This window comes from Enhydra lutris, unplaced genomic scaffold (genome assembly GCF_002288905.1).
Source record: "Enhydra lutris kenyoni isolate GAN:26980312 unplaced genomic scaffold, ASM228890v2 scaffoldscaffold63, whole genome shotgun sequence".
NCBI lineage: Eukaryota > Metazoa > Chordata > Mammalia > Carnivora > Mustelidae > Enhydra > Enhydra lutris.
In genome coordinates this window covers 9653372-9725460 of record NW_019154147.1, presented here as the reverse complement: position 1 = coordinate 9725460, position 72089 = coordinate 9653372, and the positions used below count along the sequence as shown (strand labels likewise).

The 72089-nt window shown below is 39.3% G+C and overlaps 2 protein-coding genes and 1 pseudogene across 2 annotated transcripts; 2 read left to right on the top strand and 1 right to left on the bottom strand.

Annotated features, from left to right (window-relative positions):
• The first annotated feature begins 25400 nt into the window (after positions 1-25400).
• On the top strand, positions 25401-26345 carry LOC111158812 (olfactory receptor-like protein DTMT). Its single transcript, XM_022521084.1, has one exon. The coding sequence runs from the start codon at positions 25401-25403 to the stop codon at positions 26343-26345; it is 945 nt and encodes a 314-aa protein (XP_022376792.1).
• An 8987-nt stretch (positions 26346-35332) lies between these two features.
• LOC111158794 lies at positions 35333-36651 on the top strand (annotated as a pseudogene).
• Positions 36652-41369: 4718 nt separating this feature from the next.
• LOC111158793 (olfactory receptor 1L4-like) lies at positions 41370-42314 on the bottom strand. The gene has a single exon (XM_022521047.1). The coding sequence runs from the start codon at positions 42312-42314 to the stop codon at positions 41370-41372; it is 945 nt and encodes a 314-aa protein (XP_022376755.1).
• Between the last annotated feature and the right edge of the window lie 29775 nt (positions 42315-72089).

The window sequence follows — 72089 nt, the reverse complement described above, 5'->3', positions numbered from 1 at the left end:
TCCAAACTGTGGAAGGAACTGAGATGTCCTTCAACAGATGAATGGATAAAGAAGATGTGGTTCATATATATGATGGAATATTACTCAGCCACCAGAAAGGATGAATGCCTACCATTTGCATCAACATGGGTGGAACTGGAGAGGATTATGCTGGGTGAAATCAGCCACGCAGAGAAAGACAATTATCATATGGTTTCACTCGTATATGGAACATAAGGAATAGCATGGAGAATCATATGAGCAGTGAGGGAGCTCTGAATGGGAAGAAATCAGAGAGGGAAACAAACCATGAGAGACTCTGGACTCTGGGAACCAAATGAGGGTTACAGAATGGAGAGGGTTGGGGAGAAGGGGTAACCAGGTGATGGATATTAAGGAGGGCACGTGTTGTGATGAGCACTGGGTGTTATGCACAACTAATGAATCATTGAACACTGCATCAAAAACGAATGATGTACTATATGTTGGCTAATTGAACATAATAAAAATACACAAATAAAATAAAATGACATAATAATGGTTCAGTACATAAAAGAAGTGGAGTTGTGTAGTTGCACTGCAAAAGGGGGTCTCAGTGACCTGCCAACAAGGTCTTTCTCTTTGTTATTCCCAGGTGACTGAAGAAGCATTATTTTTAAGCTTTTAATTGAGCTTTCTGTCTCCAGTTGTTAAACAACTAATATGTCATGTGCTTATTTTTTTTTTAACTACAACTGCTTTAAATAATACCCTGCTCTCCCAGGTCAATATTGACTAAAACTCAAACATCTTGCCCCTCTGCTTACCTCTGATAAAAACTGGACTTTCATCATTGAATGCAGATTTTTACTTACCTCTTCCCAAACACAGGTCCACATCATTCTGTCTTTTAACCTTTTCTCTTCTGATTTATCTTCATGTCTACATTCTGACCTGACCTGAACCTAAAGTGGACCTTCTATCTGCTACAATAGTTTAGGTTGTCTTTACCTGGGAGCTAATGTATACCTAGGACCTTACAGGTTACTCCCACAAGTATGGGAAAGCCAGAGCCAGGTTAACAGCCTTACTGTTTAAGGGTGTCTCCCTTCTGCTTAGTATTTTGGAATTTTTAAGCAAGTTTTACATCCATGCTCTTATTTTACTCTTATGATTATTCCACAAAGGAATCTTATCACCATCTTAAAGATTGAAAATGTGGAATTTGATGACTTGCCAAAGACCCAGAATTGGTCAACATTGAGCTTAATTTCTCAGACTGTCTAATTTTAGGGTTTCTTCTCCTTTTCCCCTGACCTCAGCAATAAGGGGCAAAGCCATTGATTTTTCAGTCTTAACCCCATTTATGGCATTGTCTAGAATCCCAACTTTGGATGGTTTGTTTCCTATGGTCTCCTCTAGCTGATGGCATCTAAATCCATTATTTTAATCCTTTCATATATTCTGCTTACCTCCACATCTCTATCTGCAAATCTTTCACCAGCTCCCAATTTTTATTTTCATCTTCACAGTAGACATCTCCCCTTGGTGCTCTATGAGAACTTCAATCAACCTGCAAAAAAATGAACTTTTTGTATTTCCCCAAGCTTTCACTGCCCCTATACTCCATTTGTTTTTTAGCTTTACAGAAGTATAAGTGATAAAAATTGCACACATTTAATGTATACATCTTGATGAATATAGACTTACCCCTATATCCATGATACTATCACCATAACCAAGATATTACATATATCCTTAATCTCCAAGGATTTCCTTCTGTTCCTTTGTGGTTTTTCTTTTTTGATAAGAACACTTAACGTGAAATCTATCCTCTTTATATATTTTAGAGTGTACAATACTATATTATTGACTGTAGGCACTATATTGTACATCAGATCTTTAGAACTTACTCATCTTATATAGCAAAAACATCTTATACCCATAGAAAAAAACCAATTCTCCATTTCCTTCTCCCCCTAGCCCCTGACAAGCACTATTTAATTTTTCTTGTCTGCTAGCGTGGCTATTTAAATACCTCCTATCTAAAACAGAATCATGCAGTATTTGTCCTTCTGTGAGTGGGTTTTTTCACTTAGCCTAATGGCCTTTAGTTCATCCCTGTTGTCTTGAATATCAAGGTTTCTTTCTTTTTAAAAGCTGAATGATATTCTATTGTATGTATATATTACATTTTCTTTATTCATTTATCTGTCGATGGACTTTTGGATTGTTTCCATATCTCGACTATTATAAATAATGTGCTGCAGTGAACACAGAAGTGAAGATATCTTTTTGAGATCCTGATATCATTTCTTTGGATATATAACTTCATTAGATATTTACAAATATTTTCTCCCATTCAATAGGATGCCTTTTCATTCTGTTGTTTCCTTTGCTATGCAGAAGTTTTAAGATAGATGTAGCATCAAAAAGAATCAAAAGGACCTATTTTCACATCAGTTGGGTAACTAGCTAGGAGCAAGATTGTTGTACCGTATTTGCCTTTATTTAAAAATTGCCAAAATGTCTTCCAAAGTGGTGCACCTTTTTGAATAGAGTTACTTTAATTTTCAAAACTTAAATACAGTTTCTTGGATCCTTTCCGTTGTTTCCCAAGCTGGTAGTCAGGAGGTCTCGCTCATAAGGCAAAGAGCACTGGCTTTGCCATCCAATCTGCGTTTAAATCCTGACTCCAAAAACTTAAAAACCATTTCTTTTTTTCTTTTTACTCTAAATTTAAATTCAATTATTTAACATATACTGTATTATTTGTTTCAGGGGTATAGGTCTGTGATTCATCTGTCTTTTATAATAACCAGTGCTCATTATAACATTTACCCTCCTCAATGTCCATTACCCAGTTTCCTCATCCCTCCACCCCCTCCCCTTTGGCAATCCTCAGCTTTTTTCCTATGATTAAGAGTCTCTTATGGTTTGTTTCCCTCTCTGGTTTCATCTTGTTTTATTTTTTTCTCTCTTTCCCTATGATCCTCTGCCTTGTTTCTTAAATTCCACATAAGAGTGGGATCATATGATAATTGTTTTTCTCAGATTGACTTATTTTGCTTAGCATAATACCCTCTAGTTCCAACCATGTCATTGCAAATGGCACGATTTCATTTTTTAATGGCTGCATAATATTCCAGTGTAGGTATATGTGTGAGTGTGTGTGTGTGTATCACATCTTCTCTATCCATCCGTCAGTGGAAATCTGGGCTATTTTCATAGTTTGGTTATTGTGGACATTGTTGCTATGAACATTGGGGTGCAGGTGCCCCTTTGGATCACTACATTTGTATCTTTGTGGTAAATACCCAGTAGTGCAATTGCTGGTTCATAAGGTAGCTCTATTTTTAACTTTTTGAGGAAACTACATGCTGTTTTCCATAGTGGCTGCACTGCACTATCAGGGAAGTTGCATGAAGTAACTGTAAAGTCAAGAAAGGGGGTTAAGTGTGACTAAACTATGTACATTTAGCTGAGAGGTCATATAATTTATTGTCCAAACTGGAATTTAGATATACAAAAAATTATTATTTTGAAATAATTATATACTCATAAGAAATTTAAAAAATAGTACAGAAAGATAATTTATACCTCATCCAGGTTCCTCCAGTGGTACCACTTTATATAACTAGATTACATTAACAAAACCAGGAAATTGACTAGCACATCACAATGAACTGGAATTATTATTATTACCATTAATAATAATTATTATTATTATAATTTCTTTGTGTATAATTTATGATACTCTGTTACCCACATGGATATATATAAATACCAACAAAAGAACTCTAGAACTGTCTCCTCATCCTGAGGATGTCTATTGTATTATATCTTCATAGATCAAACTGGAATATACCTTGAGAATAAAAGGAGTCTAATAATGGGACTATACAGGACAAACTGGTATATATATTCACCTTAATTTTAGCTTATATAAATGTGATCATAGATGCTCAGAAAGCAACAGGGAGCAGAGAGAGACAAAAATTCATGCATGCATGTATGCATGCATGAATGAATGAATGATGAATGAATTATGAGTACCTCACATGCCATGCAAGAGTTTAGCGTGTAGAGATACATTTTTTCCCCCTTTGTACAACAGGATTCCAGATACAGGCATGTATTTCACTGGTGCTGTACTAAAAAACTATTTAAAGTTTTTAAATAGTATTTAAAATTACTTTAAAGTTTAAGTATTTAAAATTACTAACTGTTTAAAGAATGGGGGGAAAAAGTGGCTGCCTTTGACCTACTGGTAGACAATATGTCACTGTGTAATGAGGCCCCTTGCTAGGGGATATTCTTTTTTTAAAATTTCAATAGAGTTAACATACAGTGTTGTGTTAGTTTGAATTGTACAATATAGTGTTTCAACAATTCCGTACAACACCCATTGCCTGACAAGTGTACTCCTTATTCCCCATCAACTATTTCGTCCATCCCCACACCCACATCCCATCTGGTAACCATCAATTTGTTTACTATAGAGGTCTCTCTCTCTCTATCTTTTCTCTCTCTCTCTTTTTCTCTCCCTCCTTCTCTCCATTTGTTTCTTTGTTTTATTTCTTAAATTCCACATAGGAGTGAAGTCGTATGGTATTTGTCTTTTTCCTATTAACTTATTTTGCTTAGCATAATACTCTCTAGCTCCATCCATGTTGTTGCAAATGATAAGATCTCATTCTTTTTTATGGCTGAGTGATAGTCCATTGTTTGTATGTGTGTACACACACACACACACACACACACACACACACACACTACATCTTCTTTATCCATTCACCAGTGTGTAGACATTTGGACTGTTTTCATAATTTAGGTATTGTAAATAATGCTGCTATAAACATAAGGTGCATGTATTACTTTGTATTAACATTTTTGTATTTTTCTGGTAAATCTGTTTAAAAAAATGCTGGATCATAGGGGTAGTTATATTTTTAACTTTTTGAGGAACCTCCATACTGTTTCCCATGGTAACAGAATGGAGGTAACAGAACAGAAACAGCACCAGCTTGCATTCCCACCAACAGTTAAAGAGGGTTCCCCTTTCACCACATCCTTGCCAAGAACTGTTGTGTCTTATATTGTTGATTTTAGCCATTCTGACAGATGTGAGGTGATATCTCAATGTAGTTTGATTTGTATTTCCCTGATGACAAGTGATGTTGAGGATATTTTCATGTGTCTGTTGATCACCTGTATATCTCCTTTGGAGAAATGTCTGTTTATGTCTATCCAATTTTTTAATTGGATTATTCATTTTTTGGGTGTTGAATTTGATAGGTTCTTTATATATTTGGATACTAACTGTTTATCAGCTGTGTCATTTGCAGATATCTTCTCCCATTCTGTAGGTTGACTTTTAGTTTTTTGATTGTTTCCTTCACTGTGCAGAAGCTTTTTATTTTGATGAAGTCCCAGTAGTTTATTTTTTATTATGTTTCCCTTGACTCAGGAGACATATCTAGTAAGAAATTGTAAAGGCCAGTGTGAAAGAGGTTACTGCCTGTGACCTCTTTGTAGTATAACGGGAACTTTCATTCCTAGGGAATATGCACCCTTTATGGTCCTGTCTTTATTAGGTTATTAGACTTTCCATTGAGATTTATTATTAAGTAGATAAAATACTAAGTGGCACCCAAGTGTTCCCCAGGATTTCAGACATGGCCCTATCTGTCCCATTATACTATGGAAAGAGCCCCATACAGCCCCACACAGCTCATTTTAATGGTTCCCCAATCTCAGATTTTGTTCTTTAATACATTTTGAACTTATTTTTGTGTACAGTGTAAGAAAATGGTCCAGTTTCATTCTTCATGTTGCTGTCCAGTTTTCCCAACAATATTTGTTGAAAATACTATCTTTTCCATTGGATATTCTTTCCTGCTTTGTTGAAGAGTTAGTGACCGTATAATTGTGGGTTTATTTCTGGGTTTTATATTCTGTCCCATTGATCTATATGTCTGTATTTGTCCCAGTACTATACTGCCTTGATCACTACAACCTTGTAATATAACTTGAGGTCTGGATATGTGATGCCTCCAGCCTTCCTTGTTTGGGGTCTTCCTTGTTTGTGGTTCCACACAAATTTTAGGATTGTTTGTTCTAGCTCTGTGAAAAATGCTAGTGGTATTTTGATTGGGATTGCATATAATGTGTAGATGGCTTTGGGGAGTATAGACAATTTAACAATGCTTGTTCTTCTGATCCATGGGCATGGTAAGTTTTTCATTCCGATGTCTTTCCTCTTCCATTTCTTTCATCAGTGTTTTATACATTTGAGAATACAGGTCATTCACTTCTTTGGTTAGGTTTATTCCTACGTGTCTTATGGGTTTTGGTGCAATTGTAAATGGGATTGATTCCTTTATTTCTCTTTTTGAGGTTTCATTACCAGTGTCTAGAAATGCAACAGATTTCTGGATGTTGATTTTTGTATCCTGTGACTTTACTGAATTTGGGTAACTGCTCTCACAATTTTTTGAAGTCTTTCATGTTCTTTATATAGAGTATCATGTCATCTGCAAATAGTGAAAGTTTGACTTCTTCCTTGCTCATTTGGATGCCTTTTATTTTTGTTGTTGTTGTCTGATTGCCAAGGCTAGGATTTCCAGTATTTGTTAAATAACAATGGTGAGAGACATCCCCATCTTATCCCTGACCATAGAGGAAAATCTTTTCAGTATTTCCCCATTGAAGATGATATTAGCTGTGGGTTTTTCATATATGGCCTTTATTATGTTGAAGTATGTCCCCTCTATCCCCACTTGTTGAGGGTTTTTTTAAAATCATGAATGGATATTGTACTTTGTCAAATGTTTTTTCTGCATCTATTAAAAAATCACATGGTTCTTATCCTTTCTTTCATTAATATGGTGTATCACATTGATTTGTGAATATTGAACCACCCTTGTAACCCAAGAATAAATCCCATTTGATCATGTTGAATGATTCTTTTAATGTTCTGTTGGATTGCTTTGATTCTACAAATAGAAAAGTGACCACTTTTTGCAAGGTAGGAGGTATGGAGATGTGAGTCCAAGGCAATATATTGGAAGATAAACTGTGGTGGGAGAGAACTTCCTTAATCTGGCTATTGGAAAGTATTATAAGCAGCAGAGTGCAAAATTGGAACTTTCAGAAGTCTGTTCCAGAGGGGGATGTTCCTGCCTGAAAGGGGCTCAAGTGGCAAAGTAGGGAAGAATCCCAGGTGGGATAGTATGGCCTCAGGATCCCCAGGGTCACAAAAAGAATGGGGGTGCCTAAGGAAACAAAAGCGAAAATGAACTTTTGGGACTTCATCAAGATCAAAAGCTTCTGCACAGCAAAGGAAACAGTCAACAAAACAAAGAGGCAACCCACGGAATGGGAGAAGATATTTGCAAATGACAGTACAGACAAAAGGTTGATATCCAGGATCTATAAAGAACTTCTCAAACTCAACACACACAAAACAGATAATCATATCAAAAAATGGGCAGAAGATATGAACAGACACTTCTCCAATGAAGACATACAAATGGCTATCAGACACATGAAAAAAATGTTCATCATCACTAGCCCATCAGGGAGATTCAAATTAAAACCACATTGAGATACCACCTTACATCAGTTAGAATGGCCAAAATTAGCAAGACAGGAAATAACATGTGTTGGAGAGGATGTGGAGAAAGGGGAACCCTCTTACACTGTTGGTGGGAATGCCAGTTGGTGCAGCCACTTTGGAGAACAGTGTGGAGATTCCTCAAGAAATTAAAAATAGAGCTTCCCTATGACCCTGCAATTGCACTACTGGATATTTACCCCAAAGATACAGATGTAGTGAAAAGAAGGGCCATCTGTACCCCAATGTTTATAGCAGCAATGGCCATGGACGCCAAACTGTGGAAAGAACCAAGATGCCTTTCAACGGACGAATTGATAAGGAAGATGTGGTCTATATACACTATGGAGTATTATGCCTCCATCAGAAAGGATGAATACCCAACTTTTGTAGCAACATGGACGGGACTGGAAGAGATTATGCTGAGTGAAATAAGATAAGCAGAGAAAGTCAATTATCATATGGTTTCACTTATTTGTGGAGCATAACAAATAACATGGAGGACATGGGGAGATGGAGAGGAGAAGGGAGTTGAGGGAAATTGGAAGAGGAGGTGAACCATGAGAGACTATGGACTCTGAAAAACAACCTGAGGGTTTTGAAGGGGTGGGGGGTGGGAGGTTGGGGGAGCCAGGTGGTGGGTATTAAGGAGGGCATGTATTTTTTTTTTTTTTTTAGATTTTTTATTTCTTTGACAGAGAGAGATCACAAGTAGACAGAGAGGCAGGCAGAGAGAGAGGGAGGGAAGCAGGCCCCCTGCTGAGCAGAGAGCCCGATGCGGGACTCGATCCCAGGACCCTGAGATCATGACCTGAGCCGAAGGCAGCGGCTTAACCCACTGAGCCACCCAGGCGCCCAAGGAGGGTATGTATTGCATGGAGCACTGGGTGTGGTGCAAAAACAATGAATACTGTTAGGCTGAAAAGAAAAAAAAAAAAAAAGGATGGGGGTGCCAAAGTGTGGCAGAGTTTGCAAGTGTTGTAGAGGGGAAGCCAGCTGCAAACAGCAAGTCTAGGCTCTAGCTTTCTGCTTGGTATTTCTGTAAACCATGAACAACTGCACCATCAGGTGAATGCTCTCCAAGCAGCATCCCAGCAATAAGCAGCATGGTAAGATCCCCACTCCCTCTTCTGGGAGGAGCATGGATGTGCACCACAGGAGTTCATAAAGTTTGGAGACTCAAAAAGGGTGTGTGTGCCTGAGATAAAAACACTTGGTCACAGGCTGGGTGAACACCGAGTTTGGACAGAAATCAGGGAGGCAAAAGTGATTGACTGCTTTTCTGTGAGGGCTCACTGAAGAGTGGGGGGCAGGAATTTTCAGCTCTGGAGCTAGATATGGAGGCACTGCCATTTTCATCACCCCCAATTGGTGCTGAAAGCCTTCCGGGAGCAAAACAGCACCACATGGTGCAATCCAGAGCCACTTACACTGACCCTGGCCCCCTGCAAGGGGCGTGGATTCCGTTTTGGCAAAGACATCTGAGAATCAGCTCAACAGGCCCCTCTTCTGGGAGACCAGCAGGAACATCCCTCTAACAACAAGTTTACTGATGATAGAGAACTGAAAATTTTGGCTGTTGGGGAAAACAATATATACTATTCGTAGGGTTTTTTTTTTTTAATTATTATTCTTGAGACTTTCATTTTTACTCTTTCATTTTCAGCTATTTTCTTTTTTTATCAATTCTTTTTTTGTCAGTTTTTATTTTTATATTTACGTGATATATATTTTTTATCTTTGGTTTCCTTTCATTGTATTCAATTTTATTTTTATTTTTTATTTTTTTAAAGATTTTATTTATTTATTTGACAGACAGAGATCACAAGTAGGCAGAGAGGCAGGCAGAGAGAGAGAGGAAGGGAAGCAGGCTCCCTGCTGAGCAGAGAGCCCAATGCGGGGCTTGATCCCAGGACCCGGAGACCATGACCTGAACCGAAGGCAGAGGCTTAACCCACTGAGCCACCCAGGCGCCCCTTTTATTTTTGTATATATAAAAATTTTTCTCTCTTTCCTACTCCAGGATCTAGTTTCTTCTGACAAACAGACCAAAATACACCCAGGATCTAGTTTATTGTTTTGTTCTCTTTTACTTTTATTTTTTCTCATTTTTTGGTTTTATCTTTTTCTTCTGATTGGTTTGTATTTTTCTGGTGGTGGTGTTTATATTTTTGTCTTTTCTCTCTCTTTCATCTCCTCTTTTCTGGACATAACAATGAGACAGAGAAACTCACCACAAACGAAAGAACAAGAGGCAGTACTGACAGCCAGGGATTTAATTAATATGGGTATAAGTAAGATGTCAGAACTAGAATTCAAAATAATGATTATAAAGAAACTAGTTGGGCTTGAAAAAGGCATAGAAGACATAGAGAATACCTTTCTGGATATATAAAAGAACTAAAATATAATCAGGCCAAAATTAAAAAGGCTATTACTCAGATGCAGCTCTCACTGCTGGGATAAATGAGGCAGAAGAGAGAGTCAGTGATACAGAAGACAAAAAAAAAAAAAAAAAAAAAAAAAAAACCCAAACCAGAGATTAAGGAAGCTGAGAAAAAAAAGATAAAAACTACTGGATCACCAAAGGTGGATTCAAGAGATTGGCAATACAATAAAGTGGAAATAAAATTAGAAAATAGGGGTCCCAGAAGAAGATAAAGAGAGAGAAGGAAAGGGTTTATTTGGACAAATTATAGCTGAGAACTTCCCTAATCTGGTGAAAGAAACAGGCATTCAAGTCCAGGAGGCACAGAGAATCCCCCTCAAAATCAATAAAAATAGGTCAACACCTCTGCATATAATAGTGAAACTTGCACATTTCAGAGATAAAGAGAAAATCCTGAAAGCTCAGGACAAGATGTTCTTAACCTACAAGGGTAGAAAGTTAAGACTGGCAGCAGTCCTCTCCACAAGACCTGGCAGCCAGAAAGGACTGGCATGATATATTTAAGGTGTTAAATGAGAAAAATATGCAGCCAGGAATACTTTATCCAGCAAGCCTATCATTCAGATTAGAAGAGATTAGGAGTTTCCAGGACAAACAAAAGCTAAGGGGATTTGTGATCACTAAAACAACCCTGCAAGAAATATTAAAAGGGATCCTTTGAGCGGAGAGAGAGCCCCAAAGTAACAAAGACCACAAAGGAACAGGGACAATCTACAGAAACAGCAACATTACAAGTAATCCAATTGCACTAAGTTCATATCTTTCTATAATTACTCTGAATGTAAATGGACTAAATGCTCAATCAAAAGGCAGACTGGATAAAAAAGAAAGACTCATTTATATGCTGTCTATGAGAGCCTCATTTTAGACCCAAAGAGACCTCCAGATTGCAAGTGAGGGAGTGGGAATCATTTATCATGCTAATAGACATCAAAATTAAGGTGGGGTAGCAATTCTTATATCAGACAATCAAAAGACACAGACTGGACAAAAAAGCAAGACCTATCCATATACTGTCTACAGGAGACTCATTTTAACCGACTGAGCCACCCAGGCGGCCCCAGGAGACTCATTTTGGATCCAAAGAGACCTCAAGATTGCAAGTGAGGGTGTAGGAACCATTTATCATGTTAATGGATGTCAGGAGAAAGGTGGGGTAGCAATCCTTATATCAGACAAACTAGATTTTAAACCAAAGACTGTAATAAGAGGTGTAGAAGGACACTATATGATAATAAACGGGCCTATCCAACAAGAAGACCTAACAATTGTAAATATTAAGTCCCTAACTTGGGAGCAGCCAATTATATAAACCAATTAATAACAAAATTAAAGAAACTCATTGACAATAATACAATAATAGTAGGGGAGTTTAACACCCCACTTACAGCAATGGACAAGTTATCTAAGCAGAAGATTTAACAAGGAAACAAGGGCTTTGAATGACACACTGGACCAGATGGACTTCACAGATATATTCAGAGTGTTTCATCCTAAAGCAACAGAATACACATTCTTCTCAAGTGCACATGGAACATTTTCCGGAATAGATCACATACTGGGTCACAAATCAAGTCTTAACTGTACCAAATCAAGTACCAAAATATTGGGATTATTACCCACATATTTTCAGACCACAGTGCTTTATTTCTTTTCCATTTTATTTTATTTTATTTTATTTCTTTTCAGTGTTCCAAAATTGTTTACATTTATTTATTTATGTTTTGCATTGTTTATGCACCACACTCAGTGCTCCATGCAATATGTGCCCTCCTTAATACCCACCACCAGGTTCACCCCCCCACCCCAAAACCCTCAGTTTGTTTCTCAGAGTCCACAACTTCTCATGGTTCATCTCCCCCTCCGATTTCCCCCATCTCACTTCTCCTCTCCATCTCCCAATGTCCTCCATGTTACTCCTTATGCTCCATAAGTAAGTGAAACCATATGATACTTGACTCTCTCTGCTTGACTTATTTCACTCAGCATAATCTCTTCCAGTCCCAACCATGTTGATATAAAAGTTGAATATTCATCCTTTCTGATGGAGGCATAATACTCCATTGTACATATGGACCATATCTTCTTTATTCATTCGTCCATTGAAGGGCATCTAGGTTCTTTCCAGAGTTTGGCAACCGTGGCCATTGCTGCTGTGAACATTGGGGTACAGGTGGCCCTTCTTTTCACTACATCTGTATCTTTGGGGTAAATACCCAGTAGTGCAATTGCAGGGTCATAGGGTAGCTCTATTTTTAATTTCTTAAGGAAGCTCCACACTGTTTTCCAAAGTGGCTGCACCAACTTGCATTCCCACCAACAGTGTCTCTTCAACACTTGGTGTTTACTGTCTTGTTAACTTTGGCCATTCTAACTGTTTTAAGTTGGTATCTCAATGTGGTTTTGATTTGAATCTCCCTGATTGCTAATGATGATGAACATTTTTTCATGTGCCTGTCAGCAATTTGTATGTCTTCTTTGGAGAAGTGTATGTTCATGTCTTCTGCCCATTTTTTGACATAATTATCTGTTTAGTGTGTGTGAGTTTGAGGAGTTCTTTATAGATCTTGAATATCAGCCCTTTTTCAGTAGTGTCATTTGCGAATATCTTCTCCCATTCTGTGGGTTGCCTCTTTGTTTTGTTGACTGTTTCCTTTGCTGTGCAGAAGCTTTCGATCTTGATGAAGTTCCAAAAGTTCATTTTTGCTTTTGTTTCCTTTGCCTTTGGCGACATATCTTGAAAGAAGTTGCTGTGGCCGATATTGAAGAGGTTATTGCTTATATTCTCCTCTAGGATTTTGATAGATTCCTACCTTACATTGAAGTCTTTTATCCATTTCAAGTTTATCTTTGTGTATGGTATAAGAGAATGGTTGAGTTTCATTCTTCTACACATAGCTGTCCAATTTTCCCAGCACCATTTATTGAAGAGACTGTCTTTTTTCCACTGTATATTTTTTCCTGCTTCATCAAAGATTATTTGACCATAGAGTTGAGGGTCCGTATCTGGGCTTTCTACTCTGTTCCACTGGTTTATGTGTCTGTTTTTGTGCCAGTACCATGCTGTCTTGGTGATCACGGCTTTGTAGTAAAGCTTGAAATGGCGACATGAAGCCCCCAGTTTTGTTTTTCTTTTTCAACATTTCCTTAACAATTCAGGGTCTCTTCTGGTTCCATACAAATTTTAGGATTGTTTGTTCCAGCTCTTTGAAAAATGCCATAGACCACAGTGCTTTAAAAACTTAAACTCAATCATGAGAGAAAATTTGGAACACAAATGCTTGGAGGTTAAAGAGCATCCTACTAAAGAATGAATGGGTCAACCAGGAAATTAAAGAAGAATTTTAAAAATTAGTGGAAACAAATGAAAATGAAATCACAACAGTTCGGAACCTTTGGGATGCAGCAAAGGCAGTCGTAGAGAGAAGTGTATAACAATATAAGCCTTTCTCAAGAAACAAGAAAAGTCTCAAATACGCAACCTAAACTTACACCTAAAGGAGCTGGAAAAAGAATAGTAAGTAAAACCTAAATCCAGCAGAAGAGAAATAATAAAGATCAGAGCAGAAATCAATGACATAGACACCAAAAGAACAGTAGAAGAGATCAATGAAACTAGTAGCTACTTTGTTGAAAGAATGAGGTCAATAAACCTCTAGCCAGACATATCAAAAAGAAAAGAGAAAGGACCCAAATTAATAAAATCATAAATGAAAGAGGAGAGATCACAACCACACTGATGAAATACTAACAATTATAAGAGAATCTTATGTAAAACAATATGTCAACAGATTAGGCAATCTGGAAAAAATGGATGCATTCCTAGAAACATATATACTTCCAAAACTGAAACAAGAAGAAATAGAAAACCTGAACAGATGCATAGTGAGCAACGAAATTGAAGCAATAATCAAAAATCTCCCAACAAACAAGAGTCCAGGGCCAGAGGGCCTCCTAGCAGAATTCAACCACACATTTACAAGGGAAATAATACCTACTCTAGAAATAGAATAGAAATGGAAGGAAAACTTCCATACTCATTCTATGAGGCCAGCATTACCTTAATCCCAAACACCAGACAAATACCCCATCAAAAAATGGAATTACACACCAATGTCCCTGATGAACATGGATGCCAAAATTCTTCCCAAGATACTAGCCAATAGGATCCTCAGTACATTAAAGGGATTATTCATGACAACAAAGTGGGATTTATTCCTGGGCTGCAAGAGTGGTTCAAATCCACAAGTCAATCAATATGACACACCAAATTAATAGAAGAAAAGACAAGAATCATATGATCCTCTCAATAGAGGTAGAAAAAGCAGCTGACAAAATACATTATCCTTTTTTGATTAAAACTCTCTGCAGTATAGGGATAGAGGGAATATACCTCAATATCATAAAAGCCATATACAAAAAAACCCACAGTGAATATCATTCTCAATGGAGAAAAACTGAGAGCTTTTCCTTAAGATCAGGAACATGACAGATATCCACTCTCACCATTGTTGTTCAACATAGTAGTAGAAGTCCTAGCATCAACAGTCAGACAACAAAAAGACATAAAAGGCATCCAAATTGGCAAAGAAGAAGCAGAACTCTTGCTCTTTGCAGATGACATGATACTTTATGTGGAAAACCCAAAAGACCCCGCCCCCAAATTGCTGGAACTCATACAGGAATTCAGCAATGTGGCAGGATAGAAAGTCAATGCACAGAAGTCAGTTGCATTTCTATACACTAACAATGAGACAGAAGAAAGAGAAATCAAGATTCCATTTACAATTTCACCAAAAAACACAAGATACCTAGGAATAAACCTAATCAAAGAGGTTAAAGATCTGTACGCTGAAAACTATAGAACACTTATGAAAGGAAATGAGGAATACACAAAGAATTGGAAAAACATTCCATGCTCATAGATTGGAAGAACAAGCATTGTTAAACAGTCTGTGCTACCCAAAGCAATCTATACATTCAAGGCAATCCCTATCAAAATACTATTAACGTTTTTCATAGAGTTGGAACAAATTAAAACATGAATAGAACCAAAAAAGACCCCAAAAAGTCAAAGGGATGTTGAAGAAGAAAACCAAAGCTGTTGGTATCACAGTTCTGGACTTCAAGCTATATTACCAAATGTAATCATCAGGATATGGTATTGGCACATAGATCAATGGAACAGAATAAAGAACCCCAAAATGGACCCTCAACTCTATGGACAACTAATCTCTGACAAAGCAGAAAAGATTATCCAGTGGGAAAAAGACAGTTTCTTCAACAAATGGTGTTGGGAAAATTGCACAGCCACATGCAGAGAGACTAGACCACTTTCTTACATCATGCACAAAAATAAACTCAAAATGGATAACAGGCCTAATTGTGAGAGGAATATATCAAAGTCCTAAAGAAGAACACAGGCAGCAACCTCTGTGACCAACTTCTTTCTAAACACATCTCCAAAGGCAAGGGGAACAAAGGTAAAAATAAACTATTGGGATTTCATCAAGATAAAAGCTTTTGCATAGCAAAGGAAACAGTTGACAAAACCAAAAGACAACCAGCAGAATGGGAGAAGATGTTTCTAAGTGCCTTATCAGATAGAATCCAAAATCTATAAAGAACTTATCAAACTCAACGCCCAAAAAGAAACAATCCAATCAGGAAATGGGCAGAAGACATGAACAGATATTTCCTCAAAGAAGACATCCAAATGGCCAACAGACACATGAATAATGCCAAACATCACTGGACATCATGGAAATACAAATCAAAACCACAATGAGCTACCACCTTACACCAGTCAGAGTGACTAAAATTAACAAGTCAGGAAATCACAGATGTTGGAGAAGATGAGGAGAAAGGGGAACCCACCTACACTTTTGGTGGGAATGCAAACTGGTACAGAAACTCTGGATAACACTATGGAGGTTCCTCAAAATGTTAAAAATGCACCTGCCCTATAACACAGTAATTGCACTACTAGGTATTTATCCAAAGGATGCAAGCATAGTGATTCAAAGGGGCACCGGTACCCCAATGTTTATAGCAGCAATGTTCAAAGTATCCAAAATATAGAAAGAGCCCAGAGGTCCATTGACAGCTGAATGGACACACACACACAGAGTGGAATATTATTCAGCCATCAAAAATGAAATCTTGGGGCTCCTGGTTGGTTCAGTTGGTTGAACATCTGGTTCAGCTCAGGTCATGATCTCAGGGTCCTGGGATCAAGTCCTGAATGGGGCTTCCTACTCAGTGGGGAGCCTGCTTCTCCCTCTCCATCTACTGTCCCCCTGGCTTGTACTCTCTCTCTTTCACTCCTCTCTCTCTGTCAAGTGAATCAATAAAATCTTTTAAAAAATGAAATCTTACCATTTGCCATGATGTGGGTGGAACTTGATCATCAGAGGAAGAGAAATATATATCATATGTATCATATGATCTCACTTATATGTAGAATTTAAGAAACAAAACAGATGAATATAGGGGAAGGGAGGGAAAATTAAAACAAGACAGAATCAGAAAGGGAGACAAACCATAAGAGACCCTTAATTACAAGTAACAAGTTGAGAGTTGCTGGAGTGGAGGTGTGTGGGGGGATGGGGTAACTGGGTGATGATGGGCCTTAAGGAGGGCACTTAATGTAATGAACAACTGTTGAATCACTCATTAAACTCTACCTCTGAAACTAATAGTAAGCTGTATGTTAATTAATTGATTTTGAATTTAAAAAATACCAACATTTTTTTATAGAGCTAGAAGAAACCATCCCAAAATTTGTATGGAACTACAAAAGACCCCAAATAGACAAAGCAACCTTGAAAAAGAAATGCAAAGCTGGAGGTATCACAATTCTGGACTTCAAGTTCTCTTACAGAACTGTAGTGATCGAGACAGTATGGTACTGGCACAGAAATAGACACACAGATGAATGGAACAGAATAGAAAACCCCAAAAGGTACCCATACAACATGGTCAACTAGTCTTTGACAAAGCAGGAAGGACTATCCAATGTGAAAAAGACAGTCTTTTCCTGAAATGGTGTTCAGAAAACTGGACAGCAAGATGAAGAAGAATGAAACGTAACCATTTTCCTTAAACCATACACAAATATAAATTCAAAATGGATGAAAGACCTAAATGTGAGATAGGAAACCATCAAAATCCTAGAGGAGAATACAGGCAGTAACCTCTTTCACATTAGCTGTAACAATTTCTTACTAGATATGTCTCCTGAGGCAAAATGAACTACCAGGACTTCATCAAAATAGCCTCTGCACAGCAAAGAAAACAATGAACAAAACTGAAAGGCAACCTAAAGAACGGGAAAAGACATTTTCAAATGACACATCCAATAAAGGGTTAGTATCCAAAGTCTATAAAGAACTTGTAAAACTCAACACCAAAAATATGGGCAGAAGACATGAATAGACATTTTTCCAAAGAAGATATACAGATGGCCAATAGACACATGAAAAATGCTCCACATCACTCATCATCAAGGAAATACAAATCAAAACTACAGAGATATTACCTCATGCCAGTCAGAATAGCTAAAATTAACAACCCAGGAAACAATTGTTGATGAAGATGAGGAAAAATGGGAATGCAAACTGGTGCAGTGTTGGTGGGAATGCAAACTGGTGTAGCCACTCTGGAAAACAGTATGGAGTTTTCTCAAAAGAAAAAAATAAAACTACCCTAATTTTAAATAATTCTAGTAATTTCACTACTAGGTATTTACCAAAAGGATACAAAAAGTACTGATTCAAAGGATACATGTACCTCGATGGGTTTGGTTTTTTTTTTTAAGATTTTATTTATTTATTTGACAGAGATCACAAGTAGGCAGAGAGGCAGGCAGAGAGAGGTTGGCGGGGGGGAAGCAGGCTCCCCACTGAGCAGAGAGCCTGATGAGGGGCTCCATCCCAGGACCCTGGGATTATGACCTAAGCTGAAGGCAGAGGCTTAACCCACTAGCCACCCAGGCACCCCAGTACACCCTGATGTTTACAGCAGTATTATCAACAATAGCCATATCATGGAAAGAACCCAAATGTCCATGGAGTGGATAAAGAAGATGTGACATATATCTACAAAGGAATATTGTTCAACCATTAAAAAAAGAGTGAAATCTTGCCATTTGTAATGACATGGATGAAGCTAGAGAGTATTGTGCTACGCAAAATAAGTCAGTCAAAGACAAATACCATATCATCTCACTCATACGTGTAATTTAAGAAACAAAACCAATGAACATGGAGGGAGAAAAAAGAGGCAAGCCAGGAAAAACACTCTTAACTATAGAGAAGAAGCTGAAGGTTACTGAAGGGGTGGTGGACGAATGGGAGAAGTGGGGAGAATGGGTTAAATTGGGTATTAAGGAGAGCATTCGTTGCCATGAACACTGGATATTGTATGTAAATAATGAATCACTAAATTATACACCTGAAATTAATATTACACTGTATGTTAACCAAGTGGAATTTAAATAAAAAGGTGGTGAAAATAAGTTTTAGGTAATATCATACTAAATGGTAAGAGATTGAATGCTTTCTCCCTAAGTTCAGAGACAAAGTAAAAATGTTTGATCCTACCACTGTTATTAGCATTATATTTGAAATCCTAAGCAGTGAGAAATGACAAGGAAAATAAATAAAAGTTATATATAGTGGAAAGTATTAAACCATCTCTGTTCATAGACAACTGGATTGTCTATTTAGAAAATCCCAAAGAACATAAAAAGTCATTCCAGAAGAAGTGAATTTAGTATTACCATAGGATATAAAGTCAATGTATTAAGATGTTTATTTCTGTGTGTAAATATAAAATAATGCTAATACGTTAAAATGAAATTTATATTAACTGACAATAAACATATGTAAAGTGGAAAAACTCTTTAGAGTACTATTTTAGGGGCTCCCAGGTGGCTCAGTCAGTTAAACATCCAATTCCTGATTTTGGTTCAGGTCTTAATCTCAGGATCATGAGATGGAGCCCCCTGTCAGCTCCAAGCTCTGCAGGGGGTCTGCTGGAGATTCCCTCTCTCTCCCTGTCCCCCTGCCCCTCCCCCTGTTCATACTCTCTCTTAAATAAATAGATAGATAAATAAATAACTATTGACCCTAGCACCAAACCACTTAATAAGTATAAATCTTACACAATACGTATAAATTTATACGTATAAATACATATAATACGTATAAATCTTACACAATATATGCATGATCCACATCTTGAAAACTGCAAACACTGATTACAGAAATCAAAGAACAGCATGGATAGATATAAATCATGCATGGATGAAAGACTCAACATTGTTAAGATGTCAACTCTACCAAAACTGATCTAGAGATTGAACACCATTTCAATCAAAATTCCTTCAGGACTTCTTTGGTACAAAGTGACCATCTGATTATAAAATTTATATGTAAAGCGAAGAAACTAAAAAAAAAAAAAGAAACTGATTTTGGAAAAGAAAACAAAGTTAAAGGGCTCATACTACCTCATTTCCAGACTTACTGTTAAATTAAAACAGAAAAGTGTGGTATTGGAGAAAATATAGAAATATGGATCAGTATAAGAGTATAGAATAGTATATAGAGTCCAGAAATAGATCCACTAAAGTACTGCCCATCTGATTATTGACAAAGATGCAAAGATAATTTGTGGAAAATAATATTTTCAATCAGCTGCTGGAAAAACTTTATTTCCATATGCAAAATAATAATAACAACAATAATAATAAATCAATACCTCACACTCTCTACAATTCACACAAAATGGATCATACACCTAAATATTTGTATGGGTATTAAGAAAGCCCCTCCGCCCCCTGCCGACATCCTGTTTTGTAGCATTAGAGAAGTCCCAGAGCGGGAAACAAGGAGCATGTGCAGCAGAATTCGGGTGCTAGTTGAAGTCAGCGCAGTCACTGTAGCTGTGGCTAAAACAAGAGATGAAACTGAAGAATGAATATAGAGCACGAGAAGTGTCCCACATAATTCTTATTACTATCAGGGGATGGTTTTATATAGCAATGTTTTCACTGAATTGGAAGTTCAATTCAATGAACTTCCATCTGGACATTTTGCTGTTCTTATGTGAACTGATATATAAAGAGCAGGTTTGCCATTCTTCCTGAGGTGGTGATATTGATTACCAAGGGGAGTCTAGATTGCTCTATACAATTGGGACAGATAGGACCATGTCTGAAATCCTGGGGAACACTTGGGTGCCACTTAGTATTTTATTTACTTAATAATAAATCTTAATGGAAAGTCTAATAACCTAATAAAGACAGGACCAAAAAGGGTGCATATTCCCTAGGAATGAAGGTTCCCATTATACTATGGAAAGAGCCCCATACAGCTGAGATGATGGCCAATGAGAACATAGAATGTGTAGTGAAAGAAGGAGTTATAAATATCAACCATAGCCTTGTGATCAATTACAGTACAAGGAACAACTGGAAAATGGGTAATCTGACACTTGGGAAGAAGTAGAAATGATGGTGGTCACCAAGTTCTATAAAGGTTTTCCAAGAGAGTTAATGGTGTAGAAGTACCTCAGTGAGTTTCAAATCTGAGTTTCATTTTCTATCTCTGCATGAAGAAGAATTGAAAATAATCCGGGAGATCTGTCTTTTATTCCAGTACTTCCTATGCATCTGCATATGATTGGGTCATAGAGATCTAATCTTTATTAGCTGCAGGTTTATCTCTCCCCTTGAGTGTGTTTATGAGAAACTGGGTTGTAGTGAGAGGTGATGCCACCCTGGGAATCTTTCCAAAATATGTGTCTTTCATGGTACTTTGTTCAAAGACCACTGATGACTTCTTCTTGCCCACAAGATAAAGCCTTTTACCCTGTAAAATATTTTAGAATATTCATAGCCTGGACCCTGCCCCTTTCTATGGCTTTTCCAAGCATCCTCCTTCACCTTCCAAAATGTCAGCTCCAGCGCCATGGGACTACCGTCCATTCCCTAAACAGGGAATGATTAAGCATCCATATTATGAACTTCTCTCCTTCCCCACCTTCCCCCAAAGCATAGTCAGGTGTGATTGGTGATGTAATCAGTCACTGCTCCAGGACTCAGAGCACTTGTGCTAAGAGTCCTGGATTTCTCTGTCTTTAATGAGTTCTTTTAAGATCTAGACTCCTTTGGGATCCATGGCCTCTTAGGCCCAGGGATGTATAGAACAGGAGATGTGAGAAAGGATGTTGCAGACACAGATGACGACTACAGAAGCTGTCACTTCACATGTCTTAGTAAATAAAGGGAAACAGGACCTTAAGTTACTGTGCTGGCGTCACCCTCAGACACACTGGGTAAGTTGGGCAGAGGGTGAATGAGCTGGACCCTTAGGGTCCTTCCAATTCAAGGGTCTTGCAAAATTGTGTGATGTTCTGCAGGATGGTTCTTCAGGTATGATAACATTCCTCTTCTTCACCTCCCTGCCTTCTAAGACTTCCCTACATTCTAGAAATATTTTAATTAATGTTTACCAGTTACATTTTTGTTGTCAATAATAACAGTTGTAAATATTACTGTGTCATGTATTCTTACAAGACTGTATAATTCCAATGTAATGACAGCTCTTGTGGCAGGTTTTATTATTTTTTTAATTCAATTAGCCAAAACAACATTAGTTTCAGATGTAGTGTTCCACAATTCATTGGTCGTGTATAACACACAGTGCTCATCACATCATGTGTCCCCCTTAATGCCAATCACCCAGTTACCCCAATTCCCCCACTCACCTCCCCTTCAGCAACCCTCAGTTTGTTTCCCATAGTTAAGAATTTTCATGGTTTGTCCCTTTCTCTAATTTCTTCCCATTCAATTTTCCCTCCCTTCCCTTATGATATTCTGCACTGTTTCTTATAGTCCACATATGAGTGAAACTATATGGTAATTGTCTTTCTCCGATTGTCTTATTTCACTTAGTACAGTTCCATCCACATAGATGTAAATGGTAAGTACTCATCATTTCTTATGGCTGAGTAATATTCCATTATATATAGATATAGATGATATAGATATAGATATCTTCCTTATCTGTTTAGCAGTCAAAGGAAATCTCAGCTCCTTCTATAGTTTGACTATTGTGGACATTGTTAGTATGAACATTAGGGTAGAGGTGCCCCTTCATTTCATTATATCTGTATCTTTGGGGTAAATACCTAGTACTGCAATTGCGGGTCATAGAGTATTTCTATTTGTAACTTCTTGAGGAACTTCCATACTGTTTTCCAGAGTGGCTGTACCAGCTTGCATTCCCACCGACAGTGTAAGAGGGTTCCCCTTTCTCCACATTCAAGTCAACACTCATTGCTTACTGTCTTGTTAATTTTAGCCATTCTGAATGGTGCAAGATGATATCTCATTGTGGTTTTGATTTGTATTTCCCTGATGACAGGTGATGTTGAGTATTTTTTCATGTGTCTTTGGCCATTTGTATGTCTTCTTTGGAGAAATGTCTGTTCATGTCTTGTGGTAGGCTTTAATGTAGTAGTCTGAGCCCTTGTTTTATTTTAGAATCACCTGGTAACTTTAACATTTTTTGTACAGGCCTCCTCTAAGATTGTGATTATATTTATCTGAGGGCATCCAGTAATCTTCATTTTTAAATATTTATATTTAAAATATATTTACCATGTACTGCGTAGTCCCTGGACCACAGCACTGCAGTCACTGGGTGCTAATTAAAAATGTAGAACTATAGGACACCTAAGTGTCTGCCTTCAGCAAGGTCATGATCCCAGGGCCCAGGGATCTTGCCCCACATTGAGCCCTGCATCAGGCTTTCTGCTTGGTGGCAAGTCTGCTTCTCCCTCTCCTTCTGCCTGTTGCTCCTCCTGCTTGTGTTCTCTCTTTCTGTGTCAAATAAATAAATAAAATCTAAAATAAAATATAGGACCAGCCTGCTGAATCGGAATCAGCATTTTGGCAGAATGCCTGGGTGATCTGCATGAGTATTTAATTCTAGAAACACTGTGCTAGGTGATCCTTACGGGCAGTCCAGGCTGAGAACTACTGACCATAGGTGAAAGATGAAGGGGTCATTACATAATTAGGGGTAGCATCTGCAAGTGTTGTCTCTGGTTAATGATTCCTCATCATACCCTCAACACAAGAGATGGATCCCACTCATTTATTAGGAAGCAAAATTCTGAAAAACCAGCTGTATGATTTCCCTTAGATGTTTGTTCCCACTATAATGCCAGTATGTAATGTCCATGTGTAAAAACTGCTAATGTGGGTGGATCAAACAACACCAGCAGGGTGTAGTCTAAGCAGGTGGATTCAGTTCAGTCTTTAATGAAGGAGCCTCCCACATCTCTTGATAGTTCTCTGCTTTGTCACCTTTTAGACACATTGAGGTGTATTAGGGTTCTCCAGAGAAATAGAACCAATGGGAGATTATATCTTTATCTATATCTATGTTTATATATCTATATATCTGATAATATGTCTCTATTATCTTATCATCTGTAGTCATGAAAAGGGTAGTCTTATCTGAGGTACCCCAACACTTTCCATGGGTACAGTGTTACATTAATAAATCTGTAACATAGTGACAAATTTAGTGCTAAATGGTTGAAGCTAATGAGTACTTGTTCTGAGAGGATTCAATAGGAATGAGTATTTTAACATAATAGGAGTTTGCTGTCTGTAAATTTGAAAGAATGCATGTCTCAGCCTGAAGTACAGCCAATGAATATTTACGAAACATAACACAGTGCTATAATGAGGCACTGTGCCAGGTGCTGACACTTCTGCAGCCGTGAAGACAGACGTGGCCTTTCCTGCATGTTTACAATCCAATAGGGAGAACAGCTGTAACCAATCTCCTGGGCATTCAGTGCTTGAGGGACAAGTATGGGATGCCTGAAAAACATAGTAGCAGGTTCTTACTTGGTCTGGGCAAGGGGGCCAGGAGAGATACAGCTGAGTAAATGACATGTAATATGGCTGAAGGGTAAGTAGGAACAAACCAGTTGAAGAGGGAGCAGAGAGAGGAAGATGCTAGGCAGGGGGAGCAGCAAGTAGAAAAGGCTGCAGGCAAGAAATTGTGCCTTTCAAGCCCAGGATTTCTGGAGAGGTGAATGTGAGTGTCACTATGGGGCCAGGTGAAGCTGTGGAAGTCAGCAAGGGTCAGGTCTTGAAGCACCTTTTGTGCAATTCCCTTGAGAGGAATTTTGTCTTTTCCTTAAGAGCAATGAGAATCCGTGAAGACTTTAGGGAGAATGATGATCAGATTTTCATCTTAGAATGCCACAGTGTGGATGAAAGATATTGAAGGAGAGAGTGTCCAAGTGTGGAGCAGGGAGAAGAGTGAAGAGGGAAGAGGTTATTCCAATAGTACAGACAAGACATGATGTCAGCCCAGCCAGAATAGTGATGGTTGAGAGAAAGAATGGATGAATGAGAAAGAGGTTTAATGTGGCAGAATCTTAAAGACATGTTGAAAAACTGGATATTGAGGATGAGAGAAAGGATGGAAGGGAAGAAAACTCTCAGGTGTATGATTTGCATTTTGATATCTTTTACCGAGATGTGGGTAAGTAGAGGAGGAAGGAATTGGAATTGGGAGAAGGGGGGGTTTGAGATCCTGAGTTTCTTTTAGGATCTGCCGAGCTTAAAATGCATGTGAAAAGTCTAAGGGAAGATAATTATTAAGCAACTAGGTACACAGTTTTATAGATTAGAGTCATTTACACCTGAGGTTTAAACGGTAATCAAATCCTTTGGAGTAGATTAGTTTTTCTTCATTCTATATGTAGCATTATAAGAGAACAGTGTTTAGGAAAAACTCCTGAGACATCAACATGAAGAGTTTGACAAAACAAACTAGAGTTACTTAGGATGCCTGGTAAGATAGGTATGAGGAAAATCAATATATAAGTGTCTCAGGAAGCAATGGATAAGAGTGTTTTATAAAAGTTGGAATATTGTTGGGGTGCCTAGGTGGCTCAGTCATTAAGTGTCTCAGGTTATGAACCGAGGGACCTGGGATGAAACCCCACATCAGGCTCCCTGCTGGGCAGGAATCCTGCTCCTCCTTCTCCTACTCCCTCTGCTTGTATTCCCTCTCTCGCTGTGTCTCTATCAAATAAAAAAATAAAATCTTTTTTAAAATTTTGGAACATTGTTAAAAGGAAGTGATGAAAAGTCATTTCTGATCATAGAGATTCTGTCCTTAGAGATTTGGAGTATAGAAATGGTAATTATTGTGATGAGAATTATATAAAGTATCTTTACAGAGCACCTAATAGATTATGTATCACAGAAATATGTTCGGTTTTAAATTCATGTTTTAATGGACACTTTTTTCCTCCTAAAGATACTGAAGACAGAGAATGACAAGAAAGAATCAAACTGTCATCTCAGAATTTGTCCTCCTGGGCCTGCCCATTGATTCAGATCAGCGAGACCTGTTTTATGCCCTGTTCCTGGCCATGTATGTTACCACCGTCCTGGGGAACCTTCTCATCATCATCCTCATTCGCCTGGACTCCCACCTCCACACGCCCATGTATTTGTTTCTCAGCAATTTATCCTTCTCTGACCTCTGCTTCTCGTCTGTCACAATGCCCAAATTGCTGCAGAACATGCAGAGCCAAGTCCCATCCATCCCCTATGCTGGCTGCCTGACCCAGATGTACTTCTTCCTGTTTTTTGGAGACCTGGAGAGCTTCCTCTTGGTGGCCATGGCCTATGACCGCTACGTGGCCATCTGCTTCCCTCTGCACTATACCACCATCATGAGCCCCAAGCTCTGTCTCTCCCTGGTGGTGCTTTCCTGGGTGCTGACCATGTTCCATGCTATGTTACACACTCTGCTCATGGCCAGATTGTGGTTTTGTGCAGACAACAAAGTCCCCCACTTTTTCTGTGATTTGTCTGCTCTGCTGAAGCTGGCCTGCTCTGACACTCGAGTTAATGAGTTGGTGATATTCATCATGGGAGGGCTTGTTGTCATCATCCCATTCCTGCTCATCATCATGTCTTATGCAAGGATCGTGTCCTCCATCCTCAAGGTCCCTTCTGCTAGGGGTATTCACAAAGCCTTCTCCACCTGTGGCTCCCACCTCTCTGTGGTGTCACTGTTCTATGGGACAATTATTGGTCTCTATTTATGCCCATCAGCTAATAATTCTACTGTTAAGGAGACTGTCATGGCCATGATGTACACTGTGGTCACCCCCATGCTGAATCCCTTCATCTATAGCTTGAGAAACAGAGACATGAAGGGAGCCCTGGGAAGAGTCTTTTGTAGAAAGAACATTATCTTCTCTGCATGATGGTAACATTTTATATTTTTACATATTTCTATCTAGTAGATACAATAATTTTGGAGTATTATTCCAGATTTTTTTCCTTACCGTGGAAACATTCTGTTAAAATGATATGGTAGTTATTCAATATGTAAAAGAGATGAAATTGAGCTATTCAGTTGAACTAGGGGAGAGAGGTCTTGGTGACCTGCTGGCTAAGCCTTCCTCTTTGTGTTCCCCAGGTGATTCTGGCAAAGTATAGTTTAAGAATTCCTGTTTCAAACGATCTTCATGCCTTATATTCTTTAACTAATTTTTCATGGGAGACTATGTTCCTTTTTTAAGCCAGAACTCTGCTTTCATTGTGGTATAATTTTATAAAATAATTCTCTATACTCTAAGGTCAATACTAAATGAGATCCAGAATCTCCACCTCCCAGCCTCCCTCTTAATGTCTCCTAGTTACCTCTCTCTGCATAAGATTCACATCATTTTATCTCTTAACCTTCCCCCTCTCCTTATTTGTTTTCATGTCTTCTCTGTTTTCTGACTGGCCTGAGCTGAAATGGATTTTTCTAGCCCTTGCTACAAGAGTCTATTTTGTCTTTACCTGGGAATAAGAAATACCGAGGGGACCTAAAATTTTCCCCAGGAATGGGGAAAGAAGTTGAAAGCTAGTAAATAAGTTCAGAGTTTAAGGATGCCTCTTTTCTATTTGGTACTTTCTGTTCAGTAATTTATATAATTGGTTCATAAAAGAACTTTGTATCTATGTTTTTATCCTACCCTGAACCTCATGACAATCCCAAGGAATAGATATGGTTATTATTTTGTAGACTGAAAAGCATGTTGCTCAATTTCTTGTCAAGTCACACAGTGTGTCAATTGTTGAATCTATGTAATATCCCAAATTGTGATTTTATTATTTCTTTTCATAGGCTTTCACTTTAGAAAGAAAGAGAGCACCCGTTAATAACAAACCCAAACTAAACCAAATAAAACAACCCCCCCCCAAAAAAAAACCCGGAAACCAAAACTCTCTTAGCTCCATTTATGGCATGGACTAGTTTTCCAACCTCAGTCCATTTGTGTCCTCAGTTGTCCTCTCTAAGCTATGGCATCCAAACGCACCATTTTCATCCTCAAGTACATTCTGGTGACCTCCACCTCTCTGTCTGAAGTCAAGACTTTGTCCAAACTGTTACTGTCATCTGCCCTTTGGATATCTCCACTTGAGGCTCTATGAACTGTTCAAGCTCAACATGCACAATATTGAACTCTTCATGTTCCTTCAAATCTGCTCTTTGTCCTTTCTTCTATATCTTCATTTATGTCACTTTATACTCAGTTACCAGAACAGCCATACAATCTTTCATGATACATTTTCGCTTAATATTGTATTTCTTAAAATAGCTTATTGTATCCATGAGGCAACTAAGGTAACACTAATTTCTATAATGGATAAATACTGAAATCTCAGTGCCATCATACAACAGATATATAGTGACAAGAAAAAAAGATTAAATTAATGCACTTTCCTCCATAACAGAAAATTCCGTTAACAGGAAAATGAAAAATAGACCCTATTCTCAATAGCCATGGAATTTATGTGCAATAATATAAGAAGAAAATTTTAAAACTACTGAAAGATATTAAAGAACACCACAATAGTGGACATACACAATGACCCTGGATGTCTCCTTTTAAACAGATTGGGGAGAGTAATTTTATACACTAAAGTAGATCCATTTAAAATTGTGCATTTTGATGAGTTTTGAAACCTCATTATTTTAACAGCATCAGTTATCCTAATACATTCAATACAATCCAAGTTAAATTCTCAAAAGAATTATTTTTGTGGAAACTGACAAGCTTATATTGATGTTTGACACATTTGACCACATAAAAAGAGGAAACTTATCTAAGACAAAAGATAACATAAACAAACTTGAAGGAAAATTGACAGACAGTAATATGCCTAAAACACAAGATTAAAATTCAGAATATACAAAGAACACTTACAAGTCATAAAAAATAAAACAAACTGAATGCCTTGAATAGCCAAAGCAATCTTGAAAAAGGAAAACAAACCTGGAGGTGTAACAATTCCAGATTTCAAGTTATATTACAAAGCTGCAGCAATCAAAACTGTAGGTACTGGCACAAAAATAGATACACAGATCAATGGAGTAGAACATAAAACCCCAAAATAAACCCACAATTATATGGTCACTTAATCTTTGATAAAGGAAGAAAGAATATCTAATAGGAATAATACAGTCTCTTCAACAAATGGTGTTGGCAAAACTGGACAGCCACATGCAGAAGAAGGAAACCGGACCACTTTCCTAAAGCATACACAAAAATAAATTCAAAATGAACTAAAGACCTAACTGTGAGCCCTGAAAGCATAAAAATCCTAGAAGAGAGGAAAGGCAGTGATATTTCTTGAGATCTGCTGTAGCAACATTTTTCTACATATGTCTCCTGCGGTAGGGGTTATAAAAGCAAAAATAAACTATTGGTACTACATCAAAATGAAAAGCTTCTGCACAGCAAAGGAAACAACCAATGAAACTAAAATGCAACCAACAGAATGGAAGAAGATATTTGCAAGTGACATATCTGATAAAGGGTTGGTTTTCAAAATAAAGAACTGATACAACTCAACACCCCAAAACCAAATAATCCAATTAAAAACAAGCAAAAAGGGGGACCTGGGTGGCTCAGTGGGTTAAAGTCTCTGCCTTCGGCTCAGGTCATGATCCCAGGGTCCTGGGATCGAGCCCCACATTGGGCTCTCTGCTCAGCAGGGAGTCTGCTTCCCTCTCTCTCTCCTTCTGCCTATCTCTCTGCCTACTTGTGATCTGTCAAATAAATAAATAAAATCTTAAAAAAAAAGCAAAAAGAAGACATACAGATGGCTAACAAACATGTGAAAAGATGCTTAACATCACTCACTATTAGGGAAATCCAAATCAAAAATACAGTGAACTATCACCTCACACCTGTCAGAAGGGCTAAAAATCAGCAACACAAGAAGCAACAAGAGCTGACAAGGATGTGGAGAAAAAGGAAGCCTCTTGCACTCTTGGTGGAATGCAAACTGGTGCAACCACTGTGGAAAACAGTATGGAGTTTTCTCAAAAAGTTAAAAGTGGAACTGTCCTATGACCCAATACGCACGACTATTTACCTCCCAAAATACCAAAACACGAATTCAAAGGGACAAAGGGATACACACATCCATATATTTATAGCAGCATATTTACAATAACCAAATGATGGAAGCAGCTCAATTGTCCATCAGTAGGTGAATGGATAAAAAAAAAATATGGTAAATATATACACACAATGGAATATTTTTCAGCCTCTTAACTACAGAGAACTGATGGTTACCAGAGGGGAAGTGAGCAGGAGGATGAGTGAAATAGGTGATGGGGATTAAAGAGTTGTAATGAGCACTGGGTGATGTATTGAATTGTTAAATCATTACATTGTATACCTGAAATTAATATAACAGTCTATGTTAACTATACTGAAATTAGAATAAAAACTTAATACATAAAAAATATTAACAGAGGGGCACCTGGGTGGCTCAGTGGGTTAAAGCCTCTGCCTTCGGCTCAGGTCATGATCCCAGGGTCCTGTGATCGAGCCCCACATCGGGCTCTCTGCTCGGCAGGGAGCCTGCTTCCTCCTCTGTCTCTCTCTCTCTGCCTGCCTCTCTGTCTACTTGTGATCTCTGTCAAATAAATAAATAAAATCTTTAAAAAAATATTAACAGAAAATCCATGAAGATCTCAGGAAACAAACTGGGGGTTGATGGAGTGGAGGGGTGTGGGAGGGATGGGTGGCTGGGTGATGTACACTGGAGAGGGTATGTGCTGTAGTGCGCACTGTGAATTGTGTAAGACTAATGAATCACAGACCTGTACCCCTGAAACAAACAAAACATTATATGTTAATGAAAAAAAGAAAATTCATGAAGAATAAACAGTATGAAAAGATGTTTGACTTCAATGATAACCAGGAAAAAGAAAATTGAAAAACTAACATTTGATAATTGAATGACCACATAATTGACAAATATATAAATGATTGAATTTCTATTTTAATAGTGAAATGTGGGAATAGAGATTTTAAGAGATAAAATCCTGTGTCATTACACCTATGACATTCAAAACAAAAGCTACAAGCTTAATTTCAAATTAGTTTGTTTTGTTTATACTCCATCAGTTGCTCAAATCTGTTCATATCTCATTCATTCATATTTATAGCACATATCAAACTCTCTCTCCCTTCTAATCATTACCCCCATCCCCCCTTCCTCTTTCTTTCTCTCCTTTTCTTCTTCTTCTTTTTAAAATGGCTGATCCATGTTGAATCACTATATTCTACACCTGAAATTAATGTAACACTATATGTTAAAAGAAATTAAAAACTTAAAAAAATAAGTAAAATGGCTGATCTTTTTTTTTTTTTAAAGATTTTATTTATTTATTTGACAGAGAGAGATCACAAGTAGGCAGAGAGGCAGGCAGAGAGAGAAAGGGGAGGAAGCAGGCTCCCTGCTGAGCAGAGAGCCCGATGCGGGCCTCGATCCCAGGACCCTGGGACCATGACCTGAGCTGAAGGCAGAGGCTTTAACCCACTGAGCCACCCAGGCGCCCTAAAATGGCTGATCTATTTAAGATAACTTTCAGTCATCAAGACAGCCACCAAATTCAGCATTTAGGGTCTCCTAGAAACAAGAACATTTTCATACATAATTACAATACCATTATCACACCTGAGATATTAAACATTAATATACATATATTTAATACAATCTATATACAAATTTCTCCAATGATAAAGACTTGGTTTTGGTGGGGGGGGACACATGTGTGGCTCAGTTGTTAAGCATCTGCCTTGGCTCAGGTCCCGATCCCAGGCTCCTGGGATTGAGCTCTACATCAGGCTCCCTGCTCAGCAGGAAGCCTGCTTCTCCCTCTCCCACTCCCCCTGTTTGTGTTCCCTCTCTCCCTGTGTCTCTGTCAAATAAATAAATAAAATCTTTTTAAAAAAACATTTGTTTTTTATTAGATGTTTGTTAACATATAATTCACATACTATACCATTTACCCATTTAAAGTATACAATTAATTTTTATATACTCAGAATTGTGTAACCATCACCATAATCAATTTTAGAACATTTTCATAACCCCCCCAAAAAATCTCATTAACGATCACTACCCATTTTTCCCTAGCAATCATCAGCTTACTTGGTGGATTTGCCTGTTCTTGATATTTCATATAAATCATATCATATAATATGTTGCTCTTGGGATTGTCTTCTTTTAATTGGCATAATGTTTTCAAGGTTTATTCATATTATGGTATGTAACAGTACTTTATTTCATTGCTGAAAAATATTCCACTGTCTGGATACACCACGTTCTTTATCCAGTCATCAGTTGATGGTGGTTTCCACATTGGGGCTGTTGTGACTGGTGCTGCTCTGAACATTCATGTATTTGTTAGTACTTCAGTTTTTTAGGTATATACTGTTGGGTCCCCCAATAATGGGTCCGTGATTAAAAGAGCGAGCCTGATACAAAGCGAAGGTCAAGCAAAGCTTTATTTTGCACCGAGCATCGAGAATCAAACCGTCGGGCCGAGAGAGTGCTACCCCTCCCTGCCTCACAGACTAACTTTTATAGAGCAAAGGCCATGTGGTTGGGCCTGGCCATACACAGGTAGCCAATGAGATTGCAATACACAGAGAAAGCTGCACAGTCATGCTAGGTCCCACACAGGTGGCCAATTGAACTACAATTCACCCCATAGTAGACATTTGAACTAGCCTAACACCTTGGTGAGAATTGGTGCCCAAAAGCGGAGCCCACACTCCTTGGTAGCTAGGTGGCGCGCTTTACTGATTGGATGTCTCCACCAGACCCGACTCAACCCTGCATTCAGGCTGTTATCTCCACCTGACCTGACCGGCCCTTGTATTTGGGCTTTGATACCTGGGACTGGTTTCCTGGACTTGCTTTTAAGTAATTTCCCTTGGTGGGGGGGGAGGGCGGGGCAGGGTCAATTTAAGTTTTAATGCATAAACAACAAAATGGCTGTTCAACCGAGGTGGGGCCGCTCTGGCTGAATAGGCCCTTACAATACCAAGGAGGGTAACTGCTGGATCATATGGCAGTTTTATGTTTAACATTTTGAGGAATAACCAAACTGTATCGCTCACCTTCCCTCCTTCCAATGACCCTTATCTTCTGCCTGCTTCCTAGCACATGCGCTATACCTCAGCCACGCTGAACTTCCTTTGCCTTTAAAAAGCTCCAGGCTCTCTCACCTCTGAGTTTTTCCATATGCTATTTCCTCTCTAGATGCTTTCATTTTCTTTTTCTGGAGAACTCCTCAGATTCTGCTTAAACATCATTAAAAAAAAAGTCTTCTCTGACCTAATGGATAAGGTTAGGTGTCCTTTATATGCACTCTTTTTTTTTTTTTTAAGATTTTATTTATTTATTTAACAGAGAAAGATCACAAGTAGGCAGAGAGAAAGGGGGAGGCAGGCTCCCCATGAAGCAGAGAGCCCGATGCAGGGCTCGATCCCAGGACCCTGAGATCATGACCTGAGCTGAAAGCAGAGGCTTTAACCCATTGAGCCACCCATGCACCCCCTTAATATGCACTCTTAACACATCTAGTATTTTCCCTATGATAATATTTGTGATGCTTGGCAGTAGCTTGTTTAGTTACCACGTCTGCCAGCTATCTAGCTGGTCTTTGAGGGCAGGAACCATGTCTACCTTGGTTTTTCCCACAGTTGTGAGCTCAGTGCCTTGCACATAGTAGGTACCCAGTAAATATTTCTAGAAGAAATGCATTAATGAACTAATAGATTAAGGATTTCCTGGGTGAATCAATTGACACAATGCTTGCTATCATGGGGCTTAAAGCCCACCTGAGAAGAGAGGGTTGGTATATGTGGAAGAAATCATTGGACAACATATAACAGTGGTGACCAAGTGCTACAGTATTTGACTCTGATAACTGTTGTAGCGGACAGATATTGGCAGAAGGTAAAGAAGGGAGATATTAGTGTGGGCTGTAATGGCTGGGGAAAGCTTTCTTGAGATCAGACTTAGGGTAAACCCAGAATTTTGTCTCAGGGTATGACTTACTCAGAAATGTGCAGGAGTAAGGGTGGATGGAAGGACTGGGTTTGTTAATAATGAGTTTCGTTGGGACCCAGGGATCCCAGGGGTCAGAGCATTATAGAAGAGAGGAGTTGGAAGACAATGGCAGGGCCTCTAGCTGAAGGGGAAGTAACAAACAGGAGGCAGGCTCTGGAGCCACACTAAGACAAGCTGGGTAAGCTGGGAGGGGGTTCAGAAGAGGTAGTTACTCCAAAAAATCCCCTTTAACAGATTAAATTAAGATTCCATAATTATACAGTGAAACTCTTGCAGGATGATTTAGAAGTCATCAGCCTCATTGTTTTCCTCTCTCAACAGCGATTCCTGTCTCTGAGTATAACTGGGAATCATCAGAGCTATTAGTGGGAAAAAATAAATTGTATGTTTGTGGAGTACTTTATACTTTGCAAGCGCCAATCATTCCAAACTGCAATTCTGCAAGGTAGGTAAGATGCATTAATGATGGAGCGTAAGGTTGGAAGAGTTCAACAATTTGCCAAGGTCACAGGACAGTAAATGATGGAGTCTGATTCCTGTGGGCTCCTAAATGTTTTGCTTGGGGGTGAGGTAAACAGAGTGTAAAAGACCATTTTGGGAGCCCCTTTCCATGAAGCCAGTTTTCCTCACCCTCCATTGAGTTATCCTAGTATTATTATCTTTAGCTAGGGATAGATTTAAGTCATAACTTCAGAGGAAATCCTCACTCTTTGGGTTCCAAATGTTTGTCCCTTCTGGGCCAGTAGTTTCTTCCACCCCACAATACCCCTTTCCACTTACTTCACTTGCACCAAGGTGTTCTGCTCATGGATAGTGTAGGGGATAGAGATGAGGGTAGGGGTACTTGGGAAAATACTGCATCCTCATCACAGAACTTAATGATGGCAGTAGTAAATCTTACCAATGCCACACTTGGTCTTAACTTTCTTTGGCAGAATAAATTAGGTACTGTTGTGTTCCTATTGAGCTGATTGGGGAACTCTGACTAACGGAGATTAAGTTTCTTGGCCAGCACACACACACAAAAAAACCTGAAATCTTGCCATTTGCAACAACGTGGATGGAACTAGAGGGTATTATGCTGAGCGAAATAAGTTAATCAGAGAAAGACAATTATCATATGATCTCACTGATACAAGGAATTTGAGAAAAAAGACAGAAGATCATAGGGGAAGGGAGGGAAAAATGAAACAAAACCAGAGAGGGAGACAAACCATAAGGGACTCTTAATCTCAGGAAATAAACTGAGGGTTGCTGAAGGGGAAGGGGGTAAGAGGGAGGGGGTAGCTGGGTGAGGGACATTGGGGAGGGTATGTGATATGGTGAGAAAAAAATTGTTTTTTAAATAAATTAAATTTAAAAAAAAGTTTCTTGGCCAGGTCATGGTACAGGTATGGGTGTAGTAAGGTGATCGCAGGTTGACTGGCTCCAGGGCCCAGCACTTAAATGCACACTGGGGTCCTCCCAAACTCAGCTGCTTACCCTGCTGTCCATCTCATTCCTTCTCCCTTCTAACTCTTGCTTTTCTAACTAGTGTCCCCTGGGTCAATCAAGTCTTTTTTTTTTTTTTTAAGTCTTGAAAGAGAAAACAGACAAGATTTTCATGTGGGTTAGGAGAGTATTAATCCAGGTAACAAAGAAATTAAAGTGGAGGAGCCATTTTTCTGGTAGTTCAAGTGTTTGGAACTGGATCTGAAGTTCTGGGGCCTGGGTTCTAGTGCCTACTGACGATGAGAGAACATCTAGTGCCTTCTAATCTGCAGTAACTCAGACCTTCGTGCCATTCTGCAGTTTGGGGAACCCCCCATGGTTCTCAATGGTTCCCAGGCTGTGGCAGGTGCAGAACATGGGCTCAGATCAGTTTTGGCTCATCACCTCCTTTGCCCCACCACTGAGGTGGGTGGTTGAGGGTGTGTGTAAACTGGGTGGGCAAACAAATAGATGGGCTTTTCTTTGGAGTAGGAGTGCTGGGTGCATTTTGGTGAGAAGGATGCAGGTGCTGATGGTTATGAGGTGGTAGAGCCTCACTTGGTTTTGCACACTCCTTGCTCCAGATAAAGCTGGTGGAGAGGCAGCTTGGGAGAATACATACACACACACACATACACATATACATATTCACACTTTCATACAAATTATTCTTAATTTTAAAAAGGTAAAACAAAAGCAATGTGAAAATGGGAAACCAAACTGCTGTCTCAGAATTCATTCTCCTGGGCCTACCCATTGATCCAAAGCAGCGAGACCTGTTCTATGCCCTGTTCCTGGCCATGTATGTTACCACCGTCCTGGGGAACCTTCTCATCATCATCCTCATTCGCCTGGACTCCCACCTCCACACGCCCATGTATTTGTTTCTCAGCAATTTATCCTTCTCTGACCTCTGCTTCTCGTCTGTCACAATGCCCAAATTGCTGCAGAACATGCAGAGCCAAGTCCCATCCATCCCCTATGCTGGCTGCCTGACCCAGATGTACTTCTTCCTGATTTTTGCAGACCTGGAGAGCTTCCTCCTGGTGGCCATGGCCTATGACCACTACGTGGCCATCTGCTTCCCTCTGCACTACACCACCATCATGAGCCCCAAGCTCTGTCTGTCCCTGGGTGGTGCTGTCCTGGCTGCTGACTACTTTTATCTCATTATTGCACACCCTGCTCATGGCTCGGCTGTCTTTCTGTGCTGATAATGTGATCCCTCACTTTTTCTGCTATATGTCAGCTCTGCTAAAGTTGGCCTGCTCTGACATTCAGATAAATGAAATGGTAATCTTTATTTTGGGAGGGCTCATCATTATTGTTCCATTTCTGTTGATCTCTTCATCCTATGCACGGATTGTGTCCTCCATCCTCAAGGTCCCTTCTGCCAGGGGCATCCGCAAGACCTTCTCCACCTGTGGCTCCCACCTCTCTGTGGTGTCTCTCTTCTATGGGACAATCATTGGCCTCTATTTGTGCCCATCAGCTAATAATTCTATTGTTAAAGAGACTGTCATGGCTGTGATGTACACTGTTGTCACCCCCATGCTGAACCCCTTCATCTACAGCCTGAGGAATCAGGACATAAAGGGAGCCTTGGGAAGAGCCTTTTCAAAGTGGACAATACAGCTTTTTTGGGACAGAGACTCTAAAGATTAAAGTATGTTTTCAAACAGTAGATGTAATATTGACAATGAGTAGTGTCTGTAAAGTCTAGTGGTACCCATGCTAATTCAGCCCTAATAGCACCTCTGGGGTTTTTCCCACATGTCACTAGTGGTGGGTCCATTGTACCTCTTGGGTTTACCACAGTTTCTGGGGGTGATGTACAACAAGACTGACATGTAGTGGACACTTAGAAATTATTATTCAAATTTGAATAAATACCACTCTAACCTTAGTGTTTACTGCACAAAAAGAAAAATGTTCAGTAGTTCCTAATTCTCTAAGAAGTAAAGCCAAACTTCTCAACCACTTCAGTGCTTTGCTTCTGACAAATATGCTTATTCCATGAAGAATATCTTCTAATTTATTATGTACATCCTTTTGTAATTTTTTACTCTCCCAAGGATCATCATTTCTTCCCTTGTTGACCTATTCTGTACTTAATTTTCATTTCAGGTTTTGATTCACCTTTTTAATGACCACATTCTAAAATTTCTTTTTCCTTTGATTTGTTCTATCACTTGTCAGTTAATGACAGATTACTTCTTTTGATAATATTTATATTTTGGATGAGAATTTATCTTTTGAATTAAAATCATATGGTAAGCAATGAACCATGTGATTCTGTTATGAATTGTTAATTTATAGGAACTAAAATGGAAACCCATATACAGCCTAAGGTAGCACAAATAGTGACAGAGGGATTAGAATCTATTTATTACTCTCAGGTGGATTTTTCCTCTGAAATATTATGCTAAAATTTTGTGATGCTTTCTTCATTTATTTCTTTTTTTATGAAGTTTAAGTGTCTTGAAGACAGGTGCTCTCTAATCTCTTCAATGATGAGTTCAGTGCCTTGTACTTACTAAATGTAGAATAGTAATTGATTTTATTTGAATGCATTTTCATATGTGTCTTGAAATTAATGCATGCCTTTAAAAATCTCACCTTTTAAAAAAAGTCTTCCTAATAATTCCAACTTTGACCTTATTTCTTCTTCAAAAATTTTTGATTACAAAAAGAAAACATTCTCAGTGAAAATTATCCAAAAAATAAAGAAAGAAATAATAAAGTGAGAATGTGAGGGTTCCCCAAAGTTCTGCTCTCCCCATGAAGGCAGTTAAAGTTTGGGGAATATTCAATATGCATAGATATTTTCTATGCAAAGACTAACTTTGCATGTAATAAGTGAGATTAAATTATGCATTCCATTTTTTTATGTTGTTACATAAAATATATTTTGAGTTCATTATTTCATATAAAGACATATAATCCTTTTAGAATCTGTATAGTGTTTTGTTGAATGGATGCATTAACCAACCATAACTTATTTAAATAATCTGGGTTGTTTTCAGTTCTTTATTATTTTGAACAATACTTCAATTTTATTGCCTGGTCCATATGTTTTCTTGTGGACTTGTGCTCTGATTCTAAGGACACATTCTTAGAAATGGGCTTACTAGATCAAAAACATGTTATAATTGGGTAGAAGTTTCCAAATTGCCTCCAAGGAATTCTGCTAACGTATATTCCTTCCAAAAGTGAATGAGCATAGCTGTTTCTTTACATGTTCTCAACACTGGATTTTTTGTTCTCCAATTATTTATCAACCTAATATCAAAACATGAGATTTTACTATTTTTTTAAAAGATTGATTTATTTATTTGAGAGAGAGAGAAAGAAAAAAAAAAAAACTCGAGCAGGGGGAGGGGCAGAGGGAAAGAATTTCCAGCAGACAACCCACTGAGCGAGGAGGCCAAGACAGGGCTCCATCTCAGGACCCTGGGATCATGACCTGAGACAAAATCAAGAGCCAGCTGCTTAACCTACTGAGCCACCCACACACCCCGAGATTTTACTATTTTTAAATTGAATTTCTATACATATCAATGAGGTCAAACATCTCTTTATATTAACTACTGTTCCTTGAGCGTGTAATTTGAGCACGTCCTTTGCCTTAAGTCAATTTTCTTTTTTCTTGTGATGCCACTTTACCTATCTTGTAAACCACATTTCCCTCAGTCTGTTCAACTTCTGACTTTGGTAGTGATGCATTTTTCCCTCACTAAGATCATAAACTTCAAAGTAGACAAGTTAAGTGGATTTTTATTTCTTGATATATATTTTTTCTTTGACAAGCTTGGAAAAGGTTTTTCTATCCCCAAATTAATGTTATTTTATCATTACCATCATTATTATTATCTCATTATTTTTTCTAGTTCTTGCAGTTTTAGTTTCTATATCTCTACTTCGATCCACCCAAAATTTTAAGGGCAACTGCCCCTTTTTTCTTCCCCCCTTCCTTATTGTCTTCACCTTCACAGATGTGAAAAACTGATTTTATAATGTTCTAAGGCTCATGTACACCTCCTTATTATATTATTATTATTTTATTCATTTCTGGACTTATTATATTGACGTCATTCTATCTATAGCAGTATATGTTAGGTACCTTATGTGACAAGCCCTCCTGTATATTCTTCTCTTCCAAAACTTTCCTGACATTTTTCCTTTCAGATATGCTTTAGATCTATTTTGTTAAATTCCAATTAAAAAAAAAAAACTATTGGGAAATTAACTGGAGTTACTTTGAATTATTACATTCATTTATGAATTAGAATTGGCTATTTATACAGTTGTCTTAAAAACTATAAATAACAAATATCTTTCCATTTACTCCAAGTTTTCATTTTTCAGTTAAATTCTGTACACTTCTTAATTTGGTATATTGCTGTATATTGCTTTCTACATTTATTCCTAGGTATTTATTCCTAGGTATTTTACATTTTTAAAAAAATGTAAAAATGTAAAAAATGTATAAAAAATGGGGGGTCACTATTGTGTTTTTAGACAAGTACTCTTTTTACATAGGAGTTACTGATTGTTTTGTATATCAATTTTACAGTAGTCCACCTTACTAAATTCTCTTTTATTTGCTAATAAGGATTTTCAATTAAATATTTAAGCACTGAAGATACACAATCAAAGCTAATATCAGTATTGATAAGTATGAATATTTTTTCAAATACTTAGTTCTGTTATTTCTCTTTTCTAATTGCATTTGAATACCATTTCGAAAACTACATAAAATAATAGTTATTCTAAGGAGAGTTCAGATGTTAGTGTAAGGCCATACTCTTTATCTTTCAATACTTTTGGATATCGAAGGGCATAGTTAACTTTCCCAACTTGTTTGGAGGTATTTTTGGAGAAGGCCCTTTGCAGAAGGGCCTACCAATGCATGGGGCCACCATATCATGACAGCGCTAGTCTACAGAAGAGAGTCTAAAATTCTGTCTCTATCTCAGCATGCACACAAATGAGATGAACCATGAGAGACTCTGGACTCTGAGAAACAAACCGAGGGTTTTGGAGGGGAGGGAGGTAGGGGTTTGGGTGAGCCTGGTGGTGGGTATTATGGAAGGCATGTATTGCATGGAGCACTGGGTGTGGTGCATAAACAATGAATTTTGGAACACTGAAAATAAATATAAATAAATAAATACATGCACACAAACGCAAATCTTCTCAACCATGTTAGGCCATGAAGATCTGAAAAGTTCTTACACACACTGATGGAGTGCAGATGGAATTGAGAGTTAGTGTATCTCTAGGGACTATTAGGATAATGAGGGAGGAGACCATATAGCAGCAGCTCAAGTCAGAGCTCAGAATCAGAAAGAAGACATTGCTGAGTCTAACAGAATTGGTTTCTCTAAGCCTGTTTCCTCTCTTGTGCAATGAGAATAATAATATATTCCTCCTGGAATCTTGTGAGGTTTAAAGGAAATATATGCGTAGAGTACTTACGTTAGTCCTCACTAAAGGTTATCTTTTATTATTTTTAGTACAAGGATATCATTACACTACTGTAATAGTGAAACCTTGGGAAGGCATAACTATCAATAAGGGGCTGGTTAAACTGAAGATAAAAATGAAGAAATTCTATTTGTAGGGATAAGAAAAGATTTCCTGCACTATTATTTCATGAAAAGGGAAACTGCAGAATATGTAGAGAGAGAGACTACTATTTATGTGTCGAAAGCAGGGAGAGAAAGGTGGAGGAGGTATTGAACTGGTAACTGGGATAAAGGTGGAGATCGGATTGAATGATAGTTAAGAAGAATTTTATCTTTATTTCTACTTGTGAGTTCTTGCCATGAAAATGATGGATATATTATCTAGGGAATAGAATTTTAAAAAATTTTTATAAAAATTACATCTTCCCTTAAGTTTCCAGAAAAAGAGTCTGAAGATGGTGTGGTCTACACTGCAGCACCCTGTCCCCCTAAAAACAAACAAACAACAACAACAAAAAGGAACTCTTTTAAAAAACCTTATTACACTGCTTCTTGGGTTTCCTCTCCATCCACTAGGTTGCTGCCAGCCACACTCTTCCCTCTTCCTCTCCAGAAGCTACAAGACTCATTCCCTAGTACCCTGATTGTTCCCTTCGCTTTTCCAAAATTTAAAAGTAATCTCTATTTTTTAAACATTCAGACAATGAGGAAACGAATTTAGCTTATTGCTATGTACCCATCCCTGTAAAATAAACATATTGCCACCTTTGCTTCAGGTCTAATTTTTAATTTAACCATAAATAAGATGCTGCAGGATCAAAACTGCTAATGCTTTGCAAAGCTAGAAAAGGGAGGAGAGGTTCTTTTGTAATTGTTCTTATTCTTGAAATGCCTGTTAATCAGGAACTGCCCTCACAACTCTTGGGACACAGCCCTCCACCTGAGTCCCCTTTTTAGGGCGCCCTTGACCTCCTTGTTGCGAAGGCTGTAGATGAAAGGGTTCAAGGTTGGTGTGAGCACTGCATAGACCACGCTGGCCAGGCGGTCGTAGCGGGCTGAGTAGGCAGATGATGGCCGGAAATAGACAGAAAGGACAGAGTCAAAGAAGAGCGACACCACCACCAGGTGGGCCCCACAGGTGGAGAAGGCACGGCGCCGGCCCCCCGCTGACCGCACTCCCAGCACCGCAACGAGGATGCGAGCATAGGAGAGCGACACGAGGAGCAGCGGGGTGAGCACCACGGCCAGGCCCTCGGAGAAGATGGCAGTTTCCGCGGCCGCCGTGTCCGAGGTCGCCAAGCTCAGCATCACGGTCATGTCACAGAAGAAGTGGCGCACAGGGGCAGGGCATGGGTACGAGAGAGCAGAGATGAGCAGCGTGTGAAGCAGTGAGTGCAGGTGGGCCACTGTCCAGGACGCTGCCACCAGCGCTGTGCAGCGCCAGGGCGTCATGACCACCCGGTAGTGCAAGGGGCGGCAGACAGCCACCGCGCGGTCATATGACATGGCTGCCAGCAGGTAGCTCTCGGTGATGCCCAGAGCCACGAAGAAGTACATCTGGGCAAAGCATTCCTGGAAGGACACGGCCTGGCCTGGGTGGAGCAGGCCGGCCAACAGTCTGGGGACTGTGACAGTAGTAAAGCAGACATCCACAAGGCTTAGGTGACCCAAGAAATAGTACATAGGGGAGCGGAGGGCCCCATCCGATCTCACCACCACCACCATGGTCAGGTTGCCCAGCGCATTGAGCAGGAAGACACCAAGGAAGAGCAGGAAGAGCAGGGGGTGGGTGTCAGTTCCATCCACCAGGCCCAGGAGGAGGAATTCCGGGGCTGGTGTGAAGTTGGCCAGGGCCATGGAGCAGCGGGACAGGCAGGGCTGCAGAGAGCACAGAGGAGGAGCAGGCCTAAGTTCTGGCACCTCTAGCTAGGCTTCTGCATGTCCGGGTTTGTGTCCTATTTTCAAACCTCTGCTTGCTACAAAGGCTTGGAAACCACAACGCCCCCCTCCCCCCGTTTTATGAAGAAATGGAATCTCAGAAGGGTGTCCTAAGGCCTTGGGTGCTTTCAAGCTGGAAGTAAATCAGATCTGATTTTGAGACCTGTCTCTACCACTCAGGTGGTGTGACCCCTCTGAATGTTTCTTTTTCTTTCCTTGAGGAAAATACTACTAGCTACCCCCAAAGTGTGTCGTAAAGACAAAGTGGGTAAGAAATTGAAGGCACTTCTCCAAAGAAGATACACAAATGGCCAACAGACACATGAAAAAATGTTCAACGTCACTAGCCATCAGGGAAATACAAATCAAAATCACAAGGAGAGACCACCTTACACCAGCTAGAATGGCAAAAATTAACAAGACAGGAAACAAGTGTTGGTGAGGTTGTGGAGAAAGGGGAACCCTCTTACACTGTTCATGGGAATGCAAGCAGGAGCAGCCACTCTGGAAAACAGTATGGAGGTTCCTGAAAATGTTAAAAATAGAGCTACCCTACCACCCAGCCATTGCATTACTAGGTATTGACCCCAAAGATACAGATGTAGTAAAAAGAAGGGGCATCTGCATCCCAACGTTCATAGCAGTGATGTCCACAATAGCCAAACTGTGGAAGGAGTGGAAATGTCCTTCAACAGATGAAGAGGATGTGGTCCATATACACAATGGAATATTATTCAGCCATTAGAAAGGATGAATACCCACCTTTTGCCTCAACGTGGATGGAACTGGAAGGGATTATGCTAAGTGAAATAAATCAAACAGAAAGACAATTTTCATATGGTTTCAGTCATATGTGGAACATAAGGAATAGAATGGAGGCACAGAGGAATGGAGGGAACTCTGAATGGGAAGAAATCAGAGAGGGAGACAAACCAAACTCTGGACTCTAGGAAACAAACTGAGGGTTACAGAAGAGAGAGGGATGGGGGAACGGGGTAACTGGGTGATAGGCATTAAGGCACAGGGTGTTCTATGCAACTATTGAATTGTTGAACACTACAACAAAAAGTTATGATGTACTATGTACTATGCTGACTAAGTGAACATAATAACAAAGAAAAGAAATGTAAAATACTTAGCACACCACCCAGTGCACAAAAATGTTACCCATCTACTTATCTACTATCTATGTACCTATCATCTATCATCATTTGCTTAGTCAAATAGGTAGCTGAGGCAGAATTGGGACCCAGACATCTGAATACCAGTTAAAGTTTCTTCATAAAACACCTTATGGCATTTGCCATTCATTTATTCACCACATACTGTGTGCTAACTCAGGAATTATTAAACTTTTCTGTCAAGGATATTAGAGTAAACACTTGAGGCTTGTGGACCATATGGTCTCTGTCGCAAGTATTCAGCTCTGCCATTGTAGCAGGAAAACAGCCATTGATAATATGTAAATGAATGGCAATGGCTATGCCCCAATAAAACTTTATTTACAAAACAAGCAGATGGGGCAGATTTAGCTTGTAAGACATAGTTTGCTGACCCCTGTGCTGGGTACTTTGGGGAACAGAGTGAGTCCTAGTTTTGCTTACTGTCTGACCTAGAGCAGATTGCAGTGTTTCACACTTTACTAATTTCATGAACCATGTAAGAGTCAATAATTCTGCCGGAGGAGTCTGGGAAGAATGTAAAGAAGAGATGGGATTTGAATTGGGTCTTGGAGAATGAATAGAGTTTGATACTAAAGACATGTTATGGTGTGGAAGGGGGAGGCATCCAGACAAGGGAAGGGGTTGTGTGGGGTTATTGGTAGAGAAGTTATAGAACGAAGAAGATAAAATTCATATATGATACTGGGGCAAGGCTTGTCTTTGTTCTGACCTCAGCTGACAGAAAATGTCAAAGTTTCTCAGTTAACCAAGTGATTCAATGATCTCAGAAACAAGGCACTCATTTTGTTCCCCACTCAATCTGTTCCTTCAAACATATTTTCTCCCATTGCTCTAAAGTTTCTATAAATGTTCTATTACTGGCCTTGTCTATTACCACTTTGCCAGGAAAAAGGGCCAGGCTTTGATGAGATCCCAGAGAGCAGACTCAGTGAGTTCTTAGCAGGAATGTTCCTTGCAAGAAGTCACTGAGGTTTGTTCTGTCTTGCCAGTGACCTAAACACAAAGTTCACCCAAGCAGTATTTGTTGAATGAAGCTTTTTAAAGAGCAATGAGAGAAAAAAGAGGGAAGGGAAGGTGAAAGAGAGGAGAAGATGGGCAACCTGCAGTGTCCACTCTTGTCGCTTCCCAGGAGAAACCCCGGATAAAGCCTATAGCCCATTTTTTCATTTCTTCTACATTTCTGCATTCATTTCTTCTGCATTCACTGTCACCCATTAGTTGTCCCAGGGAGTCATCTGCTTATGCCACCTCCACCATTTTCCCCAGCAAAAAGCCAAAGTAGAGAAGAGCCAGGACCGTGTCACCTCTCCTGTCCATCTCCTCGTGAGGTGCAGGGCTTCGCAGAGCCCCTGAACTTCCCTCCCCACCTCCAAGTGGGCAGTTGTGGGATGTACAGGAAAGGTCACTGCCTTTGTAGTCAGAGCCACCTGGGTTTTAACGCTGATTGGCTTTGTAAACATAGACCTACCTTCATTTCATCTCCACTCTCTTCATCTATAAAGTGGAAATACTAATCATTCCTCTCTGCATGACTGATGCCAAGACTAAATGAGGTAATATATGTATAAGCATGTAGCAGAGGATGAACACTTAGTAGAAGTCGGTTCCCTTTCCATCAACTTCTGATGCCTTCTACCTCTTCCCCGAGGCTACTAGAAGCAATCCAGTCCGCTGTTAGTTATTTAAAGATGTTTTTCTTAATCTCAGCTGAATCCCACTTCCCTGTAACTTTTCTACAAGTCACAGTTTTGGCCACTGGGGGTTAAATGTTTACTCTCCTTTCTGTGCAGCTTTTCATACAGTGTTAAAACAAACCCATCCTAAGTCTACTAAGTATTCTTTTCTCAAACCCAAATACCCCTGGTGCCTTAGACTCTTTCGTATAGGACCTCATTTCCAGGTCCTTTTCCATTCTGGTCACTCTCTGCTTTGTCCGTGTGTTTCTTAACTGGAACTGGACACAGTGGTCTTGCTGGGGTTGGGCTTTGTGGAGTCCCTGGGAGTAGTACTCAACTGTACACTTCGCACCTAACTGTTGAGTACCTGCTTTGGGTCAGGTTTTGTATTGGTCTCTAGGATTATAAAGGCAGGTCAGCTGTTGTCCTTGATCTCCAGCTGTGCATAATAATAAGCACTCCACCATGTATGTATGAACAAAGATGGAGTAATTTCCTGTACTTGGCTGATTCAGGCAGGATTCCAAAGAAGAGGTGAGGTTTGAACTGGGGTTGGGAAGAGAATTTCAGGTAGGGGGAGAGAATGGGAAGGCAGAAAAAGGTGTTTTGTAGGTGGAGAGAGCCCACATGTGGCTTCTTCCTTCCTACAGCTGTAAGGCACAATGTAGTGAGGTAGGGAGGAAGATAGGACCCCAGTCAGGAAGACAGCAGAGGAAAGTTGGGCTCTCTCACCTGAAGGGCTGCATGCCAGGCCTCAGTGCTGTCCACAGAGTCTGTGGGCTGATTTCCCTCCTGCCCAGAGGTCCCCAGTCTTCAGAACAGATGGATTCTCACCCATCTTCATCCAGAGACTTTGGTGTGTTTTCTGTGGGGTAGGACAGCCTTAGAAAGAGAGAAAGCCAGAGCTATATGGATGCTGGGAATTCTTGGACCCACGCTCTTTCTGCTCAGTTTATGGCCCTTCCTGTCTCCCACTGCCCGCCAGGGACAGCGCAAACAGCTGAGCCCGGCAGCCAGAGCTTTCCAACTTGGTTCTCTGGTGGTCTCAGCTCCAACTGCTTCCACGTGCTTCCCTGTACCTCACTGTAGGCAGGTCAGCATTGTCATTGTCCCTTATTTACACCTTTCTCACATTCCTTTCCTATACACTGCTCCCCACCCAAAACCTCTTTCGACCCTTTCCCAATACCCAACTCTGGCTCTGCCTTCTCCAAGACCTCCCCCGACACCATCCTTTCTTAACTTCTCCAGTCCGCACAATAACCTCTTTCCTCCATCTCTTGTGCTTAATAAATGTCAATTTCTTCTGCCACCCAGCCCTTAATACTTCTGGTGATAGGAGATAAATTGACTGAATTTTACGTTGCCTCCCCTAGAAAGCCTGGCCCAGGAATGGATTTCCTTTTTTTTTTTTTTAATAAGAAATTCTTCTTTTAAAAAAATATTTTATTTATTTATTTAACAGAGAGACAGAGATCACAAGTACGCAGAGAGGCAGGCAGAGAGAGAAGGGGAAGCAGGCTCCCCTCTGAGCAGAAAGCCCAATGTGGGGCTCGATCCCAGGGTCCTGGGATCATAACCTGAGCCAAAGGCAGAGGCTTTAACCCATTGAGCCACCCAGGTGCTCCCAGGACTGGTTTTCTTGAATGCAGAGCTGTTATAGTTTATTCAGAGCCCCTTCTTACAGGCTTTGATTTAATCACACATGACAGGTGTCTGCTTTGAAATGGATAGGAAGGACTTACTTAAGGTCACAGAATGAGGCAGAGATACTTAGGATATAGAACCAGAAACCCTATTTCCCAGGCAGCTTGTAGAAGAGGTCGCCTTTGTAACAAACTCTTAGATGCACCAAGACACAGAAGTACAGGGATATGAGCCTGCACACAGACATACACATATCCTGATAAACCCAGTCACATGGACATGACAAGGACACACTCACACCCACCACCAGGACAGGAATAGACACACATGGGCACACCTGGACACCTGATAACAGTCATTAAACAGAGGTGTAGACATATACACAGATCGGTCCATAGATATACAAGCCACGGACATGGAAAGACCCAGGCGTAGACCCCTATACCCAAAAATGCCAGAGATGTAGAGACCTCCATGGATTCTTCCACACAGCAGGAGTCAACACACAAACACCAACAGCTTCCTCCTTCCTCTCACTCTTGCCAAAGGTCTCCATTTGCCTTATCAGAGTGGGGCATGGGCAGTGACAAATAAGAGAAGCCATTGCTGGCCCCCAGCACTCTCAGTCCTGGGAGTTTTTCTTTTCTTTCTTTCTCTTTTTTTCTCTTTCTCTCTTCCTTCCTTCCTTCCTTCCTTCCTTCCTTCCTTCCTTCCTTCCTTCCTTCCTTCTTTCCTTCCTCCCTCCCTCTCTCCCTCCCTCCCTCTCTTTCTTTCTTTCTTTCTTTCTTTTGAGGGTATGAGTCAGGGGATTGGGGGGCAGCAGAGGGAGAGAGAGAATCTTAAACAGGCTCCAACCCTGCACACAGCCAGATGTGGGGTTCAATCTCATGACCCTGAGATCATGACCAGAGCCAAAATCAAGAGTCAGACACCTAACCAACTAAGCCCCTCAGGTAACCCTCAGTCCTGAGAATTTGTATCCAATTCCTCGACTCCAGTCTCTTCCTGGTCAGCCCAGATTCTTCTCTCAGTAACATCCAGAACAGCCTTCTCTTCAACCAGTTTTAATCCAAGAGGAGTCCTTCCCCCTCCAAGGGCTTCCTCCTTCCTCTGTTTCCCTCTGCCAATTTCTTATTCATTTCTCTTTAATAATTTATACAGCAATCTTACCTGCTTTATCTATTCTATGTCAAGCAGCTACTTAAACACCAGGCAGAGAAGGCATTCAGAGCTTTATGAATAAGACACAATCAAAGAGTTCATCTTCCTATCTTGGTATTAGCAACTGGCAATAATTTTAAGATCACCTAACCCAGCAGCCATGTCAACAATGGGAAACAAGGCCTAGAGAATATTGTGCCTTAAGTCATTCAGCAATCCGGGGACAGAGCCAGGAATTAAATCCAGGGCTCTAAACCCTACCTTGTCGTGTGCATTTCTTCATCCTCTCTGCCAGGTATTGGCAGGTACGTCTCATTTTTCTCTCTCCCTCACCCTCTCTCCCTTGCTTTAGCTCCTTGCCTTTCTGCCATTGATTATTCTGCTCTGTACCAGCAAGTGTCCTGCCTGACCTCTTACCTGTGAGTACAATGGGCTTTGCTCTCCACACCAGATACCAGAGGCTGATTTGCTACCATCAGGGGGAAAGTGAAGACAGAAGATTTACCTCAACAGCCAAGGGTGAGAAGAGTGGCCTGCTGGCTGGGAGCACAGGGGGCCACTCACTAATTAATTAACCAGGAAGCTTCATGGAGAATGGCCTCTGCACCCGCTGGCTCCATGAGGCCCCCTCAGCCCTCATCCAACATGGCTTCTCTCCTACCCTTCTAGAGAGACTGAATAAGGAGAGAGAATGAAAGAGCCCAGGAATCCAGAATTGGGAAAGACACCCTTCAATGTGGTGACCACCTGTGCCGGTTCACTGTACTCAGAAGATACTCTCAGGGTTCTGCCTCTTTCTAAGAGGGTGCTAATGGCCTGAGAGGGACAGGGCTTGTTGGCAATCATAGAGCCAGGGACCCTGGTCTATTCTCCCTGCCATTTAAACCCCACATCCTTCCAGAAGTTCTCCCTGAATATATTCTGAAACTCTCCTCAGTAGATATACTGAGCTGCAACCATCACCCCTAAAGCTGGGACCTCACTGTGATTTGCCTGTTCGGAAAGAGCTCTCTCTTCTGATCCAGCTGTGGGGAAAGCAGCGAGGTGGAGCTGGGGACCTTGATGCCCAGTCTCCCAGCCTGGACTCACAAAGCCCTTCCTCGAGCCCCAGGCCCACCTCAGCCCCAGAGGTCCCACCTGACCTAGAAGTCAAAGGAGGGAGGAGGGACTGGAGTTGCCGTCAGATTTCCGCCAGGAGACAGGCTCAGGGAGTGCCTATGGAATTGCCCTTGATGGGCTTCAGGAGTATTGTCTTCTGTCGCCCATAGTCCCAGTCAGAGATGCTAGGATCTCAGCCCTGCCCAGCTGGAGCCAGGACAAGAGGATTTCTGCTCCTTGTTCCAAAGCCTTTGACTCTTCTGTCCTCTTTGGCCTGACACAGCAGCCCTCCCACCTCTGAGGGCCAACCTAATTCCCAGGCTGACAAATTTCTTGCGAGGCAGTAAGCTTGTGGAACTAACTGGTAGCAACATCCCAGGGGATGAAGCTCTCCAGGAAGACTACTGAAAACATTGTTCACCATCCACGGGGTGCTGGTCCCACTGGGCTCTGAGGAGTGTCAGAGTAGTCGTAGAATGAGTGAGGTATTCCAGTTCTGACTGGCTGTGGGACTCTGGGCAAGCATCTTCCCTCTCCGGGCCTCTGTTTCTTCATTGGTAAATTGAGAGGGAGGTACTGACAGAGTCTGATGACCCCTTCATGTTAGAGAATGGAACATTTGGACGGGCCCTGAATAGTTGACATTCAGATCTGCGGGGTTGTGGGGAGGCTTGAGTAGAGGAAGTATGATGCACTGTGTGTCTGTGGGGCTTAGAGTAGAAGGTGTGCCTGTGACTTTGTGTTCAGGGAGAATTTCTGGGAGGAAGTGGGGTTTAAATGGCAGAAGAATGGGAGGATGTGGGTGTGTAAGAGGGCAGTGTGGGCAAATCCAGGGATGTAGGGAGCACAGTTTATGCAGAGGGGCCACCCACGAGAAATACAATGGAAGGGAAAGGCTGCCTGCACAAGTTTCCAGTAGGAGAGAAGGTCTGTGCATCCACTTTCAGGTTCTCTGGCATCTTCTTGCCCTTACTGGCTGTGAGACCTTGGGGAAGTTACTCAAATTTCCTGTACTTGACTGTCCCATCTATAAAACAGAGAAATAATAGAACCTGCTTCATAGGGATGCTGTGCGGAATGTAAGCCCTTGGAACAGTGCCCAGCACACAGCAACCACAGGCTACATGTTGGCTGTTACTGTTATTATCCTGTGTGCTAGGTGTCTTAGGGTTTGCCCTTATGCCCTTTGGACCTGGATTTTTTTTTTTTTTTTTAAAGAAAGCACTTTGGATCTTTCCATTCCCCTGGTAAACATGAAATGACTGTTGTTCAATGATAAAGAGACACTATCTTCTTATTAGCTGACTCAAATAGCTAGTAGCTGTCTCAAATAGATCTGAGGATACTATCTAATGTCTTAAGAATATCACTGTTGTTACAACATGTGATAATATGTTCTGTTTACTGTGTTCCTACTGTTTAACAATGCTAAGTACTACTGCATGATAGAAACATGTTTGCCATGGAAAAATGGCAATAACTCTTCAGACACTTGCTAGCTATAAATGCTTAAGGCATGATTTTCTTTCTTTTTTTTTCAAAAAGAATTTTTATTATGGTAAAATACAGATTAAATTTACCATCTTAACCATTTTGATAACTTTTATAAACTTTAAGTATAATTAATACAGTGTTAGTTTCAGGTATACAATATAATGATTAAATAATTTTATACATTTCTCAGTGCTCATCAAAATAAATGTATTCTTAATCCCATTTTATCTATTTCACCCATTCCTCCACCTGCTTCCTCTCTGGCAACCACCAGTTTGTCCTCTGTATTTAATAGCCTGGTTTTTGCTTGTCTCTTTTTTTCCCTTCGTTCATTCATTTTGTTTCTTCAATTCTGCCTATGAATGAAAGCATATGGTATTTTTCTTTCTCTGACCTATTTCACTTAGTTTTATGCCCTCTAGATCCATCCATGTTGTTGCAAATGGCAAGATTTCATTCTTTTTTGTGGCTGAGTACATTGTACATATACACCATTGTACATATACACCACATCTTATTTATCCATTCATCTATTGATGGATCCTTGGGTTGTTTCCTCTTGTAAATAATGCTGCAATAAACATAGAGGTTCGGAGTAAAAGAGACTATCAACAAAACAAAAGACAGCATGTGAATAGAAGATATTTGCAAATAGTATAACTACTAAGAGGTTAATATCCAAAATATATAAAAAACTTAAACAACTCAACACAAACACACACACACACACACACACACACTACACAACAACCCAAAACAAATAATCCAATAAAAAAATGGACAGAGAACCTGAATAGACATGTTTCCAAAGAAGACCTACAGACGGCCAACAGACACACGAAAAGATGCTCAACGTCACTCATCATCAGGGAAATGCAAATCAAAATCACAATAAGATATAAACTTTACATTGTCAGAATGGCTAAAATAAAAAACATAAGAAATAGCAAGTGTTGGTGAGGATGTGGAGAAAAGGGAACACTCTTACACTGTTGATTAGAATGCAAACTGGTGCAGCCACTGTGGAAAACAGTATGGAGATTCTTCAAAAAGTTAAAAATAGAACTATTGTATGATCCAGTAATCCCACTACTGGGTATTTACCTAAAACAAAAAGAAAACACTAATTTGAAAAGACACATGCACTCCTATGTTTATTGCATTTTAACTATGTTTAAGCATACAGTTTAGTAGTAGTAATTACTGCTTTTCTTTTCAACTTTATTTTTTCCTAAAATTAAAGAATGTCCTTTTTTATTCCCCTCCTTATGTTTAAAATTTCTTTATTTCACTTTCCCCTATTCTAAGGGTAATAAAGAAAAAAAAATCTCTCCTCACATATCCCACCTCTACAAGGTAATCAGTTTTGACAGCCAGGTTCCATGCTCTTCTCCCAGCACCCACAAACTTATATCTGTCCATCCATCCACCTATCCATCCATCTACCCATCATCTGTCCATACACACACACACACACACACACGTATAAAGTTTTTAAAAATGCATATATTTTAGTAGAAAGAGAAGATAAGTATAAATGAAATATGTAGAGATATTGGCAAAGGATTTTATCTTCTAGTAAAGCAAGTATTTTCATTGTCTTTATTCCCCTTCAACACACATACAATGCTGAGCATTGTGGAAAGGTAAAAAGAGTTCCTTTTTTTTACCAATTCCAGACCTTAAGTTAAAAAAATAAACTACCTGGTATTCACGTTAATAACTGCATTTTCCATGACATGGACATGTCATGAGTTATTTATTATTGTCATTTTGAACGAATTATTAAGGAAGGTATGTCAACTCAGGCCTTTTTTTTCTTCCTTGACACTCTCCTAGAACCCCACAGAGAAAATCCGGGGTCAAAGAGATGAACGTTTCTCTAACTCCTGACAAATGTGGAGAAGAAAATCATCAAGCAAGCCTTTTTACTAATTACACTGCCATCAGCAGTGATGAATGTGCCTTCTCCTCACTGTGATGTACTATCATGATTTTTAGTATTAACATTTTTCTTCTTCATTTTTGTCTCTGTGGAAAACAAAACCTTGCTTTCATTTCCTTTGACTGTGAGGGCATTTCTCTGCAATCACATGAGGAGTAGCTGTGCTCACCGAGTTTTACCTGCCTCTTTCAACATAGTATAGACAACTTCAAATCAGGGTCTTGGCCTGACTTGGCCTCTGCCCCTGAGAAGCATTAAGCCATAAAATGAGATATTTAATGTTTGCACTTTCTTCAGTGTAAACCATTGGAAACAATTGTATTTTTATTTTATTTTGTTTTATTTTGATTTTATTTATTTATTTGAGAAAAAGAGCATGAGCAAGAGAGCACACCAGAAGAGGGAGAGGGAGAAGCAGACTCCCTGCTGAGCAGGGAGTCCGATGTGGGGCTTGATCTCAGGATCCTGAAATCATGACCCAAGCCAAGGGCCACTGCTTAACCTACTGAGCCATCTAGGTGTCCCACAAGTTTTATTTTTATATTAGCATAGTTATAATTCTCTGACAAATGAATAAATACAGGATAAATATCATCAATTTTCACCTTGGTTTGAACTCACTTGTGGAGAAATTTCCAAAGATGTTGTGTCCGATGAACACAAAAGACATACATACTATATTTTAAAATATGTATATTATAATATTCATGTTATTATAATTTTAAAATATAATTTTTGTGTTTAAAATATTCATGTTGGGCGCCTGGGTGGTTCAGTCATTAAGCGTCTGCTATCCACTCAGGTCATGGTCCCAAGGTCCTGGGATCCAGCCCCTCATTGGGCTCCCTGCTCAGCAGAAAGTCTGCTTCTTCCTCTCCCACTTCCCCTGCTTGTGTTCCCTCTCTCGCTGTGTCTCTCTCTGTCAAATAAATAAAATATTCTAAAAAATAAAATAAAATATTCATGTAATATTTATATTATACACTATAATTTAATACTATAAATATATTTATTTTATATTATATAAATATATATAAAACATCAAGTTAAAGTGAAATAAATATAAAAATTTGGATAATTGTGATGTCCATATTTTTTTCTAAATTACAGTGAGAAGTTACATTTGCAGTTTTTAGCATTATTATTTTGTAAAGAGAATTATCACATTACTTTGTGTTAATTTTTATTTTGATAAATATACAGATGCTGAAATTATACATCATCTTTATGCAGGATCAAAAGCCTATTTTGACTTAATTGTATTTAGAAGGAGTGTAAATCCTAGAGGAAGAACATCAGATGCCAAGTGAAGACTTTGCACACAGCTAGACATTTGATTGCCATTTTAGAAATATGTGAAAGTCACTGTCTCCAGGATTCTTGGACTCTGGTGGTTGAACTTTCACTGTGGATTTCTTTTAAGGATGTTTCATGTACTGAGGAGTTTATATGCAGCTGGAATTTTGTTGAATTTTTCTTGTTGAAATAATTTCTTGTGCTAGAGCATGCTTTGTTTTACTTTAAAAATAAAATCAGAATTGTTGGTTTGATACTGTAGTATTGTTAAATTAAAAAATATATTTAGGTTGGGGCACCTGGGTGGCTCAGTGGGTTAGGCCTCTGCCTTCGGCTCGGGTCATTATCTCAGGGTCCTGGGATTGAGCCCCACATCGGGCTTTCGGCTCGGTGGGGAGCCTGCTTCCCCCTCTCTCTGCCTGCCTCTGCCTACTCGTGATATCTCTCTCTGTCAGATAAATGGATAAAACCTTTAAGAAAAAGGATATATTTAGCTAGTTATGAATAAAAGTAAAAGACTTAGACCTTAACATATGGTTCTGGTCTATGAGAACGCTGTAATTTGTAAATGTGGGCCAATGATTTTGCATGAATGTTGCAGTCTCTTTTCTTTCTTTCTTTTTTTTATTTTGGTTGTTTTTGTTTTAAAAAGATTATTTATTTATTTTAGAGAGAGAGAGAGAGAGTGAGCAGTGGAGAGGGTCAGAGGGAGAGGGAGAGAGTGTTTCAAGCTGTGGGACTCCATCTCAAGACCATGAGATCACGATCAGAGCTGGAACTCACGATCAGAGCCATTTGGTTGATTAACTGCACCACCCAGGCAGTCCTCTATCTTTGAATCTTCTGGCCCAGGAGATTCTAAGTAAGTTAAGACCAAGATTTTAGAGAATGAGACCTGCTTCCTAAATTGATATATATACATACATATAGATATATAGAGTGTGTGTGTGTAGAAGTGCAAGTCTCCTGTACATTGATTTGTATCCTGTGACTTTACTGAATTTGTGTATCAGTTCTGGCAGTTTTTTGGTGGTGGAGTCTTTTGGGTTTTCTATAGAGTATCATGTCATCACCAAATAGTGAAAATTTTACTTCTTCCTTACTGATTTGGATGTCTTTTATTTATTTGCTGTTGTTGTCTGATTGCTGTGGCTAGGACTTCCAGTACTATGTTGAATAGAAGTGGTGAAAGTGGACATCCCTGTCTTGTGTCTTGTTCCTGACCTTAAGGGAAAAGCTTTCATTTTCCCCATTGAGAATATGTTAGCTTGTGGTTTTTCATACATGGCCTTTATTATGTTTATCATTCCTTGATTATATTCCCTCTGAACCTACTTTGTTGAGGGTTTTATCATGAATGGATGTTGTACTTTGTCAAATGCTTTTTCTGTGTTTTCAGATATTTTCTTGTGGTTGACTTCTAGTTTCATAGCATTGTGGTCGGGTAAGATGCATAGTAGGACCATCTGGTCTGGTGTGTTTTTAAAAGCCATTGTTTTTTTTTTGTTTATTTTCTATTTAGATGATCTGCTCATTGATCTAAGTGGGAACTTAAAGTCTCTTACTATTATTGTATTACTATCAATGAGCTCCTTTATGTTTATTATTAACTGTTTTGTGTATTTGGGTGCTCCTATGTGGGGTATGTAAATATTCAAAATTGTTATGTCTTCTTGTTGGATTGTCCCCTTTATTATTATTATTATTATTAAGATTTATTTATGTATTTGAGAGAGAGAGCATTAGTGGTGGGAAGGGCAGAAGGAGAGAGAATCCTAAGCAGACTCCATGCAGAGCACAGAGCCCAACTTGGGACTTGTTCCCAGGACCCTGAGCTCATGACCTGTGCCAAAACCAAAAGTCTGACACTCAACTGACTGAGACATCCAGACACTCCTGTACCCTTTATTGCTATATAGGGTCTTTCTTTGTCTCTTATTATAGTCTTTGCTTCAAAGTCTATTTTGTCCAAAATAAGTATTGCCACTCTAGCTTTCTTTTGGCATGCATTTGCATGATAGATATTTCTCTGTCTCCTAACTTTCAATCTGCAGTTGTCTTTAGGTATAAAATGAGTCTCTTGTAAGCAGCATTTAGATGGGTCTTGGTTCTCTTATCCATTCTGTCACCCTATTTCTTTTACTGGGGCATTCATTCTGTTTATTGGTAATTATTGATAGATATATATTTAGGTACATTAAGGTAATTATTGATAGAGATGTATTTAGTGCCATTTTATTACTGGTTTTATTGTTGTTTTTGAAGATTTTCTCAGATCCTTTCTTGTCTTCTTTCATGTTTTGCTGATTTTCTTTAGTGATTATTTAGATTTTTTTCTCTTTACTCTTTGCATGTTTTTTGGTGGTTTTTGATATATGGTTAGTGTTAAGTTTGTATATAATCTCTTCTGTATATAGCAGTCTATCTTAAGTTGATGGTAGTTTAAGTTTGAACCCATTCTTTTCTCCTCTCTTCCCCACATTTTAGGTATATGTTATTATATTTTATATCCATTTTTTGTGAGTTCCTTGACTGATTTTTTTTTCTAGAAATATTCATTTTTACTGCTTTTGTGTTTCTTTTTCTCCTTTTGTGTCACTTTTGGTCTCTCTTTAACACTATTAGAGTCCCCTTTTATATTTCCTACAGACTTAGTTTGATGGTCATGAAGTCCTTTAGTTTTTGTTTGTCTGGGAAACTCTCTCTCTCTCTCTCTCTCTTTTTTTATTCGGAATGATAGCCCTGCTGTATAGAGTATTTGGGGCTGCATATTTTTCCCATTCAGCGCTTATGAATATATTATGTCACTTTCTTCTGGCTTACAAAGTTTCCATTGAAAAATCTCCTGCTAGCCTAATGGACTTCCCCTTCTAAGTTAATGATTTCTTTTGTCTTGCTATTTATAAGATTTTTTTTCTTTATCACTCTATTTTGTGAATTTTATTACAATATGTTTCAGTGTTTCCCTGCTTTTGTTGATTTTGATGGGAATTTTCTGTGCCTCCTGGATCTAGATATCTGTTTCCTTCCCTAATTTCTTCCAGATTAGGGAAGTTTCCAGCTATTATTACTTCAAATAAATTTCCTATCTTCTTTTCTCTCTTTTCTTCTTCTGGGATTCCTAGAATATGAATGTTTTCATGTTTGATGAAGTCACTGAGTTCCCTAAATCTATTCTAGTTTTATGTAAATCTTTTTTCTCTCTTTTGTTCAAGTTGATTATTTTCCATTCCTCTGTCTTCTAGGTCACTAATTCTTTCCTCTGCTTCTTCCATCCTGCTATTCATTGCATTAACTATATTTCCCATTTCATTTATTTATCCCTTTATCTCTGCTGTGTTATTCCTTATCTCTGTGCTAAGGGTCTCACTCAGGTCTTCCACTCTTTTCTCAAGTCCATGAGAAAATTCAATTATACAAAAACCCTCTAAGTTGGGGGTGTGTCATATATATGCTGCTTATATCCTGCTGTTGTCTCTGAGTCACTTTTTCTTTCAATGTAGTCACATGCACTAACTTTCTGCCTGCTGTGGGCCACACTTACTCTTTGTGGCATTAGTGGGACCCAGGCTGGGCAGCTCTGAGCCTGCCAGGGAATTTAGGAGCAGGGCTGCAGTATTAGCAAAATTTTAGCTGGACCAGTAGTCCTATGTTGGATATCCTGAACTGTTGTAGCCGTTGGAGGCTGCCAACTGGAGGGCCAGGAGCTTACAGGTGGGTGCAGCTGGCAGGTAAGGATTGGGCATGATGGCAGCTGGGTGCAGTGGCAGCTCTATACCCTGCGACTGCACCCTGCATGCGTGGAGCATTAACAAAATTTGCCCTGAGCCCTAGGCTGAGGCTCTAAGTGTCCATGCAGCCCTTCCTCCTGCAGGTGGTTCTGTGTTTATGCTGGAGGACAGTGGGAGGAAAATGGCACCTGCCATCTTCTTCGTTTTTGGAGAAGTCCCCAAACTCATTCTGAAATCAGTATGAATAGACCTGTCTCCTGTTTGCCCCAGCATTAGGTAAACTGCCATTTTTACATTGTCTCTCCATGCATGCTGCTGTCTCTTTAAGGGCCATGACCTGACTATCACCCACCCTCTCAGCTTGCCCAGTGCTGAGTCAGCTGACTTTTAAAGCTCCAGGCTCCTGGGTCCCACAGCTTATACAAAGTCTTGGAATTCAGCCCCTTGTTTTTTTAAACACAAACATTATGGGGATTAGTCTTCCCCTGTGAGCTCCCTGATGTGAGGGCCTTTGCTTTGCCCTCTCCCTGTACACAGTACCTGCTGTGCTCCCTCCCTCTTGCTGCTGCTTCCCTCCACTTTTCTGACCTTCCTAACCTTTCAGATGCAGCTTCTTCTCTATATTCAGTTCTGCCAGTCTTCATACCATGCTCTGTTTTGTTGACTTGGATGTGGATAATATCTAGTTGTAAATGCCGGACAGCATGAGCTCATGATCCTCCTACTCTGCCATCTTCCAAGCTCCTCTCTTTTCAGAATCAATACTATTTAAAAAGCTATGATCCTAAAATAATTGTAGCAGAAGAAGCAGATAATTTTACATACTTTTTTTTAAATTTTGCCACTATGCAGAACATGTCACTTTTAATGCAATTAAAATAAATGTGTTGAAATTCCTTTATTATGCCTAGAGAATACATTTTTTAAAATCAGTAGCAAAAATGACAACTAAGAAAATATCTAGTCAAGCCCAGATCATTCTCTGAGCTAATAAGACTCTCTCCATAATCCATGTCATGGAAACAAGTGCTACTTTGGCCACAACAAACCCCAGATGGTGTCACTAGAGTTCATCAGGTCACTGAAAAACAGTGTTATAACTCCATGAAAAACCTGGGAAACAGCTATTCATTCTATAAATATTTATTGTTCCATTCTCTATATGAAGTATGCTGTGATGCCACAGAAGATAAAATGAATATAATACCTTCCTACCCAGAGTTTACCACATGGGCAAACATAAAAGTCAGGAGTAATTTGAAAAAATAATAATATTGGATCTGATGGTTCCTTTCCAGAGGAAGCAATAATTTTTTGGGGGGGAAAGAGAGTAATTGAGACAAAGACAAATTTTTTTGTATGAATGTGTGTCAGAAGTCACAGCACTGAAACTGACATATTTTGTTCCCACCAATTTGTGTTCTATTTTAGTAAAGAAGAGGATGGCTATACTGAGGTTACAATTACCTTCAAAAATCTTGGGGATTAACACAATAAAATTTATTGCTCAATCATGCTTTATGTACATATGGCATGAGAGGTCTGCTCCACATATTCAAGGTCCAAGTTGACAGAGGCTTTACCATCTTGAACTGAGAACCCAACACTAAAGCAGGGCAGAGGGGAGTAGGGGAAGTACATAGGCCATTAACTTAGACCAGAAATGACACAACACGTCTGCTCACAACAGAACCTGAGTATGGCAGACTGAGAAATGTAAGGGAATACATGGTTCCTGCCAAAGATTCTTTAATTACAAGCAACAGAAATCAACTAACTTACTTATGCAGAGAAGAAAAATTATTGGAAAGACATGGGGGAGATCACAGTATCAAAGAGACATTGAAAGAAGCATCTTTGTGTATAGGACTCAGGAAGCCTCAGGGATTCTCGAGAACAGAGAGTCCTGGGCCACCACTAGAATGAGTGACCCTAGTCTTTCTTCAATTCTTGCATATTTCCACTCAAGAGTCAAAGTCCCAGGGACCAAGTGGGAAAAGAAAAGTGCTGGTGGAAGCACTTTCCTTCCTTCCAGTGATTCCTTTAATTTAATATAGTGCAAAGTCAGGGCCCCTGGGTTTACTGCCCCAAACCAAGACCACAAACAATGAATGAAGGAATTTTCCCAAAGGGAAATCATAGCCCTGTTATAAATGGAGAATGGACTTAGGGTGAGCACTGTGTTGATATTCTCACTTTAATATTTATCTTGGTGATTCCAGGTAGTGACCTCTTTGACATGGCTGTAGCAACTTTCTTCTACATATGTCTCTTGAGGCAAAGGAAATAAAACTACAGGGACTACATCAAAGTAAAGGCCTTCTGCCCAGTGAAGGAAACAAAACTAAAAGGCAACCTATGGAATGGGAGAAGATAACTGCAAATGACGTATCCATCAAAGGGTTAGTATTCAAAATACATAAAGAACTTATAAAACTCAACACCCAAAAAACAAAGAGTCCAATTAAAAATGGTTAGAAAACATGAACAGATATTTCTCCAAAGAAGACATCCAGGTAACCAGCAGACACATGAAAAGATCTTTATCATCACTTAACATTAGGGAAATGCAAATGAAAACTATAATGAGATATCACTCCATGTCTGTCAGAATGGCTAAAATCAACAACACAAGAAATGAGTGTTGATGACAATGTGGAGAAAAAGGAACACTTCTGCCCTGTTGGTGGGAATGAATACTATACAACCACTGTGGAAAACAGTATGGATATTCCTCAAGAAATTAAAAAGAGAGCTACCTTACAATCCAGCAATTGCGCTACTGGGTATTTCCCCAAAGAATACCAAAACACTAATTCCAAAGGGATACCTGCACTTCCGTTTACTACAGCATTATTTACAATAGCCAAGATATGGAAGCAAACCAAGTGTCCATCAATAGATGAGTGGACAAAGAAACTGTGGCATATATATACAATGGATTATTAGTCATAAAATGAATGAAATCTTGCCATTTGCAAGGACATGGATGGAATTAGAGAGTATAATGCTAAGCAAAATAAGAGAAAGAAAAATACAGTATTATTTTATTCAGAAGTGGAATTTAAGAAAGAAAACAAAAGAGCAAAGGGAAAAAGAAAGAGAGAAAGACAAACTAAGAAGCAGACTCTTAATTATAGAAAACAGGGTGCCTGGGTGGCTTAGTGGGTTAAACCTCTGCCTTCGGCTCAGGTCACGATATCAGGGTCCTGGGATAGAGCCCCAAACTGGGCTCGCTGCTCAGTGGGAGCCTGCTTCGCCCTCTCTCTGCTTGCCTGTCTGCCTGCTTGTGATCTCTCTCTCTCTCTCTCTCTCTCTGTCAAATAAATAAATAAAATCTTTTAGGAAAAAAAAAAAAGAAAACAAACTGATGTTTACCAGATGGGAGGTGGAGGGTTGGGTTAAATGGGTGATGGAGATTAAGGAGTGCACTTGTTGTGATGAGCACAAGGGGTTGTTTGGAAGTGTTGAATCACTATACTGTACTCCCGAAATTAATATAACACTTTTAATTTTTAAAAGTAAAAAAAAATAAAAATTATTGATTTTAACACTTCACATATTTTTTGTGTTTTCTACCTAAACAAATTTTTTTCTTTGCCATCCAATAGATTTAATTTTTTATTTGTGTAGCATACATTCCTTAAATATCATTCTCTTTTTAGAAGCAACCAAGATTGCTTATTTTGAAAAATTATGCATGAATTTTAGAAATTACTTCTAGAAAAATCTGTGATCTTTATATTGAGATACGGTGTTCACTAAGTAAAATTCTTAAAATCATAAACTTATATTCAAAACAAATTCAAATATTAATCCTAAAGAAAAAATGTGCAGCCAGTTCTGTAGCATATTATATACATTTACATTTAATTTCTTTTTTTTCAGTTATCAACTCCAATTTTTTTATTATGTTATATTAGTCACCATACAGTACATCATTAGTTTTTGATGTAGTGGTCCATGATTCATTGTTTGCGTATAACACCCAGTGCTCCATGCAATCTGTGCTCCTTAATACCCACCACCAGGCTAACCCATCCTCCCACCCCACCCAAAACTCTCAATTTGTTTCCTGGAGTCCATAATCTCTCATGGTTTGTTTCCACCTCTGATTCCCCCCCTTCATTTCCCCCTTCCTTCTTCTACTACTGTTCTCCATGCTATTCCTTATGTTCCACAAGTAAGTGAAACCATATGATAATTTACTTTCTCTTTGACTTATTTCACTTATATAATCTCCTCCAGTACAGTCCACGTTGATGCAATTGTTGGGTATTCATCCATCCTAATGTCTGAGTAATATTCCAGTATGTATATGGACCACATCTTCTTTATTCATTCGTCTGTCGATGGGCATCTCCATCCCTTCCACAGTTTGCTATTGTGGACATCATTGCTATGAACATTGGGTGCGTGTGCCCCTTCTTTTTACTACAACTCTATCTTTGGGGTAAATACCTAGAAGTGCAATCACTGGGTCATAGGGTAGCTCTATTTTTAACATCTTGAGGAACTTCCGTACTGTTTCCCAGAGTGGCTGTTCTAGCTTGCATTCCTACCAACAGTCCAAGAGGGTTCCCACTTCTCCTCATCCTCTCCAACACTTGTTGTTTCCTATCTTGTTAATTTTGGCCATTCTAGCTTGTATAAGGTGGAACAGTATTGTTTAGATGTGCTAACCAAAGTGTGGGCCACCCACCAGGAATACTGGCTTCATCTGGAGCTCCTTAGAAATGCAAACCCTTGGGCCACCTGGGTGGCTCAGTGGGTTAAGCCTCTACCCTCCGCTCCAGTCATGATCCCAGGGTTCTGGGATCAAGCCCCCGAGTGGGGCTCTCTGCTCAGCAGGGAGCCTGATTCCCCCTCTCTCTGCCTGCCTCTCTGCCTACTTGTGATCTCTCTCTCTCTCTCTCTGTCAAATAAATAAATAAAATCTTAAAAAAAAAAAAAGGAAAGAAATGCAAACTCTCAGGCCCCACCTGAGACCTGTTGGTTCAGAATTGCTTCTTAATAAGAACACCAAACTCTTTGCATACACATTAAAATAGCCCTGCATGGGCTAGGATGCCTCTTGTTATACAGGGGGCAGGTTTAGCCATCTTCCCTAATGGACTGAGTGTTTGGGGTGATAACTGCATAGCTTTCTGTCTTAGGAAAACTAAGAGATTAAGACCCTTAAAAATAAATTTTCCATCTTACATTCTTTTCAAGTACCCTTCCCCTCTTTTTCTCCAGTACAGATAAAATATTGATTATTAGAAAATTCAATTATGCAAAAACCCTCTAAGTTGGGGGTTAATACGTTTATTTTGGATAACATTTTCAGATGCACCAATCGCAGAGTAATAACTTGAAATTACAAGGGAAACAAAAGCAAAAAGCTACTGGGACTTCATCAAGTTAAAAAGCTCCTGCACAGTGAAGAAAACAGTCAACAAAACTAAAAGACAAACTTTGGAATGGGAGAGGATATGTGCAAATGACATACCCAATAAAGGGTTAGTATCCAAAAATCTATAAAGAACTTATCAACTCAACACCCAAAAAAACAAATAATCCAGTTAAAAAAATGGGTAGAAGACATAAATAGCCATTTTCCAAAGAAGACCTACAAATGGTCAACAAACACATGAAAAGATACTCAGCATCACTCGTCCTCAGGGAGATGCAAATCAAAACTACAATGAAATGTCACCTCACATCTGCTGGAATGGCTAGAATTAACACGGGAAACAGGAGATGTTGGCAAAGATGCAGAGAAAGGGGAACCCTCTTACACTGTTGGGGAAATGCAAATTGGTGCAGCCACTCTGGAAAACAGTATGGTAGTTCCTCAGAGAATTAAAAATAGAACGACTCTATGACCCAGCAATTGCACTACTAGGTATTTACCCGAAAGATAAAAAAAAATACTGATTCTAAGGAATACATGCACCCCAATGTTTACAGCAGCATTATCAACAACAGCCAAATTATGGAAAGAACCCAAATGTCTATTGACTAATGAATGGATAAAGAAGAAGTGTACACACACAGACAATAGAATATTACTCAGCTATCATAAAGAATGAAATCTTGCCATTTGCAACAACACGGGTGGAGCTAGAGAGTATTAAGCTAAGTGAAAGAAGTCACTCAGAGAAAGACACATACCAAATACTTAAGAACAAAACAGATGAACATAAAGGGGAAAAGAGGCAAACCATAAAATAGATTCTTAACCACAGAGAATAAACTGTGGGTTGCTGCAAGGGAGTTGGGCGTGGGGATGGGTTAAATGGGTATTAAGAAGGGCACTTGTGATGAGCTCTGGGTATTACATGTAAGTGATGAATGTCTAAATTCTACTCCTGAAACTAAATTATACTATATGGTAACTAACTGGAATTTAAATAAAAACTTGAAACAAGAGCAACAAAAACAGAAATTACAGAACAGAAACTGTGCCACATGACCTGAGGCCTTTCTGGGCAGAACACAATTTCAAAACAATCACAACCGATCTGGAGCTATGTCAGTGAAATCTGTTTTCAGGCCCACTCTATGGAGTGGGAGTGCCATGGAGTACTTCGCAGCTGAAAAGTAAGCAGCCATGCGTATTAGTGAGGGTTCTGCAGAGAAATAGAACCATATCTATCTATCATCTATGTATTTATCTATATGTATCTCCTGTTGCCTTAGTTCAGTTCCTCTGGAGAAACACATATATGTATATATACATATACACAGATATATACATACAAATATGTATATATATGCATATTAAAAGGAGATTTATAAATAAGAGATTATATATTATAAAAGTTTATGGAAGCTGAGAAATCCCATAATCTTCCATCTGTAATCTGGAGACCTAGGAAAGCCAGTAGTTCAGTCTGATTGCAAAGACCTAAGAACCAAGGGAACCAGTGGTATAAATCCCAGTCCAAAAGCAGAAGAGATGAGTTGTCCCAGCTCCACCAGTGAAGCAGAAAAAGGAATGACTTCCTCCTTGTTCTGCCCTGTGCTCTCTTCAGGCCCTCTCGCAAAGGAGAGTGCTGTCTGCTTTCCTCAGTCAATTGATTTAAATGCCAATCTCATCCAGAAACAATCCCCCAGACTCATCTACAGCAGTGTTTAATCTGGGGACACTGTGGCCAGTCAAGACGACACTTAAAATGGACCATAATGGTATGAAAGTTAAAACACAGTTACAGACTAATTTATTGCAGTCAGGAGCTCTTAGTTTCTCCAGAGAGAAGCAAGAAATTAAGAGAATCCTATCATCAGGGAGGCTGAGCAGGAGGATAGAGGCTGGACACAGCTAGTAACTAATAATCTCTATTGGCTGTTACATACTGATGGCAAGTCTTCGGATTTATAATATTAGTAAATGAGAGAGAAAGTAAGGCCAGTAATAAGTAAAAATAACCATGTGAGGGCTTCACCACGTGCAAGGCACTTTCATATGTGGTTTGCAAAGTCACTCCTATGGCCAGCTCAGAAACCTCTCTCACCCCAACTTTGGTCTTTGCTGAGCACCCCAGAGTAAGGGGTTCCCACCCTGCAAGCCATTATAGGATGTCTTCCAGTTTCACGGGCTCCTCCTGTGTTCATTATAAGGGAGGTCCTTCTTGTTCCCAACCTGGGTGAAGGCACAGCAGGGGGGGAATGACTGATCTCTGGTGTCCATTTTACTGGGATGTTCTGAACACTGTAAGGGCAACCACGGGGGAGCAGGTGAGTATAACTAACGTCGACCTTCGGGTAGGAGAGAGGCCTCGTGAGGCCAGTCTCCCCATCCAACTGGGTCTCCCAGAGCCCGCTCCACCTCAGGTCCTCCAGGGAGCTCTCAAACCCCTGGCATGTGACTGAGAACTGGTCCTTGACGAAGCAGCTCTTGCCACATCCGCCATCATCCATAGGCTCGAGCTTCCGTGGACGGTGGCCCGCGCCCACTCCCGCGAAGGGACCTGCTGACCAGGTCCCTGGGCACTCCTTGACCTTCTGGGAGGAGTTTCCCGGCTTTCCGTGTGCTGAGCTTGCCACCGGGCGGCAGGGGCGCAGGTAGTGTTTGACCCAGACTCAGGTAAGAAAGAGAAGGGGATCCGCTCCGGGGGATAGTCAGGGACCTCGTGTCCCTTCCTGGCGTCCCTGGAGTTGGCCCGCCTGCGTGGAAGGTTTTGTAGAATGCCCTCCTGAGTGTGCACCTCCCTGATTACTGAAGCTGGGCCTTCATAAGTTGATTGACCGCTTGGATGTCTTCTTGTGTGATATCCAAGCCCACTTTTTTGTTGAATTAATTTGTACAGATTCCTTAGTTACTTAGTTGGTTGGTTAGTTAGTTAGTTGTTTATATATATGTTGCAGTGCTCTTCTCCCAGTCTGTGGCTTTCCTTTTTATTCTCTTAGGGGTATCCTCTGATGAACTGAAGTTCTTCATTTTAATGTAGGCAAGTTGCTCAGTGTTGTCCCTTTATGACTGAACTTTTTGTCTTATTTAAGAAAATTGTCTCTATTCTGAGTCCTAAAGTTATTCTGCCTTATTATCCACTTGAAGATTTATTGTTTCTGCCTCTACAACTAGATCTTCAATCTGAGGGAACCCACATCAGTGTGTAATGTGAGATATGGGTCAAATTTCGTAGTTTCCTGTTTAGATATTCAGTTATGCCATACAATTTGTCGACAAGATCATCCTTTCCCCAGTGCTTTGAAGTGCCACCTTTTGTTGTAAATCAAGATCTATTTGTGTGAAGATACTTCTGGACTCTTGCCTATCTTTGTATCAATACCACATATCTCAATATCCAGTAGAGATAGTTGCTATCAAAAATAAATCTAAATATTCATAGAGAACAAAAAGATTGTTCTTCAAGCTATTTTTGAACCTTTGCATTTTCCACCAAAATTTTAGAATCAGCTTCTCCAGTCTCCCTGCTTCCCCCCTCCACACAGCACACACCTGTTAAGATTTTGATTGGGATTGAATTAAACATAGAGATCAATCTCGGGAGAATTTACTCCTTCATGTGTTATATTTTTCAGTCATGAGCATGAAAGCCCTTCATTTATTTTAGTCTTTTAAAATTTCTCTCCTTTATGTTGTATAATTTCCTACTCAGTTTTACACATCTTTTACCAATTATGTATTGGGGTATTTGATATTTTTGGTGCTGTTTTAAGTGCTTTTAATCTTTATGGTTTAACTGGAAGTTGCTGGTATATAGAAGTGCAACTGAGTTGGTATCCAGCAATCCTATTAATCTCAATCTTAATGGCTTATCGTGTAATTTTTAGATTTTCTAAACACACAAATATATAATCTATGAAAAGTGATAATTATAGTTCTCCCTTTCCAGTTCTCATTATTTTAATTATTATTACAGTTTTGCCTTATCAAACTGGTAAGAACTTCCAGGACAATGTTGAATAGAAGCGGTGATAGCACTTGCTTTTGATCTCAGAAGGAAAACTTGCTGTATTCTTAGTTTGGGCTCCTCTAACAGAATACCATAGATTGAGTGGTTTATGAACAACAGGAATTTATTTCCCACAGTTCTAGAGTCTAGGAAGTATGAGAATAAAGCACTGGCAGAATTCATGCCTGGTGGGACATGCCTCTTGGCTCACAGGCAGCCATCTTCTCTCTGTGTCCTTACATGGCAGAAGGTGTGGGACTTCTCTCTGGGATCTCTTACAAGAGCACTAATCCCATTCTTGAGGGCTCCATCCTCATGAGCACCTCCCGAAGGCCCCACTTCCAAATACCACCACATTGAGGATTAGGTTTCAACGTATGAATTTTGGAGGGACACAAACCTTCAGTCTACAGCAAGCATGATGATACATTTGCTGTATTATTTGGTAGATACTCTTCACTAGATTACAGAAGTTCCTCCTATTCATACTTTTTCCATGTTATTATCATGAATGGATATTTAATATTAGTCCATTTTTTCTGCATTTAATGACAAGATCAATTGATTTTTTTCCTCCTTTATTGTGTTAATTTGGTGAATTACCCTGGTCTTTGAATGACATGTCAACTCTGCACATCTGGAATAAACCCATCTTGTTGTATTGAATCCTCTATGTTATGAATGGCTGACTTATCTTACCTTATTTTATTTAAGTTTTTTCCATAATGTTTATGATGACATTTGCCTGAGTTTTTCTTTGTTTTAATGTTCTTGATAGATTTTGTTATCAAACGTATTCAAGTCTTATAAAACAGTAGGGGAATGAATTCTGTTTTTCTCTTCTCTTGAGGAGAGTGTGTAAAATTGGAATTATTTATTCCTTAAATATCTGGTACAAACTCACCTGCTTTTTTTGTGTGTTAAACGTTTTTCATTAAAGATTTAATTTCTTTAATAATTACACACTGTTCAGATCTCATATATCTTCTTTTAAAATTTTTAACTTTTGGGGTACCTGGGTGGCTTAGAGCGTTAAGCCTCTGCCTTCGGCTCAGGTCATGATCTCAGGGTCCTGGGATCGAGCCCCACATGGGGCTTTTGGCTCGGCGGGGAGCCTGCTTCCCCCTCTCTCTGCCTACCTGTGATTTCTGTCAAATAAATAAATTTTTTAAAAAATTTTAACTTTTTTGGAATAAACTTTTTCATAAATTCTCATAACGTTTTTAGTGTTGGAGCATCTGTGGTGATAGCCTCCTTTTTGTTCTCTACATTGATTATTTTGTACTTTCTCTGTTTTTTTTTCTTTTTTTAATTATTTTTATTAACATATAATATATTATTTGCCCCAGGGATACAGGTCTGTGAATCATTAGGCTTACACACTTCACAGCACTCACCATATCACATACCCTCCCCAATGTCCACAACCCAACCACCCTCTCCATACCCTCTCCTCCCCAGCAACTCTCAGTTTATCTTGTGAGATTAAGAGTCTCTTATGGTTTGTCTCCCTCCCCATCCCATCTCGTTTTATTTTTTTCCTTCCCTACCCTCCAAACACCCCACTCTGCCTCTCAAATTCCTCATATCAAGGAGATCAAATGAAAATTGTCTTTCTCTGATTGACTTATTTCGCTAAGCATATTACCCTCTAGTTCCAACCATGTCGTTGCAAATGGCAAGATTTCATTTCTTTTGATGGCTGCATAGTTTTCCATTGTATATATATACCACACCTTCTTTATCCATTCATCTGTTGATGGACATCTAGGTTCTTTCCACAGTTTGGTTATTGTGGGCATTGCTGCTATAAACATTCAGGTGCACATGCCCCTTCATTCAGATCACTACATTTGTATCTTTAGGGTAAATACCCAGTAGTGCGATTGCTGGGTCATAAGGTAGCTCTATTTTCAACTTTTTGAGGAACCTCCATGTTGTTTTCCAGAGTGGCTGCACCAGACTGCATTCCCACCAACAGTGTAGGTTGGTTCCCTTTTCTCCACATCCTCCCCGACATCTGTCATTTCCTGACTTGTTAATTTTAGCCATTCTGACTGGTGTGAGGTGGTATCTCATTGTGGTTTTGATTTTTATTTCCCTGATGCCAAGTGATGTTGAGCACTTTTTCATGTGTCTGTTGGCCATCTGAATGTCTTCTTTGCAGAAATGTCTATTCATGTCCTCTGCCCATTCTTGATTGGATTATGTGTTCTTTGGGTGTTGAGTTGAATAAGTTCTTTATGGATTTTGGATACTAGCCCTTTATCTGATATGTCATTTGCGAATATTGTCTCCCATTCTGTCAGTTGTCTTTTGGTTTTGTTGATGGTTTCATTTACTATGCAAAAGCTTTTGATCTAGATGAAGTCCCAATAGTTCATTTTTGCCCATGCTTCCCTTGCCTTTGGCAATGTTTCTAGGAAGAAGTTGCTGTGGCTGAGGTTGAAGAGGTTGCTGCCTGTGTTCTCCTCAAGGATTTTGATGGATTCCTTTCTCACATTGAGGTCTTTCATCCATTTTTATTTTTGTGTGTGGTGTAAGGAACAGGTCCAGTTTCATTCTTCTGCATGTGCCTGTCCAATTTTCCCAACATCATTTGTTGAAGACACTGTCTTTTTTCTATTGGACATTCTTTCCTGCTTTGTCGAAGATTAGTTGACCATAGAGTTGAAGGTCTATTTCTGCGCTCTCTATTCTGTTCCATTGATCTATGTATCTGTTTTTGTGCCAATACCATACTGTCTTGATGATTACAGCTTTGTACTAGAGTTTGAAGTCTGGAATTGTGAGGCTGCCAACTTTGTTTTTTGTTTTGTTTTGTTTTGTTTTGTTTCAACATTCCTCTGGCTATTCGGGGTCTTTTCTGGTTCCACATAAATTTTAGGATTATTTGTTCCATTGCTTTGAAAAAAATGGATGGGATTTTGATAGGGATTGCATTAAATGTGTAGATTGTTCTAGGTAGCATAGACATTTTCACAATATTTATACTTCCAATCCATGAGCATGGAACTTTTTTCCATTTCTTTCTGTCTTCTTCAATTTCTTTCATTAGTACTTTATAGTTTTCTGAGTACAGATTCTTTGCCTCTTTGGTTAGGTTTATTCCTAGGCATCTTATGGTTTGGGGTGCAATTGTAAATGGGATTGACTCCTTAATTTCTCTTTCTTCTGTCTTGTTATTGGTGTATAGAAATGCAACTGATTTCTGTGCATTGATTTTATATCCTGACACTTTACTGAATTCCTGTATGAGTTCTAGCATATTTGGAGTGGATTCTTTTGGGCTTTCCACATAAAGTATCGTATCACCTGCAAAGAGTGAGAGTTTGATTTCCTCTTTGCTGATTCGGATGCCTTTAATTTCTTTTTGTTGTCTGATTGCTGAGGCTAGGACTTCTAGTACTAAGTTGAATAGCAGTGGTGATAGTGGCCATCCCTGCCATGTTCCTGACCTTAGGGGGAAAACTCTCAGTTTTTCTCCATTGAGAATGATATTTGCAGTAGGTTTTTCATAGATGGCTTTGATGATATTGAGGTGTGTACCCTTTATCCCTACACTTTGAAGAGTTTTGATCAAGAAAAGATGCTGTACTTTGTCAAATGCTTTTTCAGCATCTATTGAGAGTATTATATGGTTCTTGTTCTTTCTTTTATTAATGTATTGTATCACATTGATTGATTTGTGAATGTTGAACCAACCTTGAAGCCCTGCAATAAATTCCACTTGGTTGTGGAGAATAATCCTTTTAATGTAATGTTGGATCCTATTGGCTAGTATTTTGGTGAGAATTTTTACATCTGTGTTCATCAAGGATACTGGTCTGTAATTCTCCTTTTTGGTGGGGTTGTTGTCTGGTTTTGGGATCAAGGTGATGCTGGCCTCATAAAATGAGTAAGGAAGTTTTCCTTCCATTTCTATTTTTTGGAATGGTTTCAGGAGAATAGGTACTAATTCTTCTTTAAATGTTTGGTAGAATTCCCCTGGAAAGCCGTCTGGCCCTGGGCTCTTGCTTCTTGGGAGATTTTTGATGACTGCTTCAATCTCCTCGCTGCTTATGGATCTGTTCAGGTTTTCTGTTTCTTCAGGTTCACTTTCGGTAGTTTATATGTCTCTAGGAATGCATCCATTTCTTCCAGATTTTCAAATTTGCTGGTGTATAGTTGTGCATAATATGTTCTTATAATTGTATTTATTTGGTGTTGGTTGGGATCTCTCCTCTTTCATTCATGATTTTATTAATTTGGGTCCTTTCTCTTTTCTTTTTGATAAGTCTGGCCAGGGGTTTATCAGTCTTATTAATTCCTTCAAAGAACCACCTCCTAGTCTCCTTGATTTGTTCTACTGTTGTTTTGATTTCTATTTCATTGATCTATGCCCTGATCTTTATTATTTCTCTTCTCCTTCTGGGTTTAGGCTTTCTTTGCTGTTCTTTCTCCAGCTGCTTTAGGTGTAGGGTTAGGTTGTGTACTTGAGGCCTTTCTTGTTTCTTGAGAAAGGCTTGTATTGCTATATACTTTCCTCTCAGGACTGACTTTGCTGTGTCCCAAAGATTTTGAACAGCTTTGTATTCATTATCATTTGTTTCCATGAATTTTTAAAATTCTTCTTTAATTTCCTGGTTGACCCATTCATTCTTTAGTAGGATGCTCTTTAACCTCCACGTATTTGAGTTCTTTCCAACTTTCCTCTTGTGATTGAATTCTAGCTTCAGAGCATTCTGGTCTGAAAATATGCAGGTAATGATCCCAATCTCTTGGTACTGGTTGAAACCTGATTTGCGACCAAGGATGTGACTTACTCTGGGGAATGTTCCATGTCCACTAGAGAAGAATGTGTATTCTGTTGCTTTAGGATGGAATGTTCTGAATATATCTGTGATGTCCATCTGGTCCAGTGTGTCATTTAAGGCCTCTATTTCCTTGTTGATGTTTTGTTTGGATGATCTGTCCATTTCAGTGAGAGGGTGTTAAAGTCCCCTACTATTATTGTATTATTGTTGATGTGCTTCTTTGTTTTTGTTATTAATTGGTTTATATAGTTGGCTGCTCCCA

Coding starts and splice junctions, on each gene's coding strand:
- LOC111158793 (XM_022521047.1), bottom strand. CDS start 42,314: ATGGCCCTGGCCAACTTCACACCAGCCCCGGAATTCCTCCTCCTGGGC.
- LOC111158812 (XM_022521084.1), top strand. CDS start 25,401: ATGACAAGAAAGAATCAAACTGTCATCTCAGAATTTGTCCTCCTGGGC.